At 34.1% G+C, this 72,089-nt stretch overlaps 5 protein-coding genes across 6 annotated transcripts; all 5 read left to right on the top strand.

The window, feature by feature from the left end:
• The first annotated feature begins 29,021 nt into the window (after positions 1 to 29,021).
• Positions 29,022 to 31,545, top strand: LOC142641471 (G-type lectin S-receptor-like serine/threonine-protein kinase LECRK3). Its single transcript, XM_075815912.1, has one exon. It carries the CDS (start codon positions 29,054 to 29,056, stop codon positions 31,451 to 31,453), a length of 2,400 nt encoding a protein of 799 aa, XP_075672027.1. The 5' UTR covers positions 29,022 to 29,053; the 3' UTR covers positions 31,454 to 31,545.
• Positions 31,546 to 33,199: 1,654 nt separating this feature from the next.
• LOC142641390 (G-type lectin S-receptor-like serine/threonine-protein kinase LECRK3) lies at positions 33,200 to 35,644 on the top strand. Its single transcript, XM_075815811.1, has one exon. It carries the CDS (start codon positions 33,200 to 33,202, stop codon positions 35,606 to 35,608), a length of 2,409 nt encoding a protein of 802 aa, XP_075671926.1. The 3' UTR covers positions 35,609 to 35,644.
• Positions 35,645 to 44,098: 8,454 nt separating this feature from the next.
• Positions 44,099 to 46,794, top strand: LOC142641253 (cytochrome b561 and DOMON domain-containing protein At4g12980-like). Its single transcript, XM_075815653.1, has 3 exons — positions 44,099 to 44,822; positions 45,733 to 45,999; positions 46,276 to 46,794. The coding sequence occupies exons 1-3, from the start codon at positions 44,157 to 44,159 to the stop codon at positions 46,585 to 46,587; spliced, it is 1,245 nt and encodes a 414-aa protein (XP_075671768.1). The 5' UTR covers positions 44,099 to 44,156; the 3' UTR covers positions 46,588 to 46,794.
• Positions 46,795 to 48,367: 1,573 nt separating this feature from the next.
• Positions 48,368 to 52,561, top strand: LOC142638628 (uncharacterized). Its single transcript, XM_075812675.1, has 7 exons — positions 48,368 to 48,709; positions 48,807 to 48,873; positions 49,644 to 49,690; positions 50,446 to 50,533; positions 51,064 to 51,197; positions 51,667 to 51,765; positions 52,299 to 52,561. Exons 1-7 carry the CDS (start codon positions 48,488 to 48,490, stop codon positions 52,377 to 52,379), a joined length of 738 nt encoding a protein of 245 aa, XP_075668790.1. The 5' UTR covers positions 48,368 to 48,487; the 3' UTR covers positions 52,380 to 52,561.
• Positions 52,562 to 53,517: 956 nt separating this feature from the next.
• Positions 53,518 to 67,346, top strand: LOC142641509 (1,4-alpha-glucan-branching enzyme 3, chloroplastic/amyloplastic). 2 transcript variants are annotated; one of them, XM_075815943.1, is made up of 21 exons: positions 53,518 to 53,922; positions 54,564 to 54,635; positions 54,943 to 55,007; positions 55,655 to 56,332; positions 57,240 to 57,412; positions 57,507 to 57,596; positions 59,626 to 59,701; positions 60,168 to 60,275; positions 61,164 to 61,254; positions 61,459 to 61,560; positions 62,104 to 62,206; positions 63,095 to 63,232; positions 63,363 to 63,434; positions 63,568 to 63,672; positions 64,079 to 64,156; positions 64,228 to 64,335; positions 64,850 to 64,930; positions 65,601 to 65,705; positions 66,027 to 66,112; positions 66,224 to 66,278; positions 66,717 to 67,346. In XM_075815943.1, the coding sequence occupies exons 1-21, from the start codon at positions 53,639 to 53,641 to the stop codon at positions 66,747 to 66,749; spliced, it is 2,703 nt and encodes a 900-aa protein (XP_075672058.1). In that variant the 5' UTR covers positions 53,518 to 53,638; the 3' UTR covers positions 66,750 to 67,346. The 2 variants fall into 2 exon arrangements, 1 of the variants encoding a protein (XP_075672058.1); XR_012845418.1 differs by lacking the exons at positions 66,027 to 66,112; positions 66,224 to 66,278; positions 66,717 to 67,346 and having other exon boundaries at positions 64,228 to 64,303.
• The last annotated feature ends 4,743 nt before the right edge of the window (positions 67,347 to 72,089 follow it).

Genomic DNA, 72,089 nt, shown 5'->3' with positions numbered 1-72,089 from the left:
AGCCATCCGTGGAACACACAGCACCTGAAGAAGTACTACCAGTAATCCTAAACAACATCTACCTCCTTGTTTCCAGTTCATTTTTAAATAGTTGTAGTTTTTACTTATTAAAGCCTAGGTTTTCTTTTCCATGAACAATATGGTCTACTGATTTGACATAATGAGAAGAATTTTTATTATTAAAAAAAATATATGTATGGTGCTCAAAACCTACGAAGTCCACAAAGTGGACGAATCATCCAAAGGATAAAAAACTTATTGTCCACAAAGTGGACGAATCATCCAAAGGATGAAAACTTATAAAGTCCACAAAGTGGATGGATCATCCAAAGGATGAAAACCTACGAAGTTTAGGATGAAAACCTACGAAGTCCACAAAGTGGACGGATCATCCAAAGGATGAAAACCTACGAAGTCCACGAAGTGGACGGATCATCCAAAGGATGAAAACTTATTAAGTCCATAAAGTGAACAGATCATCCAATGGATGAAAACCTACGAAGTCCACAAAGTGGACGGATCATCCAATGGATGAAAACCAACGAAATCCACATGGTGGGTAGACCCGACTAAATTCATGAAGTGGATGGGTCATCCCATATTTGGTCCACATAGTGGACAGACCCATATTTCTCAGCTTAAGGGACGGATATCCATCTAAGATCACATTGTCTACGGATCCCCCAAATGGATAAAACTGTCCAAACAGTGGACGGATCAACCTACAATGATTACTATCATATTAATTCGCATAGGGTACGGTACATAAATGGACGGAGTGAGAAACATTCCAATTGAGAAACGGATTGACATCACAAATTAAAGATGTCTTCATTACGCTCAACTCACAATTGTACGAACCCCTGCGACATGGTAAAACTTAAATGCAGCAATAAATTAAAAATACTCGACGGATAAAACAAGCAAATAAGCTAGTAAGATTCGATAACATAAAATGTGCATAGTTACAAAACGACGGTTCGACAAAATAAACTACAACGGTTAAAGTTTTCGATCGTTAAAAAAAAAAAGTAAAAAAAAAAACTGCTACTGATGCTTTGGGGAAGACTTTTCATTCCTTTCATCATTGCCTGGTTGATTTGGAAGGAGTGTTTGACCTTCGTCAACGGGAGCAGTGACGGCAAGCACATCGTCAGTACTGTCTGAACGGACGGATTGCGCGAGGGTTTTCCCCTGAGCGTGGATGGAGACATGAGAGACGTCTAGATCAAGATACGAAGCCTTGACTTGACGGATGGCGTCATCAAATCCGTCAGCGAAGGAACTCCCAAGCTCCATCAAAAGAAGTTCGGAGTCACGATACTCCTGAACCGCAACTTCTTTTGCATCACGGAGTTGGGTCTTCGTGTCCGTCAGCTCTTTTTCCTTGTCCTTCAAAATTTGACGTAGATGTTCATTCTCCTTCTCCAGCTCACCTCTGACCTGCTCCGAGCACTTAAACTTCCTATCCATGTTGATCTTCCAGGTCTTTAGATAGTGAAGCTCATCCTCCGTCGTCTTATTCTTCTTCCTAAGACGGTCTATAGATGTCTCATGATTGAGACAACGGCCCATTAGCCCTTTCATCATCAGCATGGCCTGATAGCAAAAAACACTAAGTAAGCGACGGATAGGAACGAAGACTACAAATGCTAGAGGACGGGTTCAAAAGTACCTGTGCAATATTAAAGAGGCCCATCTCTCCCATTGCCTCCGTCACATGATTGCCAAGGTCCTCATAGTCATCCGTCGTCAGGATGGACGAGAGTTTTTCCAGGGCGTAACCTGAGTCTTCTCGAAAGAGAACGAGTGGTTTCTCGCCGGTGGGAATTGGACCCTTCATCAAACCCTTACCCTTGCCATGCCTGACGGGTGTTTTCTCGGCCTGCAATGCTACGACGGGCTTTGGTGTGGTCTTCTGCTTCTTGGGAAGACGGTCCACCTTCTCCGGTTGATTCCGTTTTAAAGGAAGAGAGGGAACCGTCCCCTGAGCTGGAGCAACCTCTTGTTTTTTCTTCGCCGCTTGTTTGATGAAGGCTCTTCTCTTGGCAGCGTCCATCTCTGCAAGTAGAGACGGATGTGAAGAAATGCAAAAGTAAAACAATAATAAAAGACGGAGAGAGTTTCGACGGACTTACGCTTGCGAACTCTGTTGTCATAATGACGGGCGGAAGATGAAGGTTCAGGACCGTCACAATACCAGTGGAGAGTATCAAGAGTGACAAGTTGTGCCCACGTCCTCTCTTGAAGCTTAGTCTTGTTGAAAATTCTTTCCAGGAAACTCCACTGCTCTAAGTTAACTTGTGGACGGTCCCGAGCTGCAAAAAAAAGAAAAAAAAAAGAGAGACAGTTAGATTTAGAAAACGGAAAATAAAATAAAATAACTTTTAAAGTTCAATTAGACGGGAACTAATGCAATAGCATACCTGACGGAGGCATTATGCCCCATGTAGTGTCGACGGGCATATACGTGTCATCCCCTGGACGACACATCCATTCGTTTCCTTCCAAAAAGAAATATCTACTCTTCCAATCCCTATTGGAGTCTGGCGTATCACTGACAAGCCTCAACAACGGGCTCCTGGCTACGAAACTGTACAAACCTTTTGACTTGACGATCTCCGTCGGACGGTAACAGTGGAAGAATACTTCCACCGTCAACCTTCGGGCGCCGTCAGACATAGCCCCATATAAAACTTCTATGCCTATGAATACTCTCCAGGTGTTTAGGGAGATTTGAGTGACGGATAGGCCAAGGTATTGAAGTAGCCGACGGTGGAGAGAACTCAAAGGGAATCTGAGCCCTGCCTTCAGTGCTTGCTCATAGATCCCAACCCCGTCGACCCCGCTGTAGTAACACTTCTCGGACTTGCGGGGGAGACGTAGACGGACGTTATCTGGTATTTGGTACTTAGCCCTTAGTGTTTTGAGGTGGGGTTCAGTGATTGAGGACCTAAAATCATTCACCGTCTAGAGGGGTAGCATGACGAACTCTCTAAGACAGTCCGGACCAATCACAGATTGGACGGGGGGATCCACACCATCTAAGTTACTACTTGACGACTCTGAACTCCCTGTCTCCAGACCTTCATCATCTAGGGAAGGAGAGGTACTGGACGGATTGCTTTCTTCACTTGAAGTGTCAGGATCTCTTGGACCTAACAGGAATCTCTCATCGTAGCCCACCCCGTCGCGGACAAACAATTGATTACTTGACGCACTAGACATTACCTACATTTATGACGGTATAACCTAAGACACTGACGGATCTAAAGAAAGTGCATATATATAAAGGAAAATAATAAAATAAAGAGAGACAAAAAGAAGGGTTTAGAGTACGTACCGGATTGAGATCGAGCGAAAACGAATTGACGGATAGGCTAGTAGGACGACAAGAATGCACAATAGAGATGACGGTGGCGCTCTGATTACAAATTTTTTATAGGGAGAGAAGAATGAAGGAAGAAAAGGCAGGCTTTTATAGAACGAAGGGCACAGAATACGAAGGGACGCCTCGTTTCAAGGGAACAACTAATCAATAAGGGCCACGTGTCCTCTGTCTTAAATACAGGCCACGTGTCCTTCATCATAAGTAAACCAGATCCGTCCTATCTCAATAAATTGACATATTCGTCACTCCATGAATCCGTCTAGTATTGAAAGACGAATCCAAGGAGTGAAGGGGGCAACTGAAGAGGATGAAAAAGATGAGACAGGTCTTTCCTCCGTCCAAGATGGACGGAGTAGAAGTAGACGGATTGATCTCGTTAGAGTATATGACGGTTCTGATCGTTATGTATCCGTCCAGTATTAGTTATAAGTTCTAGTTGTGTGCCACGATATGTTTGACTCGGCTTTGCTTTATCTCCACACTAGCGTGTACACTTGGAGTTCTTGCGTTACACGTTTGACCATACTAAGAAGACTCCTATATGGAAAAGAGCTCAAGAAGGAAGTTGAATCCTAAAAGGAAAGGTAATTCTACGCCAATATAAATACCCCAGAAACCCTAGCAACAAGGTACGCATTAAAAGAAACTCGACACTGGCACTCTAGGGTTAAAAGAGAGAATTTTGACTTGACTTTCGGAGGGTTTTTGGCCGGCACCACACCGGTGCTCTCTTTTAGGTCTTTTATTTCATTTTTGCAGGTATTGCCTCGATTTAGGAAGTGCTTGCAACTTACTGCTGATTTTTTGGCATCATCAATTATTATATCAGTTTCTAATTTGTTGTAACTTTAGCATTTTTATTTTCTTAGCCTCCAAAATATCTAATTGAAATCTTAAACTATAAGGAAAAAAATGTTTTAAATGAGCTAACCATCAATGATGATTAATTTCCCCTCATAGCTTGTAACTTTCATTTTTGTAAACCAGTAGTCTAACCCGAAGCCCTTGTTTGGGAGGAGGAAATGGGGGAATGGAATGGAAAAGAATGAAAAAAAAATTAGAATATTCTTCTCTTCCTTTGTTTGGGAATTTTAATGGAGAGAATGAAAAGTTCATTTCCTTATTTGGAAGTTTAAGTAGGAGGGAATGGAATGGATAGAAGGGAACACTCATTCCTATCTATTCTCTTAAAACCTCAACTTTTCATTCTCTCCAAAATTAGGAAAAATGTAATTATATGTAATGAATTACTGAATTTCCCAAAATACCCCTATATATTTGGTGTGCATTTGGAAAGCACATTTCTAGCCCCACTTCTGCATTTGTGTTTTTTTGGCTGGTCCCATGGCAATGTTTGTGGACCAGCCAAAGCACAAAAATGTGTGAACAGTGTTCATGAACAATGTTTTACCTTTTAAAAAATATTTTGCTACAGTGTTTTCTACAATAAGTTTTCAATTTTCAGCAAATAAGCGGTATCCAAACAGACCTTTAGATTCATGTACTTTGAAATGAATCGAACAGATTCATGTCTGGCCATATATGCCTTGCGATATAATTAAATAGACAATTCTTAAGGATAAGTTTTTATTTATTTATTACTTTCCCCAAAAATTTATAGCAATTTTGTTAGATTCGCAAACTTTGAAATGAATAGCAAAGTTTCATGTCCCACCATGCTTAGCTTAGAGCATTCCCATCAGGTGTACCAAATGCCAAATATTTGGCATTTGGCACACTAAATACCAAAAAACCCCTCTCATTAGATGTTATAGGGTCTGTTTGGATACCGCTTATTTGCTGAAAACTGAAAACATATTGCTGAAAATACTATAGCAAAATATTTTTTAAAAGGCAAAACACTGTTCACGCATTTTTGTGCTTTGGCTGGTCCATGAACAGTACCATGGGACCAGCCAAAAAAATGCAAATGCAGACATGGGGCTGGAAACGTGTTTTCCAAATGCACACTTAGCCATTTATTTTAAAATAATTGTCATTAAATAATTCCATTCTTTCCCCTCTATATTACTCCCAAATAAGGTTACTTACATTCCATTCATTTGCATTCTTTTCCAATCCTTTATTTTAAAACATTCAAACAAGGTTACTTAGTTCTATTTCATTCCATTTTTTTTCTCATTCATTTCCCTTACTTAAATACATTTCATTTCATTCCTTTATGATCATTCAATTACATTCTAATAATCATTACATTCTCTTATGAACTCCCAAACGAAGCCTAAGTGGGTTATTTGGTTAAGAGAGCCAATTGCACTAAGTTTTATTATGCGTAACACGAATCAGCCTTTAAGTACAACGCTATTTGCATGATTCTATAGCACTGTGAGATTGTTCCTAAATTTACATATATTTATTTTGCTATTACTAATTTACATTCTTGCTAATTATTTGGGATAATCCTAGTAGTGTCACACAGTCACCTTAGTCTCTTTCAATTCACTGCAACTTATTATTGGGGAATTGAAGACAAAGTGTGCATTTGGCTCCAAATTAAAAATACAGTTTATTTTATTATTTAGTTTATTTTTGCTACTATTTATGGAGCCCACTGTACTTTTAATACTATTTATGAGTCTCATTGTACTATTTCAGCTAACTTTTATCCTTATATACCGTATTTTAAAAAAAAAAATCAATTTCAATAAATAAGCAAATCTCAATAGAGCAAATAGAAAGCCCAAGAGTGACCAAAATTTTTAATGACTAGAAGAAATTGACACCTACCAAACCCAATTGTCACATCCACGAAGCTGGGTCTTTCACCTTTGTCTTTGAATTCCCACACCATGTGGAGGCTATTCAATTCTTTATGCAATTAGGGTCCGTTTGGATACAACTGAAAACTAAAAACTAAAACTGAAAACGGAAAAACACTGTAGTAAAATAATTTTTTAATGTGTAAAAAATACTGTTCACTCTTAAAATTACTGTTCATTGGCCTAAAATCACTGTTCATGGCCAATGAATAGTACACAATGCGCGTCCCAGAGAAAAAAAAAAAAAAAAAAAAAGAAGAAGAAGAAGGAAGGGGCTGAAACGCAAAAGCTGGGTGTCTCTGCCCCATCCAAACGCCCTCTAAGGCTGGCTGAATTTCACACCATGTGCAGCGGCTTTATATGAATAGCCGCTGCACATGGCGTGAGAATTCAGCCAGCCTTAATTGCACAAAGAAATGAATAGCCTGACTTGTACGTAAAGTTGTCTGCACATGGTGTGGGAATTCAAAGACAGAAAGTTGAAAGACCCAACTCCAGTATGTAGATGTGATATATATATATATAATACCATAAAGGGGGAAGGACGACAACGCAGAAGGCGGAAGCACAACAAATAACAGATATATAGAATAATCCAAAGAAATTCAAAGTAAATTATAATTGAAAGTAAGGCGGTAGAACTAGCCAAGCAGTTGTATATCAAAATAATTCAAAGTATTGAAAACAGAAGTGTTTATTGAATGTACATCAAAACACTTACAGTAGTAGTAGTAGTAGCAGTAGCAAGATTACAATGATCAACAGGTTGGGTAAACAGTACAAGGCTTGAAAGCTAGTCCTGGTTCCTAGTTACAAGCTTTGTGTAATCAGTGAGATATCTTGATCTAAGGAAGTCCTAGAGAGAGTTCTAAGGGAAATCCTAGAAAAGATTCTGAGTTTAACAATAAGGGACAACCCCCCTTATATAAGTGAATAAAGTAGTGAACAATACAAAGTGAATAGTGACATTTTACTATTCTTATCAGGACCCGTGAGGGGCATCAGGAGCAACAGTAGTGTTAAATCATATTGTCTTTTAGAGCCGAAAGTAGTTTGGCATGTTGTGCCCAAAATATCTCCAAAATGCAATTATGAAAGTAGTAGGAAGCTTTATCTTTGGGAAAAACTTTCATCTTGGAAAGTCAACAATAGAGGAAAGCTGCATCAGTGTTGGAACATAGTGGTGGTGCCAAAATGTGGTCAACAAAGGAATCATGGAAGCAGCAGTAAATACTTTTACTCTTGAGTGAATATTGTAGGCCAGAGGTGAATCAGGTAGAGTATTCTTCATCAGGTTCCCATTCATGACAGCGATCCCATGGTGGATCATTATTGCATTCATGTTCATGATAAGTTGAATATTGGTTACAGAAACCACAATACATCAATGGTTCGTAAACAGGATCTCTTGTGAGAAATATTCTTGGGTCATCATGTTCTACCCATTGTAAGTGTCGGACCGCAGAAGCATAAGGTTTATTAACAAAAACAGAAATTCTATCTATACAACCAAAGAAATGATAGTCTTTCCATAACTCTTCAGAGACATCAAGAATTCGATTATTAAAGTAACTTCTCCAACATTCAGCAAGAGCATAAGGATGTTTATGTGAAACATAAGCATTTCCTTCATACCACTGTCCTTGGTGAGTATATCCATTAATGAGAACAAGATGTTTGGAAAGTTGAACATTCATCCAATTATTCTTTTCCCATTTCGGCAAAGTACTCCAACATTGGATGGAAACATAAGGGGTTGCTGCAACATCTGCAACAGCCTTTTGGATAATATCAGGAAACTGGTTAATTTGATCATGACTCGTTAATTTGATGAATCTGACAAAACCAAATTCAAACATTTGAGAAAGCCAGAAGGGATCATTATCAGAACCATCTTCATAATTAATCAAAAGGCCAGGGAAAGGGTGGGTTTTTTCATGTACTCTGAGATTGCTCCCAAAGTATTTTCCCCATTTCTTTTTCATGTAGCATTTATTGGGGCCATCAAGTTCAACAATGGTAGGAGCAATTGAAACAAGGGTTTTGAAATGTTTTAACCAAAGATCAAGATCTTTAGTCATAGTCTTGCTTTCAAAAATACAAGATTGTACTTCTGGAGGCAAGTTGGCAACAACACTTTTAAGCAAAGATTGGTTTTTTAGACTCAATCTAACAAAATCAGTACCCATTATAGTCTTTCTATCTATTGAATGGATTTCCTCTTTGCCAAAGAGTTGACTAATCAGGTTTGATTCATGATTGTTTTAAGCGTTAATAAGGCAATTAAAAAGTTGGTCGGCAAAGGCTTCATTTTCAGTAGTAGGGTCAACAATTTGGGTAGTAAGGTTAACAAGGTGAATTTCAAGTGCTCTCATGGTTTTGTTGAATAGTTTATGGTGGTTTGAAGAATGGGAAGCTTGAAGGTTGTCAAGAATGAATTTAATGGAATCTGGTAATTCACTATAGACTCCATTATGGAATTGCAAATTTTTGTTCAATACTTCTTGTAAGGTTAATATGATATCACCACTGGAATATGTCACCTCTGCCGGGAAAAATTCCTGAAGGGATGTTGCATCACTGGATTTCACTCCAGAGGATGCGCTTTCATGCATTACAAAAGGGTGTCCCGCTAGGAACCTTTCGTCTTGAGGAAAGTCCTGTGCAGGCGCTTTCCCCTTGTCCCTCTTCTCTGCCGAAGAAGTCATAATATTCCACTTAGTAGTGGTAGTATTAAATTTTACTTTCTCCTGCCAAGTAAGGGAGAGGATGTTAAGCCAGTTGGCCATAGTTAATAGTAAGATGATAGAATGTTTTTGGGAAAAATGAGAGTAAATAATATCAATAAAATTCTTTTGAAAAGTATGTTTCAAAAGCCAAAGTTTAATAGTAATATATATTAGTTGTGCAAGACAATAAGTTTTAGGATGACAATGATTACTTTTGGGAATATTGGGGTAGGAGGAAGACATGTTACGGACAAGTTTGGACCAAAGTAAAGACTTGGTCAAAAGCCTAGTGCAAAGAATGTTTTTTTGAATTTTAGCATCCGTAGGACATCTTTTGGTGACAATTATCAATATTGTCGGGGTAACTATCAATATTGTCGGGGTAACTATCATCATGTAGTAAGTCAACAAGAAAGATATCAATATCGTCGAGGTAACAATTAGCAATTATTGTTGGCAACAAATGAGCAAAGAGTTGTCCACCAGTCTTCTTAGAGCTATCTTTTTGTTTAATGAAGCTAAGATGTTTATTATCAATATGAGTTTCACACTTTGAACAAAATTTGAATTTTACTTTCTGTCCAAAAGGATCAGTAGTAATTCCATCATCTTCAGTAAAGAAAGGCTACAAAGAATTAATAAAAGGCAAACCAAGAATCACTTTATTAGTCATGTTTTCAACAAGTACAGAGGGGATCTTAAAGCAAACATTATCATGGCAGACATGAGCATTGTTCAATTCATACTTGATTTTCATTTTAGTTCCATTAGCAGAAACTAATCTTTCAGTAGATTTTTCAAAATATTTAGAAAGAATCAGTCCTTCTTGAATACAATTAACATCAGCACCAGAATCAATCATAGCAACAACATCAAAAGCATAATCATGAGCAACAACAATTTTGACTTTAGTGTACCATTTGGGCAGCATATGTTTAACAAGAGACAATTGATTATCAATCAAATTAAGCAAGGTACGATCAGAAACATTACCAAAAGGAGAAGCTTGTTGATCGGATTCATCTCCGTCATTTTGCTCATCATCATCAGATTGGTGTTTATCCATAGTTTTATCAATTTTTAAAATTAAAAGTTCTTGTTTAAGAAGATCATTACCATGTTTAATAGTTTTAACATCATTTTTTAATTGAATTATTTCTTGTTTAACAGTTTTTATTTCATGTTGAAGATCATTAACATTTACCTCTTTTGATTTATTTTTATTAAATCTTTTCAGAGTTTCTTCAAAACTTATCGTAGAATTAGGTCTTTTAACCTTATCTTCTTTTGTTAAGTTTTTCAAAAACTTGTCAAGATAATCTTTTTGTAAATTAGGGTCTTCAATTTTACTTATCATAGTTAACAGAAGATCATCATTTTCTTTACTTTTGGTTAACATTTTAACAGATTTAATCACATTACAACCAGAATCTCTACAACCAAGTTTAATATTAGGAGATTTAGAAACATCACTGCGAGAGTGATAATCGGAATCAAATGAGGAGGAAAAATCATCTTCAAAGGAATCAGTTGAAGCAGCAGATTCAAGAATCTGAAATAGTTCATTTTGATCATTATTATCAATGTTTAACATGTTCAACTTCTTTTTCAATTTACCAGGCTGTTGGTTACAGTCTTTACTGAAATGGCCAAATTTACCACAGTTAAAGCACTTAGCTTTACCTGATCTCTGTTTATCATGTTTTCGAAAAGCAGATTTGTTTTTAGCATAAAAATCATTGGGTTTAACAAAGTGGGTTCTGTATCTTTATGCTTTTTATGGGAATAACTTTTGTAAACCATATCATGTTTACTTTTTCCTTTTTGCTTAGAAGGGGCAATAGGAGGTAAACCATATTGTTCACAGAAATTACCCATTTCATATTTAGCTTTCTTTTTATCTTTTAACTGTTGTTTTAACCATTTTTCATCATTGCACATATTAATTCCAAGTTTTTTAATAGTGCTGAAAATATCACCATAAGTTAAATTATCAAAATCAATAGAATCATTTTTACCAATTAATTCATTTTTTACCTTATGAGTAAAGATAGGAGGTAGTCCGTCAATAAACCTCTCTTTCCAATAAGGCTTCGTAGAGTCTTTTCTGAGCATGACTCTGGAAGTGAATACATCTCGGTACCATCTGTAATCAGACATAGTAGGACATCTCAAATTATTCAAATAATCAGAAATTCGAGACGAAATATTAGATGGAGTACCAACAAAATGTTTAAGAATGGTGTAAACCAAAGTATTGACACCATCAAGAACACCACGGTTAATATTTTCATCAAAATTGGGCATACCATCAGTATCTCTTTTAATAGCATGTTTAATAGACTCTCTGGATTCTTCTGTGAGATGTGAATCCCACCAACCTCGAAGACAACCAGTAAAACCAGATGCAAGCAAATCAACAATATCAGGATGATTAAGATTGTCATGGTTATTTATGTATGCAATACCAACCATAGACATGTGATCATCTAAAGCAAGAGCAAGAGCAAGATTAGGATCAGGATAACAATCAAAGTAAACAGGACCATCATACAAAGAAGCAGTAATCATGCCAAGAATGCTATCATTAAATTTCTTAAATCTAACATCACGTAAACACATGAGTACAGAAGCATCAATTCCTTTTCTTGTTAAAGGTTTAACAGCAACTTGAACCAAACCAATGTGTAAATATTTAAGATTTTTCTTGGATAAAAACTCATTAATATTTTTCTTGGAAAATAAACAACATTTTTCATGAGTTTTGGAAATAGAAAAGGTTTGTTCAACAATTCTAGCTCTATATTCAGAGAAAATACTTTTTTCAAACCAATTAAGATCATAAACAGATTTAGTAGAAATCTTTGGGATTTACCATTTTCTGAAATCAGGGTACTCACTCTCTCCAACAGTGAGGTCTTCTTCATTCACAATATCAGGACGACAACTAGTCCTAGAGCTAACAGAGGAGTCGGATCTCCACATCCTATCAATATCTAACTTAGTTATAACACTCAATTATTATGTTTTTCTCACAACCGTTGCATTTCGTAACACATACCGTTCATCAACCCTATTCCTCTCATGCCCTCACGCTCTCCTGGCTTCACAGGCCTTACTGTTCGGATCTGGGACTTTTTACAATGGCGGTGGTTATGATATGGATGATGGTAGTAGACCTTTTACTCTTATTTACTGAATTTTCTATAGATTGCTTGATTCCCAGCTAACTCCTCAGTCTAGAGGACGTGATCCTGCTGGAAAAACTATGTTGATTCAATGTTCCACCCCTGATGCTAAGATCCAAGTCCCTAAAATGATTCAATGGCAAGATATTAATCTTCCCAAAGAATGGACTTTGGAACAAGTTGCTCCACTTGTTAAACCTATTTTTGATGAACTTGATCTTACTAAAATTGCACAATATACTAATGGAACTGTTAAAATATTTTTTGATGATACCAAATGTTTTCCTACTAACAAACCTTTAAGAATCAATGAAGGAAGAAAGTCCTTTGCTGGATCTGAAAGTTTTGTTAAAAGAAATTCTGATGTTGATATATTTTTGAAAAAGAATTTTGAACCACTTGATTTAAAGCTAAAAGGAGTTGCTAGCAACAATTCCTAGATTAGCAATACTTATTATTTAACTAAACCTGAATTTCTCTCAAAAGATGATCAAGAAGAAGAAGAAGATGCAAAATCTGAGGCTCCTTCTGGATCTGATTTTCCACCTATTGAAACTCCTCCTCCTTTCAAACATCTACGTGTGATAAATTTGATGGATATGGATTTTGAAACCCCTGCTTTTCAAATTGATATGGTTGCTTTAAGTAATGAATTCTTTTCTAAAGCAAACCGTGATAAAAGAAAGTATTACCAAAGTACTTTTGCTCAGTCTGAAAAAGACAGAATCTAAAGGAAATGGAGAGAAAAAATGAATTTGTTAAAACAACATATTTTGTTTTTTGATTATCTTGAGAATTATTTTGTTTCAAGAAATGAGGTTCATACCAATTACTTGAACGTAATAAAAAAATCTATTTTTGTTAAACATGATAAAACTGTTGTTAAATCCAGTCATCCACCCCTTAAAACTGTTTTGATTACTTGCAAAAATGATAAAGAAAGCACTGAGGTGAAAGCCTCCTCTTTCAAAATTGCTGATGACAAAACTCCTGTTTTTGTCATTATTGAACAAAACAATTTTGCTAATAAATCTTTGCATATTATTGGTTAACAGCTTGACCGTATTGAAGAAAAAATTGATGAAAAACCTGTTGTTTCAAAACTTGAGAAACCTTTGATTGATTTACCCAGTCAAAGAAAAAATATTGACTTTAAAACTTCTCAGAGTAAGACTTTTGATTTAGTTAACTCCCAAGGATCAACTGTTGAAAAGATTGAAAAAATGCTCGCTGATTTAAAAGTTAAAACTGAGCAAACTTCTACTTCTAGAAGTGCTGCTTGTGCTATTTCAAGAAATGAGAAAGAAATTGTTTCTGATGAAGACACAAATTCTGACTCATTATCTTCTGATTCTTTAAAAAATGCTTTTGATGATGGTTTAAGTTTACCAGAAATTAAAAGATTTGTTGGAAAACCCAATCCCACGTCTTTTACAAAAAATTGGTATTCTAAACTCATTCCTCCTGATGTACAGTTTGAAGAGAGATCTTCTCAAACTCAATTTTCTGTTTCTACTGATAAACTTTATGAATAGAATATTGATGGTTTGTCTGAATAAGAAATTATTAACAAAATAGCTCACATGTCTATGGTTGGTATTGCATACATAATAACCATAACAATTTTGATCATCCTGATATTGTTGATTTGCTTACATTTGGTTTTACTGGTTGTCTTCGAGGTTGGTGGGATTCACATCTCACATAAGAATCCAGAGAGTCTATTAAACATGCTATTAAAAGAGATACTGATGGTATGCCCATTTTTGATGAAAATATTAACCGTGGTGTTCCTGATGGTGTCAATACTTTGGTTTACACCATTCTTAAACATTTTGTTGGTACTCCATCTAATATTTCGTCTCGAATTTCTGATTATTTGAATAATTTGAGATGTCCTACTATATTTGATTACAGATGGTACCAAGATGTATTCACTTCCAGAGTCATGCTCAGAAAAGACTCTACGAAGCCTTATTGGAAAGAGAGGTTTATTGACGGTCTACCTCCTATCTTTGCTCATAAGGTAAAAAATGAATTAATTGGTAAAAATGATTCTATTGATTTTGATAATTTAACTTATGGTGATATTTTCAGCACTATTAAAAAACTTGGAATTAATATGTGCAATGATGAAAAATGGTTAAAACAACAGCTAAAAGATAAAAAGAAAGCTAAATATGAAATGGGTAATTTCTGTGAACAATATGGTTTACCTCCTATTGCCCCTTCCAGGCAAAAAGGAAAAAGTAAACATGGTAAGGTTTACAAAAGTTATTCCCATAAAAAGCATAAAAGATAAAGGTAAATACTTTAACTGTGGCAAATTTGGCCATTTCAGTAAAGATTGTAACCAACAACTTGGTAAATTGAAAAAGAAGTTGAACATGCTAAACATTGATAATAATGATCAAAATGAACTATTTCAGATTCTTGAATCTGCTGCTTCAACTGATTCCTTTGAAGAAGATTTTTCCTCCTCATCTGATTCTGATTATCACTCCCGTAGTGATGTTTCTAAATCTCCTAATATTAAACTTGGCTGTAGAGATTCATGTTGTAATGTGATTAAATCTGTTAAAATGTTAACCAAAAGTAAAGAGAATGATGATCTACTATTAACAATGATAAGTAAAATTGAAGACCCTAATTTACAAAAAGATTATCTTGACAAGTTTTTGAAAAACTTAACAAAAGAAGATAAGGTTAAAAGACCTAATTCTACGATAAGTTTTGAAGAAACTCTGAAAATATTTAATAAAAATAAATCAAAAGAAGTAACTGTTAATGATCTTCAACATGAAATAAAAACTGTTAAACAAGAAATAATTCAATTAAAAAATGATGTTAAAACTATTAAGCATATAATGATCATCTTAAACAAGAATTGTTAATTCTAAAGATTGATAAAACTATGGATAAACACCAATCTGATGATGATGAGCAAAAAGACGGAGATGAATCCGATCAATAAGCTTCTCCTTCTGGTAATGTTTCTGATCGTACCTTGATTAATTTGATTGATAATCAATTGTCTCTTGTTAAACATATGCTGCCCAAATGGTACACTAAAGTCAAAATTGTTATTGCTCATGATTATGCTTTTGATGTTGTTGCTATGATTGATTCTGGTGCTGATGTTAATTGTATTCAAGAAGGACTGATTCCTTCTAAATATTTTGAAAATCTACTGAAAGATTAGTTTCTGCTAATGGAACTAAAATGAGAATAAAGTATGAATTGAACAATGCTCATGTTTGTCATGATAATGTTTGCTTTAAGATCCCCTCTGTACTTATTGAAAACATGACTGATAAAGTTATTCTTGGTTTGCCTTTTATTAATTCTGTGTATCCTTTCCTTACTGAAGATGATGGAATTACTACTAATCCTTTTGAACAGAAAGTAAAATTCAAATTTTGTCCGAAGCATAAAACTCGTGATGTTTTAAATCTGATCCATGCTAAAGTTAAACACCTTCACTTCATTCAACAAGAAGTTAGGTACAAGAAAATTGTTGAACAACTTTCTGATAAACTACTTCAATCCAAAATTGTTAATTTCTAGAAAATATTAATGATTGATGTTTGTTCTGAAATTCCTAATGCTTTTTGGCACAGAAAGAAACATATTGTTAACTTACCTTATGTTAAAGATTTTAATGAAAAGAATATTCCTACTAAAGCTCGTCCTATTCAAATGAATGCTGAAACTGTTGAATTTTGTAAAAGTGAGATCAATGATTTGCTCAAGAAAAAACTTATTAGAAACAGCAGGTCTCCTTGGTCTTGTGCTGCTTTCTATGTTCAGAAAAATGCTAAGCTTGAGAGAGGTACCCCTCGCCTTGTGATTAACTACAAACCTTTGAACAAAGTCTTAGAGTGGATCAGGTACCCTATCCCCAATAAAAATGATCTTTTTCATAGGCTGAGTGATGCTATCATTTTCTCCAAATTTGATATGAAATCTAGATTTTGGCAAGTTCAGATTAGCGAGAAGGATAGATATAAAACTGCTTTTACCACACCTTTTGGTCACTATGAGTGGAATGTTATGCCCTTTGGTCTAAAAAATGCTCCTAGTGAATTCCAAAACATTATGAATGATATCTTCAATTCTTTCAGCCATTTCACTATTGTTTACATTGATGATGTTTTGATCTTCTCCAAATCCATTAGTGAGCACTGGAAACATTTGTACTCGTTTCTGGACACTATCAAAAGAAATGGTCTTGTTGTCTCTGCTAAGAAAATCAAACTATTTCAAACCAAAGTCAGATTTCTCAGATATGATATTTTCGAAGGACAGATCCGTCCTATTGATAGAGCCATTCAATTTGCTAATAAATTTCCTGATGAAATTATTGATAAAACTCAACTTCAAAGATTTCTTGGTTCCTTAACTTATGTTGCTGATTTTTACAAGAATCTGAGAAAACAATGTAAACCACTTTTTGATCGGTTACAAAGTAATCCTCCTCCTTGGTCTGATATTCATACTTCTCTTGTTAAACAGATCAAACCCCATGTTAAAACTTTGCCCTGTCTTGGTATCCCGACTGTTAATGCCTTCAAAATTATTGAAACTGACGCCTCAAACATTGGTTATGGGGGCATTCTAAAACAAAGAGTTTCACCTGATTCTTCTGAGCAAATTGTTCGCTTTTACTCTGGTGTCTGGAATGCGGCACAATTAAACTATAGCACTATAAAGAAAGAAATTTTATCTATAGTACTATGCATTTCAAAATTTTAAAGTGATTTGTTAAACCAAAAATTTTTATTACGAATTGATTGTAAAAGTGCTAAATATGTTATTGAAAAAGATGTTGAGAATATTGCTTCCAAACATATTTTTGCAAGATGGCAAGCTATTTTGAGTGTTTTTTATTTTGATATTGAATATATTAAAGGTTCTCAAAATTCTATTCCTGATTTTCTTACCCGTGAATTCCTGCATTGCCACAATGGCAAGTAGAGGATTCAAGGATAAAGGTCCTGCAGCCACACAAGACCAAATTGTTAAACGAGAACCTGTCTCCCCAGGAGACATTGCTAACCGTTTTACCACCTTAGGATCAATCCCTAAGCCTAATTATTCCTCTGTTTTGGTTTCTGCCTATGACCCTTATGCTTTAACCCTTGTTAACTAGCCTATCCGAGCTATTTACCCAAGAAAACCCAATGCCTCCCAATATGTTAAAAAACAATACTCCCAAAACCTATTTTTTGTTGAACCGAACCGAGCAGCTATTAAGAACCCTCTTCAGATTGCAAAAAGCTATTTTCCTCCTTTATGTCACTGGGTTCCCGAACATGGTGCTAAAAAGTTAGAATTTTATTCTGACATTTTACACCAAGAAGATGCTATTGTTATTAAAACTATTTTTCATTTAGATGATAAAACTAAAATTATTTACCACAGTGTTTACCTAAAAAATATTGCTACTGAAGCCAATTGGGGACATTCCCCTACCTCTACTAAAAACTCCCTAAGTACTCTGTTCCATATTCATACCATGATTATATTGACGCTTGGTTCAAATTTATGCTTCACCAGAATGAAACAATGACTTATTCATGGTTTATTAACTTTGATAAAGAGTTTGACAACAATGCTGATTTGCCTCTTTGGTTCATCCGTTGGTGGAATCAATTTGGTTCTGATATTGAGATCTTCCCCAAACCTCTTGTTGACTGTTTCAATTTTTGGAAGCAAGGTTTTAAGGTAAATGCTCATAATGCCAAATTTCCTGCCCTTCTCCACTTTGTTAAACGTTTCAGAGTCCCCTAGATTCTAAAGTGGCAATATGAGAAAGAAGATGATATTCTTACTAGACATTGGTACGTTAAATGGTGGGACAAGTTTGGATATGTTTCACAAATATTGGATAATGTTTACCGAAGATCACCTCCCAAGCATCTAATCTCTAGTGCCCAGTCTACTTCCAAGGCTCCCTCTACTTCACAGGCCTCAGATATTGATAATTTGAGTAAAGATGATTTATATGCCCTTCTCAAGGAGAAGATTGAAGAAGAGAAAGAGGCTGAGAACAGAAATTCTGAAGAAGAAGGATCTGTTGCCGAAAGCCCTTATTACCCTTACCCTCAACCTTATCCAAAAGATTGGTTTGGGCATGATGAAGAATATGACGAAAATACTCCTAACTTAGGAGCCTGATTTGTCTGGCCTGCACAAAGGCTACTGATGTTACAACATTCACTCAAGAGTAAAAGTATTTACTGAAGCTACCGTGATTATATTGTTGACCACTTTTGGCACTACCAGCCAAATTACTTTCGGTCTCAAAAGCCGACTTGATTCCTTCCGAATATTGCGTTCCTGATGCCCCTCATGGGTCCTGATAAGAATAGTAAAATGTCACTATTCACTTTGTATTGTTCACTACTTTATTCACTTATATAAGGGGGGTTGTCCCTTATTATTAAACTCAGAATCTTTTCTAGGATTTCCCTTAGAACTCTCTCTAGGACTTCCTTAGATCAAGATATCTCACTGATTACACAAAGCTTGTAACTAGGAACCAGGACTAGCTTTCAAGCCTTGTACTGTTTACCCAACCTGTTGATCACTGTAATCTTGTTGCTACTACTACTACTATTGTAAGTGTTTTGATGTACATTCAATAAACACTTCTGTTTTCAATATTTTGAATTATTTTGATATACAACTGCTTGGCTGGTTCTACCGCCTTACTTTCAATTATAATTTACTTTGAATTTCTTTGGATTATTCTATATATCTATTATCTGTTGTGCTCCCGCCTTCTGTGTTGTCGTCCTTCCCCCTTTATATATATATATATATATATATATATATATATATATATATATATATATATATATATATTGTCTACCTAGAAGACTTGAACACTCCCTAACTTGGGAAACTCAAAAATTTTTTTTTAATAAAAATAATCTTGCTCACAAAACATAATTCTTAACTCCTATAACCATAAAAAAAATTAAAAAAAACCAAATAAAAGCAATAAAAATTAACAAAAAAAAAACCTAATCTAAGAATTTAATATTTTATTTTGACTTATGAAGGACTACACACATCAATTATTATGACAATTTGTTGTGTTCTTGGCACAACTATGAAACTTAGCCAAATAACATAAAAAATAGTCCAAACAACATCAAGATTAGGTCAAACAACAACATGAACAATTTATTCAATCAAAAGCCCATTTAAATTTTTTTTTTTTTTTTAAAAAAAAACCTCTAATCATTCATATTTGTAACTCATTCATTCTATCTTATAAAAATAATCCGAAATTTCATTTTTCCAAAAAAAAGGTACCACTATGCTCTCCTCAGCGACTCGGCTTGTAGTCACAGCAGTTATCATCAATTGTTCACTCTCACTCTCTCTCTCTCTTCATTTTTTTCTTCTCTAGCATCATTTCAAATTCTCTCTCACTGTATTACTCTCATCTCAACATTCTCCGTTTTTATTTTATCCAAGGTAGTTGATACCGTACCGGTATGTATACCGGTATCAAAACGTCAACGTTTTGTACCGGTTTAAATACCGACTGTACCGGCCAATTTTGGGCAATATCGGTCAGTACCAAGCATACCGGCCGGTATAGAAAAAAGATTTTTTTTTAGTTTTGTAATTTTTGAATTTTTGTAAAGACTGAATGGTAACTTATTTGCTTTAACTTATTAGTATTATTTGTTTTCTTAGTATGCAATGAACAATTAAGCTTTCTATTTTTTATATTGTGTTTTTTTTTTTTTAGTTAATGCTAAAGTCTAAAATCATGAATAATTTATTCTGAATTGAGGTAATGTTTTATAGTAAACTTTTATATTTATTATAATATATATACACACACACACACGCATACATACATATATATATATATATATTTATAAATATAAAAAATAACGGTAAACCCGAAATGGTACATCGGTATTGACCGGTACCAAAATATATCATTCCACTGGTCAAACTAGTACAACCTCTGGTACGAGATTGACTCTCTTGATTTTATCTCTCATCGGTCCTTTTCTTTCCTTTTAATTTTGTTAATAGAAGAAAATTATAAAACTTCATCTATTTGCATTTTTTTGTGATGTCAATATATTCAAATTTTCATTTTATTAGATTTTGTGTAAATTTAAGTTTTTTAATTAATGTGTACCCTAGGAAAAATTCCTACAGCCCCCACAGATTTGTCAAAGGCTTTTGAAGGTTGATATGGATTTATTTGTTTTGTCTATGAAAAATTCCTACATCTGCCATTGAGTTGTCAAAAGCTATAGCTGAGAAGATTATTCAAATTTTGGAGTTTGATATGGACTGTTGGTTTTTGTTTTACATGACTCAAATCTAATCTCATCTCACCTTCAACCAATACTAATATATAATCCTCCATTTGTTTTGTTGTAAAACATTTTCAGTAAAATATTTTCAAGTGTTTGATGTGACATATAAAAATTTTCAAGCACAAACCACCAAAATCAGTTACTCAGTCACCAAAGGTTCTAATGTTGAAGGTCTAGCCACTAGACCACCAACATTGGTTGCCCAGCCAACTAGACTGACCACCCAGTTACCAGCTGGGGGGGGCGGGGGGGAGCCAATGTGTGTGTGTGTGTGTTTTTTTTTAAATGCTTTACCCATTTTTTTTAAAGGTAAAACATTTTTTACAAATGATTTTATAGTCAACAGTTATCATTTTAAGGTTTAACCAAATTTTACAATGAATAAAACATGTTAAAATGTTGAAAATATTTTTTATAAAACATTTTACAACGAAACATATGGAGATTAAAGTCTTTGTTTTTGCCACTCAGTTAGTTGAGTTGACTCAACTAAGTATTCTCGTGCTCTTAGATGCCTACAAAAAAAAATTAAAAATTAAAAGAACTAGGCTAGAGTTCATTTTAACTCACTATTCTTATGCTCTTTTGTAGAATGTTGCATACGCATATGTCAAAATGTTGGGTTCATTCAAGTGGTAGGCTTAACAAAAATATAACTAAAGTCTAAACTCATCCAAAATTCTTTTGCATAAGAACTAATTAGTTTTTTATGTAAGTAGGGATTGAACTTCAGATCTCTTATTCGACGACAAGCGACTTTATCCGTTAAACTAACTAAAACCCAAAAAATTTATTCATTAACATGTCTTATTACACTTTTTGACTCATCAACACATCAAATTAAAATCTTTTTTTTTTGGTTTCCTCTCTCTCTCTCTCTCTCTCTCTCTCTCTCTCTCTCTCTCTCTCTCTCTCTCTCTCACGCACACACACACATTATCCACACCATTGAAGTTCCATTGTTGTCAATGGCGGCGTTATTGAGCTCCATTGTCACCGGCCACACTGTTAAAGTTCTACGATCACCAACCCACAATATCTCTTGAGCTCACACACCGATCTGTACCATCAAAGTTCCACGATCATCAACCACCAAAGGTATCAAACAAACTCGCCTCGTTTGCCCAAGACAACAACCAAATCAAGAAGATCATCATTGAAGAAGGTGGAATCCCCTCCATTGAGGTGGTTTGTGCAAATGCTGGTTTGTGGTGGAAATTTTGGCCTAAAATGGGAAAAGGGGAAAAGAATGAAGAGAGGAAAAAAATTATAGAATAGAGAATAAAATATTGAACTTGATGTAGCTCTATGTGAATATAAATTTTTTTGAATAAACAAATTGAGATTTTTAGAGTAGATTTGATTAAAATTGAATTTAGGCTAATGATGCTCGAACATAGTCTTCTAGGAAAGGTTGTAACTAACAAGATAATGCATTAAAGTTAATGCTATGTAAATCCAAAACTTTAATTTATTATTCCCTGCAATTTGCCAAAGACTCAAATTACTAAAGATCTTTGCAGTTAAAGCTCTCCTATTAAAACTTTGTTGGGTTATAGATTGATCCCGGTTAATTAATTTAATTATCTAAGTTGATTAATTAAGTTAAATCATATGCAAATCGTGAAGGCACATACAAATTACCAAATAAACTAAAGTGTGGTGGAAATTAAACTGACACGGTGATTTGTTTACTAATGAGAAAAACCTCTTGCAAAGCAAAAATCCTATCATGTGATTTTTAGGTCACCACCCCCAAGAATCCACTAATCAATAATCAAGTGATTACAGGTATAAGGAATTTTACCACTATCCTTGCCTATCACAAAATACCAACCTACAATTGAACTTTCACTCCAATCCCTAATTGGACTTGATATTGTAGAGACTTCTTCCTATATGCAAGGATCTCAGTACGTGTCTAACTTTCCAACAACTTATGTTTGTCATTGGATGCAAAGTTTCACTTCAAAGCACGTTGAAGATCTAGAAGCATTTGGTTACAAAACCCTAAGACACATAAGAATGCAGTAGATTCTATAAGAATATATTGTTAAGTTCTAAATATTTAGGTTTAAATGTTTAGAATCATATTCTTGTTGTGTTGGCAAACCGAGAACAAAACATGTCTATTTTAAGTGTAAGGCAATGCTTAAAAGTATAAGTTTCAAGTTTCAAGCCCAACTGACTGCAAAAAAAAGGAAGTGAGGTTCTACCTTCCTCGACCGATCAAAAATTGCAAGTCCAGTTTTTCTGCAGAATTTTTAAATAGGCCCAAGCCCGTGAAAACGTCTAGAGTTTCATTTAAACTTCTCTACATATAAAAGAGAAACCCTAGCCACATTTTGAAGATTTTGAAGAAGACTTGTGTATTACTCTTTGTGAGATCTGAGAGGTTTTGTACGTTCTAACTACACAAGAATCTATTAGAGCCAGATCTGCAATCAAGCGTAGGTAGAACATAGTTGCTACATCAAGATCATTACTGATGGTGATCTGAAACCTTTGAGTGGGATCTCAAAGTCATAAGCAAGGTGGCTTGTGTTGGTGTAAATCCGAGAAGAGAAGGAGTCTGTGGATTTGGAGCTTGTACTTGGTCGTGTCAGTAAGTTACTACTAGAGGTAGCAATAGATTTAGGGTTAAATCTAATTGTAAAAACTTCAATTCTCCTATAGTGGATTTAGTTTACCTTAAGGATAGCTAGGTTAAATCCTCTCCAGGTTTTTACCTTGAAACGGTTCATTTCATCAGTTTTCCTAGATCATCATATCGTGGTGTTATTTATTTTCTACTGCTTTGCATAATAGAATTTATTTGTTTTTAACCTAGATTTGAATAATTAATCTAAAAAATCACTTGGTTAATATATTAGGTTAAACAATCTGGTTAAAGGGGTCTAAACGAACAAACATATACGCGTTCTCTAATCTGAGTCGCTATTTCTTTAATGACTTTAAAATAAAGCTTTTATATGCTATAGGAGTTTAGTGATTGAAACCCTAGCAATCTAAGTCATCATGGGCTGAAATTCTAAATTGAGAATTATAGATCTGCATAGCTCGATAGATCAAGAAGTGTCGAGCTAGTGTCAAGATTTCTTCATTAAGTCTAGATAAATGCTAGTGTCGAGATTAGTGTCAAATTTCACTATTTCAGTTTTTCTTCACTTGTTTCTTGGTTCAATCTTCATATCTTCAATTATATCACTTGTTTTGACTTACCAACACACTTCTTGATATTTTAAACATATCTTAGATGTACCCAATTACAAGTAAAGTGCATTTTGTCAAAGGATATGCCAACACATAACAAATATAACCCTAACAAACTCTACTTCTTACAACAATGCCAAACCAACACTTGATTTATGGAGTTTTTGTGAGCTTCAACTGAAAAGAGTCTTAGTGCACGATTGACATTACTATAGGAATTAGAGTTATTATTGTAGAGTTTTTACAATATAGACCTCTGATTAAAAAACTTGTTAATATTTTGAATGTTTAACAAATTATAGTGAGTAAAGCTATAAAATTCTGAATTTATAAAACATCAACAATGAATTGCAAAAATTTTCCTAAAAGTTTCAAATTTCAACTTTAGCCTTATAAATTTTTTTAGCTTTAAGAATCTCATTCCATAATTTTTTTTTTTTTCCTTTTATTTTTTAAAATAAAAAAAATGAAGAATCCCCTTAAAGCTCTTTTAGTTGGCAACTTTACAAAAGGGCTTTAAGTGCATTCACAGCAAGCTCCTCAAAACAACATTTAACCAAAAATATAACTCAGCCCACCCAAAAACCTCATGCATTAGGCTCAATAATTTGCCAAAATTTTTAACAATAAACGGTGTCGTCAATACACATATTTAGACAATGTTCATCGCTATATAAAAAATAAAAAATTTCATTCTCTCTCTCTCTCTCTCTCTCTCTCTCTCTCTCTCTCTCTCTCTCTCTCTCTCTCTCTCTCTCTCTCTCTCTCTCTCTCTCTCTCTCTCTCTCATAATGATCAACATATATGTGTTGAGTTTCTGAAGGGCGATAGATCTGGTGGTGAATATGTGATTTGGTGGCGGTGTGATCTAGTGTGTTTTCAGTGGTGGTGCAATTTGGTAGTAATAGTGGTGCATCTCTTTATCTCCCAATCAGCCAATCTTCTCTCTTTTGGCGATGGTGTTCCTAAAAACATTGTGTCAATGGAGGATGCTGCTTTGTTAGATGTAGTGGCAGAGAAGAAGGTGGATTGTTTGGCATTGAAGGGGGCGAGAATCAAACAAAGAGAAAATTGAGGATGGATTGTGTGTTAAAAGAATCTGAAGAGAGAGAATTTTTTTATATAAATGGAATAGTGATAGGGTATTGAGATTTGAGACTGATATAATTGTATGTGAATAGTAGGATTTTTTTTTAGAATACTAAATATTTTTAACACACAAACAGGGAGAGGGTGAAGGTTTTAAAGAAACTTACAATGGTATATATCCAAAAGGGCCTTATGTGAATAGTAGATTAGTTAACTAACAAAAGTAGTGTTTTAAAACCAAATTTGGCCAAAAATCTAATGAAACTGATGTAAATACTCTAATGCTCTTAAAATACTTTTTTTAGTAGTGTCTCCATTTGATATTATTGTTGGACTTAGAGTTTTAATTGTATAGCTTTTGTAATAAAGAGCTTTAATCGAAAAGATGTATTTGATAACCGAATTGATAAATAACTTTTATATATGTGAAATGATGATGGAGGACATAATAAAGCATAAACTATTTTATAAACTCTTTAAAAAACTGAATTACGTATTAAATGTAATACACATCCGATTAACACTTTATTTGTTTTGGCAATAATGTTTTCTAGAAAATAAATAATTTTTCAAAATATATTTTCTATAAAACTATCTCATTTTTCAATGTTTGGTAGCAATTTTAAATAAGTTGAAAAGCAATCTCCTAACTTCTATTTTAGGTTACGGTGGGATAGAGTTGTTTCCAGAAAAAAAAAAAAAAAAAAATTTATATATGTAGTAGAATACAATCTCAAAAAATAAGTTATACTTTTTTTGTTGATCAAAAACTACCTTTGACTCATTTTTTAAAAAAACATGAACAACTATCTTAACACAAAATTTTCCATCAAATAAACAGTGCTTTAAAGAAATTAAAATTAAGGTCTTAAAAAAAATCAAATCTAAAAAAATTATAATTAGTAATGACTATCCATCTTCCTCCCCTCCCTCCATCACCGCCAGAGTCCTCTCCAGTCACCGGGAACATATCGTTTCCATCTGGTTCATCCTTTTGTCGTTACTGTATCTCAGGTTTTCCTCACAATTCTCACAAAGACGCCAAATTTATCACCTCCATGCACCATGAGGTGCACCACATACCCTAACACCCCACCAATAACCCCACAAATGGCCAAATACACAAAAACAAGCACAAAGGCGTAACGAGTCTTTTTTCCCCCCTTTTAGCAACTCATAGCTCTTCTTCATAGCAAAAAACCCATAAAATTGTTTCCAATATGGTGAGTGAGCTCATAGACCAAGACAATGCAGTTTGGAAAACTGATGTGGCGCAACAAATGTTTCTGCCCCATGAAGCCTCGGAAATTCTGGGCATTCCATTAAGTGAAAGGCTCCCCCCTGACCGAATCATTCAGGCTTGTACTCCCTCGGGTATGTTTACTACTAGCAGCGCCTACATATTGATTATATCATGTGATTCAGCTTCTAGTGCAGCTTCTTCAAATCTGGAAGCTCAAAGACAGTTCTGGAAGGGAATTTGGCATCTTCGGACTCCAAAAAAAATCAAGCATTTCATTTTGAAGGCTTGCAATAATGCTCTACCCACCATGGCGAATCTCCACCATCGCCATATTGTCACAACAGACATCTGTGAGGGCTGCCAAGATCGAGCAGAGGACACATTGCATGCTCTTTGGTTTTGCAAAGAAATTGCGTGTGTGGCATTCAATGGAGTGGTTCCACCAAGACACATCAGTCCAGTCTGTGTCATTCAACGACCTTTTTTCCAGGTTCATGCATTCTCGGGACGAATTCAGACTGGAGCTCTTCTCAATCGTGGCACGGCTGCTGTGGAATAGGCGCAATGCTAGGCACTTTGGTCGACCAGCTCATCCACTCTCCAAGATTTGTAGTATGGCTGGTACCCTCCTCCAAGAATTCCTTGCAGTTCAGTCCGAGTCCCCAGCACCGCCTAGTCCAATCATTATGTAGCAATGGAGACCCCCTGAAGATAATTTCTATAAGGTGAACTTTGATGCAGCCACATTCAGTTCCACCAATTCCGCAGGCATTGGAGTGATTGTGTGTGATTGTGATGGGGAGGTTTTAGATGCTCTCTCGATGCCAATTTCACTGCCTCAATCAGTAGCAGCTGTGGAAGCTCTAGCGTGTCGCCAAGCGGTGAAGTTTGCTACAGAAATTGGTTCGCCTCAGGTGGTGATTGAAGGAGACTCAGCTGTGATCATAAATGCGCTTACCAAGGACAACGACGATCTGACCAGCTATGGAAATATTATAGAGGACATTCATGCACTAGTTTCGGGTTTTCAATTGGTAGAATTTAATCATGCACCCCGAGCTTGTAATTCAGTTGCTGATGCTCTTGCAAAAAAAGCAAGCACAGTGACAGGTCTTCAGGTCTGGTTGGAGGATACTCCATTCGATATTACCCCTCTTATGTTAAGGGATGCTACTGTTGTAAGGGATGTTCACTAAGTTTTTAAGTTTTTGAATAAAGTCCTAGAATTATTGGTCTGGTTTCTCAAAAAAAAAACCACCTTAACCAAGTGCATTATAGTATCTGTTTGACATGATTAATTTTGCCAACTTATTTTACTATTTAACTTAATTTTGTTACTATTCATGGGTCTTACTACACTTTTTAGTACTATTCATGAGTCCCACTATACTATTTCAGCTTACTTTTACCTTTATCTATAATACTTTCAGCAAAAAAAATTTCAATTTCAGCAAAATAAACAGATCACAAACAGACCTGTAGTATAGTGATATAGAGGAGAGAGGAAGCATAAAGGAAATAAGTACATAAATTGGAAGCAAAAATTGTGATCGGTTTAACGATGAATATGAAAACCAAAAAAATAAAATAAAACTTAAGCTCAAATTCGCGTAAGGAAACTAGATCTGAGATTAGGTAAAAAACTAGACTCTGAACATGATGGAGGGAGGGGAGGGAGATGGACCGTCATTAGAACATTTTCAGATTTGATTAAGTTGTCTAATGTCTGACGTGGAGACTTAAGGCCCATTTGGTTTAGACATGACTGAGTTCTCATAACTCATAATTCTAATTCAAATCTCATTACTCATAACCCAAACTCCACTATCACTCAAAAACACCAAAATTGTTGTTTGGTTACAAAACTCAGTCACATATCTCAACTTTTAAATCCATTTTTTGTCAAAATGGTGGAACCCACCACACTGACACTACACAGAGTTATGGTTGCTACCCACGTCAATTTTCTTTTCCCCTCTTTCATATTCTCCTAAGTCCATCGCCACCATCAATGGCAAACTCAGAACCCACCACTGTGAGCACCACCAATGGCCACAAAACAAAAAAATAAAAATAAAAATAACAATCTCAACCAAAAGAAAATCCAACCATAAGCTACAACCACAAAAAGAAAAAAAAATTTCAATCCTCAATACCACCACCAACCACACAAACCCACCTCCATCACAACCCAAGCTTCAAACCACAACTACAAACACAAAAAACTCAAACACACCAACACAAAATCTTCAAATTAGTGATCCAAAATTGCCAATTCAAACCCATGAACATAGAAAATCCAAACCCAAACCTAGAAATCCTTAGATCGATGTCCAAAATCATGAAAATGAGGAGTGGATTTTTGTTTTTAGGTATATATTTATGCGTGGATGAACATGGTGAGTGGCTAAAAGACCTAGTTGACGAAAAACTGGACATTTAGTGACGAAAATTTTTTGTCACTAAAAATAAATTTTGTTGTAGTGTGGGTCTGAAGAAAAAAGGAAGAAAGAAAAAAAGACAAAACCAAGAAGAAGAGAAAATTTCATGTTTGTCAGGTTCATTCTTGTCCAATTGGCAGCGGTCTATTTGAGCTTTTTGTCTTCTTCTTCTTCTTTCTTTTTTCTTTATTTAGATTGAAATTTTGTTAAACTATTGATGTACTTAGAAAAAGTGAAATTTTGCAAAGGTAAAACAAATAAACTAAAAAGTTAAATAAAAAAGCTAATGACAAACGTACCCCCCCTAAAATCTCTTGTATGGTATCCATACTAGACAATTATATATATATATATATATATATATATATATATATAATTCTCTCCGTTTTAATTTAAATAGAAAGAGTCTACTTCACTATTTAATATTTTATTTTTGGAAGTGATGATGGATTATGTACCATTTAAAATAAATAAATCCTTTTTGAATATAGAGAATCATTTTTTTTTCCTATTTTCTTTTTTCGTTTTTTAAGTCGCTCTTCACGATCGCTTCATTAGAAGCTTGCTTGTGTCTATCGTTAAATCTTACCTACTAGTTAAAGACACAATACAAGGTATTATGTTTTTTTCATCCCCTCCCATGGCTTCCATATCCATTGTTTTCTTAGTCCTGTCCATAACCTTTGTAGCTGGAAGAGCTCAGCCAAACGAACCTAGCAGAGTACGCTTAGGCACTTCCCTCACCTACCCTACTTCATGGCCTTCTCCTTCTCACCGATTTGCATTTGGATTCTATCCGCAAGGCAGTGGCTTTGCGGTGGGAATTTGGCTGGTCGGTATGGACAACAACATAACAGTTGTGTGGACAGCAAATCGTGACGATCCACCGGTCACCTCAAAGGCATCGCTGGATTTTACCAAGGATGGTAAGCTTGTGTTAAGAACAGAGCAGGGACCGGAACAAGTCATTGCTAGTGGTGCAAAAGGCCCCGCTTCCTATGCCGTCATGAATGATTCCGGCAATTTTGTGCTCTATAACAACGATTCCAAGATCACCTGGCAGAGTTTTGACAGTCCTACCGATACCATTTTACAAGGTCAGACTCTGTTAGCTGGTGCTGAACTGGCCTCCAGTTTAAATGAGGGAGACCACTCAACTGGACGGTTTCATCTCAGAATGCAGACTGATGGAAACCTTGTTTCATATCCAAGAAACAGTGGAGACGCCGCGTCAGATGCCTATTGGAATACTGGCACTTCTGGGAGTGGTTTCAACCCGAATGGTTTCCTTTTTGACCTTTATCTTAATTCTACCGGCGGTTTAAACCTTGTCAACCAGTCCAATTCAGCTACCGTTTATACCTTGAATGATCATTTATTTTCCTCCGGAGACATCAACCTTGACAACAATAACAATACCATTTATCGTGCGACTCTTGATGTTGATGGAATTTTCCGATTGTATTCTCACACCTACAATGAGAATAGAAACGACCGTGTACATCTTTTGTTGTCAACGTTAGAAAATTCATGTGACATACACGATTTCTGTGGACTTAACAGTTACTGCTCAGCCATCGGCAGCAAAGCTGGCTGTAGCTGTTATCCTGGATTTGATTTCATCAACACCAGCAATAAGTTCCTGGGCTGCCACCAAAACTTCAATGAAGATGATTGCAGACGCAGTGAAGATCCAGAAATGTTGTACAATGTTGCTTCTTTAGAGAATATGTCGTGGGCTGATCGTCCTTATTCCGTTAAGCTAATAGAAGAGAGAGGTTGTGGCAAATCTTGCCTGGTGGATTGTAATTGTGGAGCAGTATTGTATACGGATACTTATTGCAGCAAATATAAGCTTCCGCTTAGATATGGTAGAATAAGAAATGTAACCAAACCAACTACAGCTTTCTTCAAGGTGTACCATCCCCATCAAGTCCACGAAGTCTTGATTGAAAGCAAGAGAAGTCTGATTTTGATTCTTTCTATAATTTTGGGTTCATTTTTATGCTTGTGCCTTGTTTTGGCAACCTCTAGCATCTTGGTGTACAGGCACAAATTTGACAGGTACAGAAAACTGACAGAAAATGTGAACTTGGGATTAGCTGAAGAGTTTACTCTACGGTTATTTTCTTACAACGAGCTTGAGAGTGCTACGGAAGGCTTCCAGGAAGAATTAGGTAGGGGCTCATATGGAGCAGTTTACAAAGGGACTATATCTGAGGGTGGCAAAACTATTGTTGTTAAGAGACTCGAGAAAGACGTGGAAGAAGGGGACCGTGAATTTCGGGCTGAAATTATTGCAATTGCACGAACTCATCATAAAAACTTGGTTCGAGTACTTGGAATTTGTATTGAGGGAAATAGGAAGCTTTTAGTTTACGAGTACATGAACAATGGCTCACTTGCTGATCTTATCTTCAAGGCTGAGAGGCCCCCAATTTGGAAAGAAAGAATAAGAATTGCACTAGATGTGGCTAGAGGGCTTCTCTATCTGCATGAAGAGAGCGAAGTCCGTATCATCCACTGCAACATAAAGCCTCAAAACATACTCATGGATGATAATTGGACGGCAAAGATTTCTGATTTTGGATTTGCAAAGCTACTAATGCCAAATCAATCAGGAGCCACAACAACTGCGGAAGGGACAAGTGCATATTTAGCGCCTGAATGGGAAAAGAATTCCTTAATATCATTTCAAACTGATATATACAGCTTAGGCGTTGTGCTTTTGGAGATTGTCTGTTGTAGAAGAAGCATCGAAGTAAATGTTTCAACTACAGATGAGATAATTCTTTCTAGTTGGGTATATGACTGCTTTGCTGCAGGAGAGTTGGACAAGCTTGTGAAAGATGAAACTGTAGACTTCAGGACATTGGAAAGAATGGTCAAGGTGGGATTGTGGTGTGTTCAAGAAGATCCAACTTTGCGCCCTTCAATGAAGAATGTAGTCTTGATGTTGGAAGGAACAATAAATGTTCCAATTCCTCCATCGCCAGTTCTTTCCATTGTTGTTTCATAATATGTGCACTCTAATTGATGTATCCTTGGGGACTTAATAATGTGTATGTATGTGTATACATACATTTAGTAGGTATGCACACCCTAGTTTGTTTTTATGATTTTATTTTTAATTCTTTTTTTTTCATATGAAAGCAACATTGTTGTAGCTGATAGGAGGGATCTGACCTCTTAATTGGTTCTGTTATTTTTTTGCATTTTGTGTGCTTTTGCGTCTTTCTTTAGCCAAAAAATAAAAATGAATAAAAAATTGGAAGTGATGAAATAAATTGCCTTTTGTTAAGTTGTAATTTCCTGTATATGTGTTCATTTTATTCCATGCCAATTTCTTTGTAATTTATTGCATAAATCTTTTGTATTTGTGGGCTTAACTTTTGTACTTTGAATTGGGCTTTAAAGTGAGTTCATAAACTGCTTGTTGATGATTTTTATGGGACAATGGGTAGGACAAGGGAGTAGGGACTTATGAAATAGGCACATGACAGTTTTAAGATGTTGTTGTGAGTCTTGTGACCAATTTCATGGGACAAATCATGAGCTTGCATGAGCAAAAATGGCCGCACTGGAGAGAAGTTTGTTATTTAGATCCTCTATTGTTCAAGCCCTTTCCCACTGTATTTACACTCATTTCTCACAATTTTACCCTAAGCACCCACTTAAGAGTTAAACAAATTGGAGCCATTTTTGAGAGACTCAAACACCATCGATTCTCTACTCTTTTCCCTCTTATCAATGGTATGAGTGTTTAGGTTGTTGGGAAATATTGGAGATTGCCCAATTTAAGCCTAGGAGGCTTGAAGGTGCAACTACGCTAGGTTGCAGGATTCAGGAAGTTAGATTGAATAAAGTACTCAGTAAAGAAGTAGGTGGCGAGCTAGAGTTTTGAGGGAGCAAGTACTTGGGTAGCTTAGGCTTTAAGGGTCTTTATTGTAATCTTTGTACTACAACTATTTTATCTAGTGGATCATTTTTTGTGGTCAGGGCAATGAGAGGTTTTTATGTAGGATACTTGGATTTTCCTCTCCGGGTTTTCTTTTCTTTAGTTATTTTCAATTGCTCATTTAATTGCTCTAATATTTTTATTCATGCAATTATTAGTAGCCATGCATAGTTAATTTGGTTAATCACGTATATTCCGCATTAATTGTTAGATTAGCCTTAATTAACTTAGTCATACTTAAATCATTACCTAGTTTGAATTAAGTAGATTTCTCACCTTTCATGTTTGTTAGGTTCATTCTTGTCCATTTGGCACTGGTCTATTTGAGCTTTTGTCTTCTTCTTTTTTTTCTTTTTTCTTTATTTAGATTGAAATTTTGTTAAACTGTTGATGTACTAAGAAAAAGTAAAACTTTAAAAAAGTGAAATAAATAAACTAAAAAGTTAAATAAAAAAGCTAAAGACAAACGTACTCCCCCTAAAATCTTTCGTATGTTATCCGTACTAGACAATTATTTAAGAATTTATATATATATATATATACACGCACACACACAATTCTCTCCATTTTAATTTAAATAGAAAGAGTCTACTTCACTATTTAAAATTTTATTTTTGGAAGTGATGATGGACTATGTACCTTTTTTTTTTTCTAAAAAAAAATCCTTTTTGAATATAGAGAATCATTTTTTTCCAATTTTCTTTTTTCTTTTTTTTATGTCTTCACTCCTCACGACCGCTTCATTAGAAGCTTGCTTGTGTCTATCGTTAATCTTACCTACTAGTTAAAGACACAATACAAGTTATTATGTTTTTTTCATCCCCTCCCATGGCTTCCATATCCATTGTTTTCTTAGTCCTGTTCATAACCTTTGTAGCTGGAAGAGCTCAACCAAACGAACCTAGCAGAATACGCTTAGGCACTCCCCTTACCTACCTGACTTCATGGCCTTCTCCTTCTCACCGATTTGCATTTGGATTCTATCCGCAAGGCAGTGGCTTTGCGGTGGGAATTTGGCTGGTCGTTATGGAGAGCATAACAGTTGTGTGGACAGCAAATCGTGACGATCCACCGGTCACCTCAAAGGCAAAGCTGGATTTTACCAAGGATGGTAAGCTTGTGTTAAGAACAGAGCAGGGACCGGAACAAGTCATTGCTAGTGGTGCAAAAGGCCCCGCTTCCTATGCCGTCATGAATGATTCCGGCAATTTTGTGCTCTATAACAATGATTCCAAGATCACCTGGCAGAGTTTTGACAGTCCTACCGATACCATTTTACAAGGTCAGACTCTGTTTGCTGGAGCTGAACTGGCCTCCAGTTTAAATGAGGGAGACCACTCAACTGGACGGTTTCATCTCAGAATGCAGACTGATGGAAACCTTGTTTCATACCCAGGAAACAGTGGAGACGCCGTGTCAGATGCCTATTGGGATACTGGTACTGCTGGGAGTGGTTACAACCCGCATGATTTCCTTTTTGACCTTTATCTTAATTCTACCGGCGGTTTAAACCTCGTCAACCAGTCCAATTCAGCAACCGTTTTTATCGTGAATGATTTCTTAATTTCCTCCGGAGAAAGCAACGTCAACCTCAACAACGATAACAATACCATTTATCGTGCAACTCTTGATGTTGATGGAATTTTCCGATTGTATTCTCACGCCTACGATGAGAATAGAAACGTATATCTTTTGTTGTCAACATTAAGATATTCATGTGACGTATACGGTTTCTGTGGCTTCAACAGCTTTTGTACACTAAATGTCGGCCAAAGCAACTGTCGTTGCCTTCCTGGGCATGATTTCGTAGACCCCAATCGAAGGACTCTAGGCTGTGAGAGAAACTTTTCAGAAGCAGGGTGTACAGGTGGGAAAGGAAATGCAGCTTTTTATAACATAAGTACTATGGAAAAATGGGTGTGGGGAGACATTCCATATTTTGATGAAATTATGTCAAAGGAAGATTGCAAAAGCTCATGTTTGGAAGACTGCAATTGTGACGCAGCACTCTTCGATGGTAATTCTTGCCAGAAACAAAAGTTTCCACTGAGATATCTTAGAACAGTTACAAAATCCAATCACACAGCGTTCTTGAAGGTGGGATCTATCCCAAAGAAGCCACGGCTACCCATTGCTTCTGACACAGTCGTTATCACAAGCAAAACAGCTATGGTACAAATCGTTCTTGAAACTCTAGGCTTTACTGGTTTTTCATGTGTTGCTCTAGCAATCTTTGGCCGTTTCATTTTCAAAATTAGAGTTTTAAGGTATCAAATGCTGTTAAAGAATGGAAATTGGGGCCTGCCTGAGGAGGTAACCTTAAGATTGTTCACATACGCCGAGCTCAAAAGAGCAACAAATAGTTTCAAGGAAGAGTTGGGTAAAGGGTCTTTTGGAGCAGTTTACAAAGGTACTTTAAACCAAGGTAAAAAACTTGTTGCAGTAAAGAGACTGGAGAAATTAGTTGAAGAAGGTGAAAGAGAGTTCCGTGCAGAGATGCGAGCAATTGGAAGAACCCATCACAGGAACTTAGTTCGGTTGCTGGGTTTCTGTGCAGAGGACTCTAAAAGGCTTCTGGTTTATGAATACATGAGCAATGGTTCCCTTGCTGACCTACTGTTTGGGGCCATATTGCGTCCAGATTGGACTGAGAGATTGAGAATTGCATTGGATGTTGCAAGAGGAATTTTCTATCTACATGAAGAGTGTGAGGCCCCTATCATTCATTGTGATATAAAGCTTCAAAACATTTTGATGGATGATTGTTGGAATGCTAAAATCTCTGACTTTGGGCTTGCCAAGTTCTTAATGCCAGATCAGACAAGGACTTTCACGGGGGCCAGAGGGACAAGAGGGTATGTGGCACCAGAATGGCATAAGAACATCCCTATATCAGTGAAGGCAGATGTTTACAGTTATGGGATTGTGCTCTTGGAAATTGTATGTTGCAGAAAGAACATAGATCTTAACGCATCTGCAGCAGAGGAGATTGTCCTTTCTTCTTGGGCCTATAAGTGCTTTGCTGCTAGAGATTTATATAAGCTTGTGATTGGTGAAGAGGTAGATATAATGAGCTTGGAGAAAATGGTGAAGGTGGGACTGTGGTGCATTCAAGAAGAACCAGCTCTCCGTCCCTCTATGAAGAGTGCAGTCTTGATGTTAGAAGGTATTACTGAAATTCCGGTTCCCCCATGTCCAACTACTCCCTCCATGTAATCAATTTCCCCTATAGTTGAAATTTTTGTTTCTCATTTGTACAAATAAGTGATGACACATGATGCGTGGGCATGTTGTTGTTTTGTTTTAAAACAAATGTATTACTTATGTGTAATTCTCATGTAATAAAAATGTTTAGAGAATGACTTGAAACAAGATGTGAATATTGTGCATCATGGATGCTTGTCTTTGGCAAATTAAAATAGACTCTCCCCAAAAGATAAAAGATTTAACAACCTCCATTTGTAATATATGTTGCTCTACAATGTGAGGCAGATACGCATGGTTCTTGTTGTTAGCAATAGCAGGCAGCCACAACATCTTATACAAACTCCATGCCAAATGTATCTCAAAATTTAACCAAAAAAAAATCTCCAAAAAGTTCAACCAACCAATGTCTTCAACATACCCCTTATATTTCTACCTGTTGCTCTCAGAGTGTATGCTGTAATTTGAGTGTTTTGTCAAGGTGGTTGTTGTTGTGCAAGTTACCAAAAATATAGGTGATAAAATGGTCAGATGATCAATAATCTGCAAATAATCTTTAATATGCCATCTTGTTTGTTCATGGAAGTTTTACTGTCACAAAATAAATAGCTTGATTTAGAACAGATTAAAGTTAAGTCATATAACAGAAGTTAATCTAAAACAAGCATCTGTAACAATCAAATAACAAGATATGTAAAGGTAAAATAAAATTCTTAAATGTGAATGAGGAGATGATTTCAAAGATAAAAGGAAATAACGTGATATGTAAATGCGAATTATTAAAACAAATCTGTTTAGTGGTTGACATGAAATGAAACTTGCAAAAATACATTGTTCTTAGCAAAAAGTGTTCAGGGACTTTTAACTTGGAACTTTAATTTCTCATAAGGCAGTGCTACTTCTGTGAAGGGTGAAGTTATGGAAGTGGGGGTAATTGCAGCTCCAAAGAACTAAGGAAATATCAATCTCTCTGTGCTAAAATGTGGATGTCATGTGATTTCCTACCCTGTTGCATCTGTAACTGTAAAATTTATAAAATTATCAACCTCTATTGGTTAAAATATCTTCCCTAAATTAGATTAATAGTGTCACTGGAATTTATAAATTGTATTTAAGAAAGAGCTTACCTTTTCAAGCCCCCCCCCCCCCCCCCAACCCCCCCAATCCCCCAAAAAAACCCCAAACAAAGAGAGCTTACTTTTAAGTTTTAAGGATGTGTAATCCTTTCGCACTTCAATGATACTAACTTCAAAACAGATCAGTTATATGATACTACACATCATGTTTTATTTGCTGATGACATATTAATCTCATTTATTCTATCTGTCTGAGTCTGCATTCCATGGTGCAATGCATCTTAGCATTTGAAAATATTAACTCCCTATGCACTTAATTCTTTTGCATTTATTCCAGGGAAGTGGATTCTTTTGAAGGGAAAGTAGCATCTGCTTTTGAAGATGCTATTTCCAAGAAAATCAGAGAAGGGATGATAAAGCTTGACTCCTTATTGCAATCACTTCCAAAACAAGTCCCAGTATACGACATTGCTGTTTTAAATGTTACTTTTGTGGAAGATAAAAGTAAAGGACGCATTTGTAGTTTCAAACTATAACCATAAAGGATGGAGGGCTTCTACTTCCTGCAGCAGTCCAGCTAAGAAGATTCAGATCTCATTACAAGAAACTGTATTTAATTCTGTATCATAGTTTACTTTGATGCAAGTTTTTTCACTGTCAACTCTTTGCTCTCTACTTAATTATTCAAGTATAGTTGTAAGGATCTCTATTGCTTTTGAGAAAGTGCCAAGATGGTAGAAAACTAAAGATGTCAAGCTATACAACCGTGTGATGCATTTTTACTTTGTCAAGATGGGACATATCACTTAGACTGGCTTCTGGCTTTGTCTCAGTATCGTTAAAGTGTCTTGTGCTATATTGAAATTGTTGCCTGAGCACTAATAACTCAACTTGAAATAGGGCATGTCTGAGTTGCCGCCTTGTGTTTTCTGTATTGTAATTGAAATTGGACATTGAACATTCATAAATAAAAAATAAAAAATAAAAAATATGGTAAATTGCAATTTATACGCCGAAAGTTTTGGGGTGATTAGATTTTCCAGCCTGAAGTTTCAAAATTTGAATTTTACCCCTTGAAGTTTGGTGATGTTTGAATTTTACACCCTGACGTTTCAGAATTTAGATTTTACTCCCTATAGTTTAGAAGTATTTGAATTTTACTCCCTAAAGTTTTAGAATGTTTGGATTTTACACCCCAAAGTTTCAAAATTTGGTGGTGTAAAATCCAAACACTCCTAAATTTTAGAGTGTAAAATTCAAGTTCTGAAACGTTAAAGTGTAAAATCAAAGCAACCCAAATTTCGAGGGATAAAATCTAATTTTTAAAACTTTAGGGTGTAAAATCCAATTAATCCCGAACTTTATGGGTGTAATTTACAATTTACCAAAAAAAAAAAAAATTGGACATTGAACTAAAGCTTCCTTTTGTGGTCAGGCAGATTATTTTCACAGAATTGTTGACAAAATACTGGATCAGTCCATTTTGAACACTGCTAGATGGAGATACATTGTTCCTAAACTGTACAAGCAGTACTGTGCTATTTGTTGGTTCAAGAGATGAGTACTTCAAGCTTGCAGAAATCTTGAGGAATAATTTAGATAGTAGTGTCAGATTGAAAGATTTTGCGACATACTTGAAGTGGAGTGAGATCGGAGACCTGCACATACATCTTTAGATTAGTGTCATCTTGGTCTCTGTCAGTTTGCAACAACTTATTATTGGGAAATTGAAGACAAACAGAAGCCCAAAAGTGACCAAAATTTTCAGTGACTAGCAGAACTTTCGGAGTCAACCCCAACTCTGAGGAAAATTTCACTATTAAAATCAGCATTTACAATTATAATAGGCAACATTACAAATTGCGACCTCTAACTTTGCCTAAATATTCAATTTAGTTCTGTAACTTCAATTTCATTCAATTCAGTCCTCTAAGTAAAATCAAATCAATTAAAAGTTCAAAGCATTGCAATCACTTCCAAACCAATTCATTCAACCCAATCAATTCAAACCAAAATCCATTCAAGTCTCCCGCCGCTAAAGGACATTCCTGAAGCAAAAAATAATAATAAATTCAAGGGTTATGTGTTTTGGGCTTATTAAAAATTAATGCTCGTTGGAATTCGTTGTGTTTGTTTCTGAAATAATGATGTCAAGGAATGAATTGGTTATTTCTTTCGTACTCCACTTTTGGTTGGAGAATCTGTTCCATATGTTTTATCTGGTTCGTAACGGATTCAAGGACGGCAGAGTACATTTCACTTGCTTTTAGTGGCTAGGAAGCTCAGCTTTGAACATGGTGATTGTGCTCGAGTAAGAAGAGGAGCTTAGATCTACTGCGAATGGACAAAATTTGGCTACAACTCTACTCAATATCCTTTTATCATATGTGATTTTGACAAATTTATCGTTAGATTACATTTTTTTTCTTAATTCTTTTATGTTGCAAATTTTCCAAAATATCAAAAATCAATACTTATGCCATCAATTAAATATTTGAATTTCAAGTTTTTGTAGCCTTAAATTATACATTAAAAAAATAAAGTTTACAAATCGAATAGTAAATAACATCTAATTGATGCAAAATTTGATATGCGTATTAAAAACATAAAAAATATGCAATCCAATAATTAGAATTTTTAAATATGTAGTCATGTTGATTTTTTTAGTGGGAGTTATAGTCATCAACTACAAACAAGTATGTAGCTAAACATTGTTTACTACAAATTAGACTATGCGCTCAAATGCATGTTATCAGCAATTTGAGGCAATCTACTACAAAGAACGAAAGTAATATCCGTAAAAGAAATTTGAAGTAGAAAGTTTGAATTTTGTTGAAATCTCTGTATTGAAATTTTTGGATGAGAGAGATCAAGAGATGTCAAAAAAATTGCTTTTTAATTTTCTTTTTAAAAAAAAAAAATTTATTAGTTTTTTGGTTTTTATTTTAAATTTAAAAAACCACAAAAAAAAACTAAATTACTTTGAACACTTAACGACAGCCCATTTAGGGACATTAAAGGGAGAATTGAATTAAATGAAGTTGAAATTATAGGACTGAATTAAATTTTAGATAAAATTAAATAATACACTTAATAATTTAAACGTTAAAATATATGTATATTCCTAATTGGTACCTAGTAGAACTTATTAGCGTGATCCCTCAATCTACTCCAAGTCGTCTACTCCAAGTCGTTATGACTATTCTAGTATGAACTTTTTCACATGTACATGACTTCAAGAAACTCCTTGATAATTCTTCTCCACTATAGAACAAAGAAAGCTTTGTGGCTTCAACTTTTTCACCAAACTTGAACATCATTCTTCATATTCACTTTTGATGAACTATATTACGTGGTGAAAGAGGTTCTAGGGTTTTGATTTTCTTAAATGCAAGCATTGTTTTGTCAAACCTCTAAAAACCTTAATTAGGTTGACTTTAATGAGCCCTTATATAGTAACCCAAGTAGGGCACGAATTCCACCTCATTAGCCAACATTAATTATCAGGTTTCCTGTATCTCAATTGAGCAGGCCTTAGTCGAGGGCATGTTGAGAGATTGGTCTAAATCAATCGAGAGACAACTGTGGGTTGATTGAGATTCTAGTTATTGTCCTTTTCTTGAGATAAATCTTATGATCCGTTTGGATTGAGGAAGAGGGAGGGAGAGTAGAGTAGAGTATAGTAGATTTAACACAAAATTAGTTTCTTTTTAACCAACTCTACTCTACTCTCCTTCACTTTCCCTCCTTCCCCCCTCCATTTAAACAGGCCATTAGAGTTGATCTTGTCTTAATATTTGACACTTAAAAGTCAAAAACAAGATACATTGTCATGGATTTGCTAACACTAACGTTACAACATTTTTCTTTTGAGCTACTTAAATCAAAACATGGGAGAGAGATTTTTAAAACACATAACCATGTTTGCACATGTAAAACTAGAAACCTACTAATAATGTCGAGAGCCTTAAAACTTAATGGTATCTCATGCTCTCCTTTATGAGTAGAACTAAGGCTCAAATATCTCCATTATTGTAACCATCAAATTTTTAGAGAAAGAGAGAGAATTAATTAGAATCTTTTGATAAATTTGCTACTAACAATATAAAAAATCTAATAGTTGAATTAGACAAAAATCTCAAAATGAACAAATATTTCAGCAAAAGGGTTAGAAAATAATGATATAATATAACTAAAAGACAACAATAAAAATTACCGTAATAATTTTTAAACAAGTAATATAAAAATTCTTGATCATATAAAAAGACTAGTTTATTTTTCCCTTTTACTCAAAATACTTGCTATAGTTGCTTCCAATTTTTTTTCAAAATTAAAATTGTTAAAATCCTCCTCAAAATCAATTACGTTACAAGAACATTAAGTGGATTAGCTATTTATCAATTTAAAAAAAAAGTTGTTAGCTAGAATAATTATATCATCTTAGAAGCAAGAAGAATCATTTTTAAATAAAATTTTAGTGTATATTACATTAACCTCCCTTGTGGTTTTATGAAATGACACACTTTGCCAAATGTTTAATGAAACACTCACCCTTTGAGGTTTATATATGAATGCAACAATTAATTAAGTTTTCACTTCAAGGGGAAGTGTCATTTATACAAACATTTAGCAACAATGTGTCATTTCAATAAATCTCAAAAGAGTGTGATATAATTTACCCAAAATTATACAGTATAATATACAAATTTAAATAATATTATTTAATTTCTATTTAAATATATTACGTTAAAAATGTCTCATTTAAATTTATTGCCATATCCCTCAAAATGTATCGAGCTGGCTGATATGTCCAATGCTTGAAATAATTAATGTTAAGATTGGGCCAAGACAAGTAAACAAAATCAAAGTCTTTTAACTTTTCTAGCTAGCCTAGTCTATCAGTATCTTGTGACCTTTCAAAAGGGTGATTTTGTTGCTTCTTAAATTATCAAAAATGACATATGGCCGATAAAATAAAATTCTCAACATAATTAAATATCTATAATTATGTGAATCCAAGATAAAGGGAACCACTACAATAGGTAACTAAGAAAGCATAAAGTTATAGGTTATGGGAATATGTTTGCTCTGAGTTTCTGAAGTAAAGGTTCAAAGATCATAGGATTTCTTAGTTGGATAGGTAAAGCATAAAGGGATATTGTAAGAAAACATGAAACACGAGCTTTGCACATAAACATGAATTGTGTTATAAAGGCAATATATGTATGTATCATGGGAGGATCAAATATGATGAGTCACCTCTTTTTACAATACATAGATCTATCATGGAGTCCAAAACTAACACCCTATATTATAAAGTTTCTCATGATGTTTGGGCTAACACATAGATCTATCATTTTAATCCAAAACTAAAATTAGTGATCAAAAATATATTATCAATCATTTATACTCTTTACTCCATGTGAGGAAAAAATCATTAAGCCAATCATATACCACTCCCTCAAAACTATTCCAATAAACAGTTATATGTAATTTAAGGCCCGTTTGGTAGGAGTATTTAAATATTGTTGTTTAGTTTTCAGTATTATGAAAATATGTGTTTGAGTATTATAGAAATACGTGTCAGGAGTGTTATTATTTTTTGGGTCATGCTAGCAAATGCTCTTAGGGCATTGGTTAACAATCTATTTTAAGAAAGTTTTGACACAACTTTTATGAAAAAATGAAAAAAATGGTCAAAACATTAATTGTTTTATTTTCTTTTCCCATAAAAACTTTCTTTAAATAGATTATTAACCAATGCCCTAAAAGCATTCGTTAGCAAATCCCTTATTTTTTTAAGTACTGAAAACTACTATTTAAACAACAATACTAAACAGCCTCGTAATTGAAATGTGGATTTTGCTCAAAAAAGTTATTATCAAGAGTAATGATGATACATTTTAACAGTAAATTAATAATAATCATGAGTATGACAATAATTATTCTAACGACAAAGAACAACTTTTTATATATAAAAGATATAATAATAATTGTAGCTTTAGAGCAGCCGTACGTGTTGTGACCAAGAATAGCGTATTAACCTTAGACAGGAAAATTTTCCGTTTAGCCCCTTGTATTAAGCAATAAAAGTGGCCTTGTCTTAACACAACAAACGTTGCTTGTTAATTGCAGTCAGGCATCTTGTGAGACAGATAAGTGACTGTGTACTCTTTTTTTATTTTTTATTAGATTGGCTGATTTCAGGTCTATAATTGCCTTTTGTGCAAGATAGAAGCAAAATGACCAACTTCTCCCTAACCTATATTGATTTTGGCTTCATATCAACTTTCTTTTTTAATGAATAAAAGAAGGGTGGGTTGGGGAGAGGTTTTCTGTGTGGGTCTCACATACATATCTATTCATGTTAGAGCATTCACATCAGTCTGTATATAATAGAAAAAAATGTGTAAAATTTACACAATTTTGTCTAAGAATTATTTATATTAGTCTGTGTATAATTATGTAAATTTACAAGTTTACTACAATCACCGTGTAAATTTACAATGACACTATTCATTTTGCATTTAATTGTTTGTTTTTTATTTATGTATCTCGAAAATGAAAAAAAAAAGAGTAGATGGGGGTTGTTATGTGTAAAGAAAGAGAAACAATTCAAAAATCAAGAAAATTTGATATTTTAATTAAAAATAGTATAAAATAAAGAATCTGATATAAGGTATTTTGAAAAGTGAGTATGTAAAATATAAAATAAAATAAAGATGTAGGTTTTTTATGCTAAAATAGACAAAAATCTTTACATGAACTAATATGAATGCTCTTAGGGTCACTCTATGCAACTTCTACCAAAGATAATTCTCAATTGGATAGAGGGGGTTACCGACCGTGGCAATTTGACCTAAATGTGACTATAATAACTTTTTTAACAACTGAAGAACCAATTGAGGAACCTAGATAATAAGGGCTTTGATAACTGCACATTCAACAGTATATACACTCTTTCACATTATGTGTAAAATGTAAACATTCTTAAAAAATGTGAATACTGATATTCACGTTTTATCGCATGGTGCATGGTGCGAAAGAGTGCATGCACTATTGGATGTGAAGGAATGATTAGGCAAATAATAAAGATTGTACTTTGTAGGCACTCCTTGTAGTAAAGTTCGAGACAAGTAGACAACCAAGCCTTAGCATCTGGGCCTGTAACACTTCTTCAAACTTTTAACAATCAAGCAACAATACAGTAAATCAATCCAATTTAATAGGGGAATAAAGTTATTGAGTAATGACACCCACAACACCTTTGTTACGCTCTGTGAAAGCATTGGTAATGGGGTAGGCTAAATGGTCCAAAAAGGTTTCTGCCAATGAGAAGCTCCGCATAACTTCTTTCCCTACTTTTATCCAAACTACGGAATAAAGTTTCACACTTCGATACGCCATTTTACCTAAGCTACTTTAAAACTGTCTCAAAAGACACATACCAGAAGTAAGCAAAACTTAGGAAACGGTTGAAGAACATGTCTTCTTCTACCGAACTTGTAATAATTCTCATCACTTTGGCCTTTTTATCCCTTATGCTTAACATCGATGCTCAGACTGATTGTAGTGGTGACTTCTTTGACTTGGCCAGTGCAAGAAACATCACAAAGTGCAAGAAATTGACAACATTAGGAGCTGAATTTGGCTGGAAATACAACGTCGACAACCACACCAAACAGTTGCAGCTTGACATAATTCTCCGTGCAAGCCTGCATAATGCAATGGGATGGCTGGCTTGGGGTGTCAATCCAGGACAGAGGCCACAGATGGTTGGAACCAGAGCTATCATAGGCATTAGATACCTCAATGGAACCTCAGTAATCAAGACCTATAACATCACCCAATATACCAAGATTGGTTGCCCACTCCTGCCTTCAGAGACAAGCGATGTAAACGTTTCAAATACACAAGTAATTTACTCAGCAACAAGGTACATGATGACTATACATGCTTCACTAATTCTTCCTCAGAAGGACTACAATTTTTCAACGTTGAACCATGTTTGGCAAGTTGGGCAGTCTGCCAATGATGTGCAGCCATTGATGCATGCCACAACTCTTCAGAATGTAGATAGCACTGAGACTTTAGACTTGGATACTGGGACCTGTGTTAACATTGGACATCGCCGTCGCCACCTTAGAACGGTAAGAATAATTCATGACTTTACACACCCTTTACAGAATTGAATGTATATAGTGCATTAATTTTGATACGTTATGAACCAATGAAATTTGAAACAGTCCACCATTTCTAGTGTCATAGGGAACAACATCCTCTGCAATTCACTGGAAATGGAGAAAGTTCATTTCATGTTACTTTTGTGATTCATATGATCGAAGTATTATGACTTTTTTTCTGCTGGGTGTATGAATTTAATGTAACCTCTATGTTGGCCTTCAAGATTTATAGTCGCTACCAGCTACAGGGTAATTAACGCCTGCATATGTTCTTAAAATTTGAATATGATTGTTTAAATTGTTGTGTGATTGTGTTTGATAATTGAATTATAAGCAGAAGCATGAAAGGGTATATGTTCATAGAGAGAGTCTTTGACAGCTACATATTATATGAAACACTTATATTACAATAAACTCAAAGTTAAGTTTATATAGTAAAGAATATTTTACTAATTCTAGACTAACCCAAAGTTAAGTTGCTTATTTTACAAGTACATAGGTCTACAATTGATTTTGGCCACTTGGGTCATAATATATCTACCAATAATCAATCACTGTGTGCAATCGCGGTCTTACCAATTAACACTCTGCGCTACAAATGCACAGGATATGTGCATAATGAATGGATATATAGCTTATATTCTGACTTGTGCAACAGAGGATTTCATGGACCATGGTTACCATGGCATGTAACTCGATCACTACGATCAGAATAGTTTATTTCAAGTGCTTTAATTCATGAAAGAATGTTGGAGATTAAAAAAAAAAAAAACTTTAAAAATGTATGAATATGATAAATGATAAGACAGTTTATTTTTCCCCCCTTTAAATGCCTTAACTTGCTAAGTTGATATAATGGTTTGTGCACACTTTGTAGGTGCATGGAATTCTGAACATTTTGGGGTGGGGAATACTCTTACCCATCGGTGTGATTATCGCTAGGTACTTCAGGGTGCATCCATTTGACCTTGAGAAGAAAAAGAAATTGTGGTTCTATCTTCATGTCTCCTTTCAGAGTATTGGTTATGTTCTAGGCACCATTGGCTGGGGCATTGGTTTATGGCTTGGACACGCTTCGAAATACTACACCTTTCGCACTCACCGGATTCTTGCTATATTCATATTTACATTTGCTACATTACAAGTAAATCCCTCTCTATCTCTCTCTCATTAATTTTGCGTAATTGTTTTTTTTTTTTTTTTCATGGTCAGAAGAATCTCTTCCAACTCATTAAGTTGTGATTGACAAAACTATCCATATGTTTTATGTATTTAAATTTTAAACAAGTCACATGAATATTTTATGTATTTAAACAAGTCACATAAATAGTTTAATATTCAATTGTCACGTTATTTGGGGGTAAAATTTTTCCCTTTTTGTATTATTTACCAATTAACAATGTCAATTTTGGTTTCTCAGATGTTAGCCTTTCGTTTAAAGCCAAAGAACACCGACGATTACCGCAAGCATTGGAACATGTACCATCATTTTCTTGGCTATGCACTGCTGGCTACGATTTCTGTGAACATATTTCAAGGGATTGCAATTTTAAAGCCGGTTTACACTTGGAAATGGGCTTACGTAGCGATTCTTGGAGCCTTTGGAGTTGTTACAATTGCGTTTGAGATTTACACATGGATAAAATTCAGAAAAGACATTAATAAAAAAAAGAATCAAACCACAGCCACGAATCAAGATTTAAAAGCAGGTGCAGGACCGCCAACAAACTAACCTAACAAGCTTAGGATGAGAGCCGAATAAGACCGAATCATCTCAAACTCCAAAATAAAACAACACACATGAACATTGTTGGAGGATTTTCTATCTTTTGGTCTTCCCTTTTGTTGTATTTTTAAGTTTCCATTGGAAAATTGTGCGTACTTTGTTCGGAGTGTAGCAATAAAAGCACTAATAATGTTGTGTCAAATTTTACTCAAAGTTTTAATTTGGAAATTCCTAAATATTTGATTTTTTTCTTCTCACTTTGACATTTTGAATAACCGGTAGTCTTGTCCATAAGGACCATGACAATGTTCGAACTTGAAACGACTGCTTTGCCATTTTTTTGGCCTGGGATAGGGATTGAATTAATGATTGATTAATCATTAACATTTTTCAAAATAATAATTATAATAATCGTTCTGATTTTTCAGACAATAGATCCTCTACGTGGGAAGAACTACTACGAATCTATGATATCGTTTAGATGAAGTTTCAACTTTCTACTATTGACTTCCCCCTTTACCCTCTTTAGGTTTTTTTTTCCCCCATAAAACAATGATGCTAAATTCTCTAAGAATATTATTAGTCTATTATTGATACATGAGTAGAATATTTGTATACAATTTTTTATCACAACTTTATGACTCCAATTCGTCTCATTTTCCCATTAGAAAAAGAATGAGGAATTATTTCCTCCGGTAATTTAAAATTTTAAAAGGTAGCTACCCCATACTAGAATTTTAAAATTGAACAAAAACTATTATACCCTCCCGTGTTTTGCTGCATCCATTAACGAAGAAAGAACGATATACATTGTGCAAGTCTAATGATTGCCCCTTCAAAATTAGCACACATGGATCATGTATTTGCATTTCATAACATTTTTTTTCAGCAAATTAGGCAACACAAAACTATTCCATCATCTAAGCATATATGTAAAGTACTGTAGACATCAACAATAGCCTCTATTCCACTAAATTGCTTTTGCATTCATTTCTTTTATGATTTTGTCTTGAAATATGTTTTTTCGAAATAAAAGGAGTGAGAGTGAGGAAGGATACAGTTGTTCAATGGAGCTAATTTTAGTGGATAAAGTGACATTTTAGTGTATGAAAGAGCGAAGTTAGAAAGCATATAATCACATAGATTATATGTATTGAAAAGTATTATATTCACAATATTTTTACAACAAATTTTAAGTGATAAGTTATTATTAGTTCTAATTTAATCTCACCATTTTTTTTTTACCCGTTAGTATCAATCTACCACTAAGAATTTATTATGAAAATGTTATATACATTACATTTTTAACATTTTTAGTAAGTAATTATCCCATTAATTACTACTATCTTATTATGTATGTAACCTGAATAAATAAGTAGCATATTATCCTTAAAATAAAAAAATGTTATCTTCATAACTTTTTCACAATAAATCTTATGTGGTATATTGTTATTTGTTATTATTGGTAGATAAGAAAGTAATTTCAATAATAAAATTCAAATGAAAATCAGTAATAACCTACCACTTAAAATTTTTTATGAAAATATTATAGAGATGACACTTCTTTAAAATAAATATTTTTTTTAGAGAGTTTCAAAAAAAAGCTACCTATAGTAGTGTTTTTTTTAGTGGCCTTTATAAAAAATATCACTTAAGACACTAATCAATTTTTAGTACAGACAAAAATTGAACCCTCTACCATGAAGATTCTCTATAATAAATATAGAAGTAATAAAAATTAAAAAACAAAATTTTATATATATATTCAATAATTTTTTTTACCAACCAAAAAAAAATCCTTCACCTCAGGTCCTCAGCTCGCCAACACCGCACAGTCTCTCCCTCTCTCACTCACAGAACTTCGCAATATTCTTGTACATTCAATTTCAAGCTCTCTAAAAACCACATGGCTGCTCCTGCGGTGGAAGGCACAGCCGTGACGGCGCTCCGGGCGGTCATGTTCCGAGTCCGGCAGGCTGCGGAGCGGTCTGGTCGGACACCCGACCTGGTCCGGGTCGTGGCCGTTTCGAAAACCAAACCGGTCTCTCTCATCCGCCAAGTCTACGACTCTGGATACCGTTGCTTTGGCGAGAACTACGCACAAGAACTCATCGAAAAAGCCCCCCAAGTCTCTTTCTCTCTATGTCTTTCATTTAACTATTTAAGGTTTAATAATTGTGGTTGTTTATTTATGATTTTGTTTTTGTTTTTGTTTTTGTTTGTAGCTTCCTCAAGACATAGACTGGCATTTCATTGGGCATTTGCAAAGCAACAAAGTCAAATCGCTACTCAGTATGATTCTTTGCCCTTTCTTTTTCTTATAGAATCCCATTTTCCTCGTTGGAATATAAACCTTAAAGTTTTCGAATTGACAATCTGGGTCTGTTTGCTTTAGCTTTAAAATCTAATTTTCAATTGAGGAATGCTAGTGACATACATAACGTTTTTCAAAGTTGACCACCTCAACAAATTGTGATCCATGCCACATTTACTTTCACCACTGTCACTGACATCATTTTTATGGTGCACCAATCATAACAGGCTACCCCAACAAGTGGTGGGGAAAAAAAAAACTACTGTGGGGTGTGGCATACTTTAGGTACATATGCTAGGATGTGAAGTATCGAGTTAAATAGTTTCCAGAATAGTATTGGTATATGTTTGTTGAAATGATGTGACAAAATCGAAACCATTTATTTAATAATGTCAAGTTAGGATTTTGAGAACTTTATAGTGGAGTTATTTTAGGGATTCTAGGGGATCTCAATCGGCTAATTACCAATAGTGATTATATGATTACCTTTTGTTCTCACGTTTGGTGGATTTTGAGGGCACATGAAGAACTATTTGCAAATGGGGTTTTGACTAATCTGGTAGATCTTTGTTTTCCATGTGGAGAGTTGGATGTGTGTCTTGTGTATAACAACAGTGATTCAGAAATCACCCACTTGATGATCATGGTGACAGTGTGTGCATTATCTACTTATCTTTTTCTGTGTCTTTTTTTTAAGTATGTGGGAGAGGAGTATGGTGAATGTTAAGGTTTTAATTTTGATATGCAGCTGGAGTCCCGAATCTGGCAATGGTTGAGGGTGTAGATAACGCAAAGGTAAACACTTAGCCTCATATCTGTTGTATGTTTGTTGTCGGTAAGAACTTATTTTCTCATTTCTGCTTATGATATGAAGAGAATTCATATCATTGTTCTTGGATTGTGCTCAACTATGTAATTTTTATTTCTTACAACTAAAAATGTGCTGTAGAAACCTTCATAACTTCAGTTGCTTACTAGTTGTCTGATGCTTTCCAAATGTTTTTGACATTAATAGTTTTTTTTTTTTTTGTAGGTAATATAAGAAGGGTCATGCTAACGAATGACCTTAGAACATTGATTAACAATCCATTTTAGGAAAGTTTTGACATCACTTTTATAGGAAATGAAAAAAGCTGTCAAAATATTAATTGTTTTTCTTTCTTTCCCCATAAAAACTTTCTTTAAATAGATTATTAAACAATGTCCTAAGGGCATTTGTTAGCATTTTCCATATAAGAATTATTATTGATGAAAATTGAAAAAGAAACATACAACGTGTTCATGAGAATGAACACAGCAAAGCACAAAACAGAACACATCAGAAAACAATCAAGAGACTAAACTAAGAGAAGAAAAAAAACTGAACATTGTACTGTAACATGAATGAACATGCATTAATAGTTCATTTGTGTTACAGTACTTACGTGGCCCTGTTTGAGTTTCAAATTGTAATTTTAGTAGCCTTCAATGAAAACAAACTCATGTTCTAATTGATTCACGTGGAATGTCACTCACATGACATTGCATTACTATACATTATTGATCTTCAGGTTGCAAATCATCTTGACCGGGCAGTTTCAAGCCTTGGAAGAAATCCTTTGAAGGTTTTGGTCCAAGTGAATACCAGTGGAGAAGCTTGTGAGTAAAACCGAAAGTCATTTCTTCTTTTCACAGATGTTCTGCCTGTTATTTAGTTGGGCATAATAATGACTTTATCAGCTCTGGAACTTCCTGAACCTCTCCCACACCCCCCCCCCCCTCCCCTTTTACCATCATATGCTTATCCTTAAACCTATGGGCTATATGTAGCTCTACAGCACATACTATCCAATTTGACAATGTTTAGCCAAGGTTACACGACTACACAAATGATCAGAAAACATGGTTGTATAAGAACACAGGAATCATAATATTTTGAAAAGGATACAATATTTACAATGAAGATGATGTCTTCATTTCTTTACATTTACTGTTTTGACTTGACTGCCGTAGCACTAAATATTAACACTCCAGTGTTATTTACATGTAGTTGCTTGCACAAAATAGCACCTTCATCTTAATAATTGTTGGCTTCTCTGTGATGTTATTTTGGTATTTATTTGTGTTCTCCTTTCTTCCCATATATTCATTGACTGGTTAGTTCATGGATTTTTGTGATATTCTTGCAGCAAAATCTGGCATTGATCCTTCTGGCTGTGTCGAACTTGCGAAACATGTTAAGTTGCAGTGCCCAAATCTAGAGTTCTCTGGCTTAATGACAATTGGGATGCCAGACTATTCATCAACTCCAGAAAACTTTAAGGTAATGATTCTGTGTTTAACAGTGAAGTGACACTGCATAAGATTGAATTTACCATATCTACTTATCAAAAAAAAGATTGAATTTACCATATCTTTATTCAGAATTTGATTACAAGTTTTAGTTTGTCTCACAATACTTTTTATATTCATGAACTAAAATTCTTTTTCAAATTAAAAAAAAAAATTCATCTATTTGTTATTAATCTGCTGATGTTAATGTTGTTTCATTTATATATTTGACTTAATTTTCAATTGCTATGAAACCAGACATATGTCTTCTTCTCCACCCCACACCCCCCCCCCCCATGTTTCTCTTAAAAGATTTTTTCTTTTCTATTTTTCTTTATGTAATGTTGCCGCATTACTATCTTAGAAATTGTCTTTATTCTTTTTCTACTTTTCTTTTCTCTGCGTTTTTTTATTGTAAGTTAATATACTGAGGCATTAGCTTTTGTGTTGTGATGCATTAGACGCTATCAAACTGTAGAATTGAGGTTTGCAAGGCACTTGGAATAGCGGAGGAGCAATGTGAGTTGTCAATGGGCATGTCAGGTGACTTTGAGCTAGCGGTAAGGGCTACCTTGTGCTGTTGTCAAATGAATTCTTAATAAAATATAGCAATAAACTTCAATTTTCTTTATTTTTGGATTGCAAGCTATTTTGACAGTAATTCCTGAACATTTTAATCCTTAAGCGTAATGCTGTCCAAAACCATCACTGGACTGCACTGTGGTTAGCTAGAAATTTTATCACGGGCTGGATGGATAATGTGTTGGTAAGAAATGGGTTTATAAGGAGGGATTAAGCTGCAGGCTTTTTATAGTAATTGTTTGGAAAACACTAGCAAAGCACTTCAGAATTGCTAGGGTGTAAAAAATTATCAGGGATTGTCTCTAAAAAAAGTTGGCAATTATAGTACCTATACAATAGAATTTTACATAATTCTCAAACTCTTGTAACAATGTAATAATGTATTTCTTGTTCTTAACATCTTTTTGCATCTTGTAGATTTTTTTTTATGCCTTGGCTCATATCCTTATCAAGGATGGAGCATCACTAAAGAGATATTGCAATTGATAATGGGGCTTTCTGATACCTGCAGATTGAAATGGGCAGTACCAATGTGAGAGTCGGATCAACCATATTTGGCCCGAGGGAGTATGCCAAGAAACAACCAAATTAGCATCTTCAAGATGCGTACTGTTGCTCCTGGAAAAAAAAAAAAGGGAATTCATGCTCTTGCTTTATGTAATTATGTATTCAAATTTGTTGGTCTAGCACAAAAAGAAAAAGAAAAAGAATTGTACCTTTTACCTGTATGTCATTTTTTATGTAAATCAAAGTGATTACCTATCCAACTTCTTATATTTTTGGCTCATTGACTCTTTGATATCATAATTAAGTTATTTACGAAAAAATAATAATAATGATTAAGCCAGTGTCTTGCACATCAATTATTTAATTAACTTCGACAGGACTTTTATTTTAATTATTTTGTTCATTGCTGATTGAAAAATGCCATCCATTAACTCTCTTAAAATGATTCGTTCACATTTGTTTCTCAAAAAAAAAAAAAAAAGATTTGTTTCACATTTGTAACTATACAGAAAAATTTAATGCCCTTTTACCCAGATGTTGGTTTACTCATATGGTTTAGAAAAAATAAAAATGAAAGTCTTAAGAATGTATGCTTATAAGTTATATGTATCTAGGTTAGCAAAAAAAAAAAAAAAGGTATATGTATCTAAGAAAAAATGTGATCTAAAGAATAAAAGTTATTTTCTTTCTTTCTTTTTTTTCTACAAACAAGTGGGTAGTTTCCTTCATAGAATTGTTATTATTATATTAAGAATTAGATTATAATCAATGGTAAAAGTAATAAACTTTTTAAAAAATTGGAAAATATTTCTCTTCAAAGAATCTCTTTAAACTCCTCATATACTTTTTTATTGAATGTAAATTTTGAAAATTTAATTATTAAATTGCATGTTTTTATTATATTCTTCGTCTTTGTAAAATTTTTTTAAAATCAAATATTAAAAACTGTTTTAAATTTTAAGTTTTTATGTTAAAATATTATCAAATAGTAATAAACATTCAATTTGAACAAATTTAACACACTTGCTAATAATATGCAATTCAATAGTTTGACAATTTGATTTTCAAAATTTTTCATCCAACAAAAATTAAAAAGATATAGGAACAGTTTAAAATTCAAAAAAATAATTCTTACAGTTGCAAACGAGTCAGGATTGTTGGATTCGTTTCTGTCACCGAGTCAACTCATAAACCTCTCACTTCAGAGCATTCTTTTTAGACATTGTAATTTGTACCCGCCTTCTTATCCTAAAACCCCTCCCCTTTCACTCACTCTCTCTCTCTCTCTCTCTCACTCTCTGAGAGCTTCAACAACTACAACTAAAACACTCCTACTCTTATCCAATGACTTCACTTTCTCTCCCAACCAAAATTTTCCTCTACCCAAATAGCCTTTCCATCCAATTCCAATCTCAACACAAACCCCCCCAGAGACTCACTTTTCCCAGAAACATAAAGATCATATGCTCAGCCACAGAGCAACCACAACCACAACCACAACCACAACAACAACCCAAGAAGAAGAAGAAGAAGAATGAGACAGAAAGCGAGAAAGGAGTTGACCCAGTTGGGTTCCTCACCAAACACGGCATTTCCCATAAAGCATTTGCTATTTTCCTCCGTGAAAGGTACAAATACTTTTTTTTAAGAAAAAAAAAAGTAGAAAGTGAAATGGAGTGTTTGTTTGAAGAGAAAGTATGTGAAGGGGAAAGAAAGTTGGGATTTTTTTTTAGGTCATAAGTTTGTTTTTTTTATTATGATTATAGTATGTTGCATTAAATGAAGTATATAGAAATAGAAGAGAATGAGAATAAGTAGAAAGTGAGATGGGTGTGTTTGGTTGATGAGAAAGTATGTGAAGGAGAAAGAAAGTTTGGAGTTTTTTAAAGTCATAATTTTGTTTTTTATATTATGATTTTAGTATGTTACATGTTGTTTTAATTGAAGTATGTAGAAATAGAAGAGAATGAGAATCAGTAGAAAGTGAGATGGGTGTGTTTGGTCGATGAGAAAGTGAGGGAATGAGAAATAAAGTTGGGATTTTTTTAAAGTCATAATTTTGTTTTTATATTGCGATTATAGTGTGTTACATGCTGTTTCATTTGAAGTATGTAGAAATAGAAGAGAATGGGAATAAGTATAAAGTGAGATGGTGTGTTTGGTTGATGGGAAAGTGTGGGAAAGAAATGAAGTTGGGATTTTTTTTTGAATCATTATGTTTGTTATATTGTGATTATATTGCATTACATGTTTTAATTGAACTATGCAGACATAAAGCGTTGAAGGACCTTAAAGATGAAATTTTCAACCGTCACATCAATCTCAGGGACATGGCTTCTGGGTTAGTCCTATCGAATTCAACTCCAATTTTTTATCAATTTCCTGATTGTGAGTTCTAGTTTGAGTTTGATGGTAGGACTTATAGCTTATTGAAATTCTAAGCTTATTCTTGAAGAGGATCAGTATTTGGAATGGCTCAACCATCATGCTGAATATTTTTTTGAAAATGTTGATGTTATAGTTCTGATTTGTATGCAATTTTTTTCTGTATCTTTTGGGTTATAAGGGACTCATATGCTGATTATGCTTTTGGTGGGGATTGAGGTTTTCTTTAGCTGAGTTTGGTTGTTCTTGGTTTTGTTGTCTAGATTTGAAATATTGGGTATGCATCGTCACTTCGAACATCGGGTGGATTATATGGAATGGGCTCCAGGTTTGACTCTATGCTCAAATGTTTTTTCTCCTGCTTGATGGGGTTCTCAAATGTTTAATTAACTTTCTGCAAACTTCTAGCCCCAATATGTGCCTAATTCTGACCTAAATGGAGTCCCTCTCTATTACAGGATTTTAGTTTATTATTTTGGTATCTCTTTTTTATTTTTCTTTTTTTCCTCTTTTACCTGATTTTCAAATTACATACCTAATTATATGGTGAAAAAAATGATGGTTGAGAGTTTTGACATTAATCCTCCCCTGAACTTTTCTCTTCTTAAGCTCACTTCTTGAATTAGGATTTCCTTTCTTCTTCTTGAAGCATATGTGAACTCCTAGCCTAATCCTGTATTTAGAATGAGTAGTTATTACTAGTCACATTTTTTTTGGATCAAGATTGGATCTCGATACAATGGACATTAATTATCAATTTGGTTTCACTGTCAAATGACCTGTTCTTCCTGGCTGGAATAGGCAGGTATATTCCTTCCATTACAACCATAAATGAGAGTTTCCTACCTCAATGTTTCCCTTAGAGCTGACTTCCATTTTGTATGTTTAATAAAAGAAAAGAAAAAAAGTTTCCATTTTGCCTACATTCCTATTTGTCCTATGTTATATGCTGTTAATCAAGCATCTTGAATTCAGGTGCTCGCTATTGTGCACTGATTGGTGATTTCAATGGCTGGTCACCAACTGAAAATGCTGCAAGAGAGGGTTTTTTTGGCCATGATGATTTTGGATACTGGTTTATTATTCTTGAAGATAAGTTGAGGGAGGGAGAAAAACCAGATGAACTCTATTTTCAACAGTATAACTATGTTGATGACTATGATAAAGGTGACAGTGGTGTCTCAATTGATGAGATCTTCAAGAAATCAAATGATGATTACTGGGAACCTGGAGAGGACCGATTTGTTAAAAACCGTTTTGAGGTGCCAGCAAAGTTATATGAGCAACTATTTGGTCCTAATGGACCCCAAACTTTAGAGGAACTGGAAGAAATACCAGATCCAGAAACAAGATACAAGGCATGGAAAGAGCAGCATAAAAATGACCCACCTAGTAACTTACCTCCTTATGATGTGATTGATCAAGGAAAAGAATATGACATATTTAATGTGGTTAGCAGTCCTGAATGGGTGAAGAAAGTTTTTGCTAAGAAGCCTCCCTTGGAATACTGGTTAGAGACACGTAAAGGAAGGAAGGCATGGTTGAAAAAGTACACTCCAGGTATTCCTCATGGCAGCAAATACAGGGTGTATTTTAACACTCCTAGTGGGCCATTGGAACGGGTGCCTGCTTGGGCTACTTATGTGCAACCAGGTAATTGGCATCTGCCAGAAGTCTTTTGCTCATTGTATTGTTGTTGGAAACAGGTCCACTTGCATGATTTCTTGTCTCTTTTTCTTGTACAATTAAATATCAATTCATAAGTAATGAAGATATATTCATCGAGCAAATGACCAAAACCAAAATTATTTTAGAATTTATTTTCTTTATCTCAGAGGAGAATGGATTATTGTAGAATTTCGTTTTTGAATTCAAATAGGGATTAGATTTGAGTTTAGATAGGGATTAGTCTCGAGATTTGTTTCAGTTTTAGATATGATTATCTTTTATTCCTAAACCCTCCTTCTAGATGGTTGTATTTTTGGATAGACGATTGATTAATGAAATTTCAGATTGGAGATTTTCCAATATGTTGGGTGCTGATTCCTAACACCTTAGGTGTTGATGCCTAAGTTTCTTGCTTGGTGCTAATTCCAGGCAACCCCTAGGTGCTGATTTTTCGGGTTTATCTCTTGTTCTTTTATTTTCTCTTGATTGTCCCACATCACAATCTCTATAGTATATATGGTATGTATCTATGTACATTTTAGATAGGTATATTTGCATCTATGTATCTATGTATTTATGTTTGGACTGATCTATGTATATGTTTATGTATGGATTGCACTTAAGGTTCTGGTATGAGTTTTTTTAATAGTCTGATTCCTTTTAGGTTCTCCACTTGCGTATACAGGGCTAGTAACTATGATTAATGCATACATAGGACGTACATACAGTACCCTGCCTACTTGAAACTCTAGTGGCTACTACTTCATTTAGGAGTATATTTCTAGCAATCTTACACTTCTATTTTCCTTCCAATTATTCTACAATAATATTTTACAAGTTTTGGCATGTTGTATTGTATCTACTTCATCTAAACTCTGTTGGTTACATTCAGATATAGATGGAAAGCAAGGTTTTGCGGTCCACTGGGAACCACCACCTGAATCTGCATACAAGTGGAAAAACACACACCCAAAAGTGCCAAAGTCCTTGCGCATATATGAATGCCATGTTGGAATTAGTGGATCAGAGCCAAAAGTATCTTCTTTTAATGATTTTACAGAAAAGGTAATTCCTTGATTTTTGCTATTTTAAAATATTCCTTTAATACAGTGGTATCACATTCAATTTCTTCAGCTTTGCACTACTTTTTTCAATACAGGTCCTTCCGCATGTAAAAGAAGCTGGCTACAATGCAATCCAGTTGTTTGGAGTTGTTGAGCACAAAGATTATTTTACTGTTGGTTATAGAGTGAGTTGAACATTCTTTTCCCCTTTCCCTGTCCATTGTTAAGAATAAACATATTGCTAATACATATATCTCTATGAGTTCCCTAAAGTGCCGACATTGGAATTTGTGCTGTCTTTTTTTTTATGTTGATTAGCAGAGGCTTCTGATTGGTAAATTAATTATATAGTTTCTGTGTTTACAAGAGTCTGATCCATACTTTCAAGATTTGTGCAACCAGGGCCGACCCCACAAATTTGGAGGCCTAAGGCGATATTATGGGGCCTTTTTGTTATCATTTAAATAATATTAAACTAGGATTTAAAAAAAAAAAAATATATATATATATATATATATATATATTAAGCTAGTATTTAATATTGTAATTTTTTAAAAATCCATTATTTTTTTTTTTTAATATGCTTTTTTTTTGTGGAAAAAATGCTAAAGCTATAACAATACCACAAAAAAACATGCAAATGATGTAGTAACGAATGTGATCAGTGACACTTCAAGATGATATAATAAACAAGTATTTTAATGAATAATAAGAATATTATAAATTTTACAACCTAGGCTTACAAAGATGTATCACTAATCAACAAAAGCAATTCAAAAATACATTTAATAGGTTGTTGAAGTTTACAAATCATATTAATTGTCACATCAATTTGTAAAGGCTATGAAGTAAAATTTATAGTATTTCTAGCATTTTCCTACTTGAATCACTTCTTGTTATCTATGAAGCACGGGTGCGGGTGCGGGTGCGGGTGTGGGTACGGGTACGGGACTCTGCAATTTTTGAAAAAGGTGAGTGCGGGTGCGGCGGGACTCGGCAATTAAAAAATTATTAAAAATATTTTTATTTATATTTTCTATATATTTTTACTATTAAAATATTCTTAAAAAACATATTACTATGCCTTGATTCACAAAACAAAGAAAGAAGAAGCAAGAAACACAAAACAAAACACAAAACCAAAAAAAAAACACAAAAGAAGCAACAAATATTCAAAATAAAATTGAGAAATGACAGATTTAGGGTTTTTAGGTCTCATTCAGAGCCGATTTCGGCTGTTCCGGCATGATTCAAGGCCGATTTCGGCCTGTTTCGGCCGTTTTGGGATTGTTTCGGCTGTTTCGGCCGTATCGGTCGCCGGCCGATACGACCCGATACGGCCCGATTCTGGCCGAATTGGCGGGAATCGGCGCCGAGTCGGCGCGATTCAAGCCGCGTCGGCGCGAGTTGGCTGAAAAAAAGAAGAAACCATGTGGCAGACGCGGCTCAACGCGTCACCGACACGCAAGCAGCGGCGAGTCGGACGCGGGTGCGGCACCTCCGGCGCCACGTCCGTGCATCATAGCTTGTTATTAGTGACACATATTTGCAACATCTATATATTTAACGTTGTTTTATCTCTAGTATAAACAAATTCTTTGAAACTTCTTAAAAGTAGAGGGAAAATGTAAAACTTTTTGTTTTTCCTGTATCTCCAATTTTTTTTAAAAATAAATAAATCAAATTTTGCATTTTGGGGCCTTTCTCTTGTAGGGGGCCCTAGGTGATGGCCTAAGTGGCCTAGGCCTAGGGCCGGCCTTGTGTGCAACTTGGTCTGGTATCCGGTTTATGTATGTATATATATTTTTTATAAGTAGTATCCGGTAAATATTTCAACCTGCCTTAACATTTTAGATTGGACAAGAAATAAATTTAAATACGACATGACAATAAGAAATAATGTCAATAACAAAATTATAAAGTGGGTGATAAAGGCCTGGTGCTGAATGTTTGGTTGCTTTAGTGACTTCTATTTTTTTCAGTTTTATTTTTTTATCATTATTTCTGTAAAAAGTTATGTCACATGCATGGTGGCTTATTTCGTGTTTTTCGCTAGTTTTTATCAGCACTTAATTGATAACGATCTCTACAAAGTACAAACAGTCTCAATTTGAGAATTTGGAGTTTCTTAATTTCTTTTCATTATTATTTCTACTAAGTGCATTTTATTAAGTCTTCCTTTGAATGTAATCAGACTTCTCTGTCACAATGCAGGTTACTAATTTCTATGCTGTTAGCAGCCGATATGGCACTCCTGATGATTTCAAGCGCTTGGTAGATGAAGCACATGGTTTTCATTCTTTAACTGATGTCTTTTTATTTTATTAAAGATTTCATTGGTTGTTTTCATATGGATGAATGAGTTTTGGCTCATCTTAATAGCTTATGTGAGAAATTCATCTTGCGTTATAGTTCTTTTTTGTATTGTAACATTATTACGGTTGGTCTGAGGAAAAGATGATTAAACAAAAGTGTAATAAGGTGCTTATAATGTATGGACACACACTGCTTACATGAAAGGAAAAATAATTCACAAACAGAACTAGCACTGGGTAATATGAGAATTAAATAAACCTTTTTGAAAAAAATTTGTCTTTAAATTCCAAATGTCTCATCAAGCAGCATTTATGCATAAACAGCATTTCTATTTTTACATAAAAATACATATTCTTAACAAAAATTTCAGCTTATTGTTTTTCATTTGGACTGCTGATAATTAAATTTACATATTGTTAATTACATCTTATATTTTACAGGACTAGGACTGCTGGTTTTCATAGACATTGTCCATTCCTATTCAGCTGCAGATGAGATGGTTGGACTGTCACTATTTGATGGATCAAATGACTGTTACTTTCATACTGGTATATGCACAAACTCCTTGTGCCTACTTTTCCAAGACACGAGGTCTCTCCTCTGAGTTGGTCCTTTCTGCTTGCCCTGCTGCTCTACTTTATCAGCTTGTCTGTAACCTATCTCATAAACTTGGGGGGGAAAAGATTTGAATTCTGTATAATTTTCACTTAGACTCTTAAAAAACATTCCTGAGGTGTGTTTTGTCATGCATTTGAGATAATATTCATCAGGCTTTCAAAATGTGGCTGTCCCAATCCATTACGTGTTAGGCATAAGCCTCAGAAAATGCAGTCAAACCTACAATATTCCATTTCTATCTTCCGCTGTTGAAGCAAATGCCTTGTGAAATCATTTTGTAGCTAAAAGAAAGAGTGCTTTGGACATAATATGCATCCATATTCAGTTGGTTGGAGAAAGCGATAGAGAGATATCTGTAGGGACTAGAGAGGTTGGTTTGTAACTTACTACGGGAGAAAAGAGGATTGGTCCTGTTGATGAGAGTACCTATCTTCTTTGTTAGTAGGAGACTAGGAGTATACATAAGCAGAACCATTTTAAAGAATAGAAATAAAGAGTTTAAAACCTTGCATGCATTGAGTTCATTTTTGTAATTATCTTCCTAAGAAGTTTCAATGTATTTGCTTTGAAGATCTGACTATGTTGGTACTGTCACCCATGCAGTATGTGCTCATGAACCACATGTTTGGATTTCATATATCAATCTGAGCCAGTTTTCATCTTTTTGTGTCATCGTAAACAAGCATCCTTCATAATGTTTTTGTTGTACAATTGAAAGAGTCAATCTTAGTGCAATGAGATTACAAACTGGTCGATTGACCTTCTTTCTTTAGTTCACATACCATTTACTCTGCATTCAACTTTTCCTACTTCAACAGGTAAACGAGGGCATCACAAATACTGGGGTACCAGAATGTTCAAATACGGTGATCCTGATGTGCTGCATTTTCTTCTCTCAAACCTGAACTGGTAACTGCAAAGCAGAAACAGTCATTAAATATTTTAATTTTTAAAATTAATGGACTTGATTGATTGCACCATTCTTCCTTATGTATAGGTATGTGCTTATATATCTGCTGTTAGTTTATTTTTGGGGAACTATAATAGTTTCTGTCCTGGCCTGCCCCTTTGGGTGGATAGGTTGGTATTGCTTACACAATGGTGTTTGAACAGGTGGGTTGTGGAGTATCAAATTGATGGCTTCCAGTTCCATTCACTCTCGTCGATGATGTACACACACAATGGTTTTGCTTCTTTTACTGGTGACTTGGAGGAGTAAGGCTTTTGTTGAGACTTTTTCATTATCCGCATCTTACCACATCTAATTAAGTCATTTTTTTGACACTAAAAACTAAGTTTAACTTTAAACTATATTTTTATGCTTTCTACTGTTATATTACGTACATAACAAAGATATAAACTTGCCACCATGCCTCTTAGCTTGAATGGTATCTCCAGCCCTCCCCTTAGGGAGAGTCAAGGTTTGAATCCCCAAGGCACATGTCCCCCTGCTTAATGTAGGCCAAAAAAAAAAAAAAGATATACATTTGTTCTCCTAGCATATAATGTCTACATTGCAATGACTAACACCCAAAAAGTAGTTAAATTGTTTACAGATGTATTGGCAATGAGGACTAAAATTTAAAATGATGATTTTAAATGTTAACTAAATGTGATGTTATATGATTTTAATTTAATACCATGTACTCAACCTCGCAATTATTCTTTAATCCAGGCCTGTTTCATTCTTTGGTCCCATACAGTCATATTTAAGGCTAGTTCACATTTTATTTGATGGTAGACTCTGTTCTATTGCAGATACTGTAATCAATATGTTGACAGGGATGCATTATTATACCTTATTTTGGCAAATGAGATACTGCATGTTCTTCATCCAAATATAGTAACAATTGCTGAAGATGTAAGTATTTCATGTCGTTCGCTTCTATTTCCTCCAAAAACTCAGCAAATTTTATCGTCTTTTTCTCTTTTCTTCACTATTGGAAAATATATGACATTTTCATTATTTTTCTTTTAAAAGTAGTAGCATGGATTGAATTTAAATGAAACATGCAGCATCTGTTAATTGCAAGTTCATGCAAAAGACATTAGGATTTGAGCAACAGATAATATTTTGATTCTCTTATTACTGATTACAGTTTAATTTCTTTACTATAGTAAATTAGATTACATTACTTTTGGCACCATTTGGTTTTTGCTTTTCAATGGTTGAAGAGGAGCCTTTTTGTCTTTCACCTTTCCTTCAGTTGGAATCTCCTCTCCCTTAAGAATAAGGTGGAGGATAAAGTCATTGCTTTAAGATCCACTTGGTACATGGATAACTTTTCAATCAAAGAAAAATACAGGTAATAAAAGGAAATAATATGAACCCAAAAAAAAGAAAGGCATGTTTGGTAACTCTGCCTTGTGTCACCAGGAACTTGTGGGATCATCATTAGAAATGTCAACATCCACCTACACAAGCCTTCCGACAAAATTTAGTCGCAATATGTTTTAAATCTAGCTTGAGCCAGTTTTATTTTCCCTGATTACAACAATTTTTTTCCACAAGTATTCCTGGCTACAAGAAAATGTCTAGCTTCATTTATGTTTGCCCATGATTTGAGTTGCAGTAAGCTTCTAAAACAATAGTCCCTTTTTATTCTTTGTTGAAACCTTAGCCCCTCATATACCTATTGTTTTTCATTTATTTCTTTAGGCCTTTGCCTTATGGCAGAATATTAAGCTCTCTGATTTTTATTTTCTGGCATTTTATGAAATTTTCTTTCCTTTTTATTTTCTTGTTCAGGCCACTTTTTATCCTGGATTGTGCGAGCCTACTTCTCAAGGTGGATTGGGATTTGACTATTATGTTAATCTTTCTGTGTCAGAGATGTGGTCATCTTTTCTTGAGAATGTCCCTGACCATGAATGGAGCATGAGTAAGGTTGTATTGTTTGATACATATAATTCACTCTGCATCAAATAGGAGTATGCTTTTTCGTTATTAATTCTTTACTTATATCATTTTACATTCTATAATTCCCAGTACTTACGGAATTAGATATATAATGCAGATTGTGAGCACATTAATGGGCAATAAACAACACGCAGATAAGATGCTTATGTATGCTGAAAACCATAATCAAGTAATCATTCACTCTAATCTCTTCTTACACATCTATAATTCTATTAATATAGCAGCACAATTTTTGTATATAGATTTTATTTATGTAGTATATTATTATTACTAAATCCTGCCATTACAATCTTTCATGTCAGTCAATATCTGGAGGGAAGTCATTTGCAGAAATATTGTTTGGTGAAAGCAGGGAGGATTCTCAGGGTTTGAAGCAATCATTGCTTAGAGGGTGTTCCTTACACAAGGTATGATATGAACTCACTTTCATCGTAATGATGTAAAATTCAAAATTTCAGGTTATGGAATTCCTTTTTTCTTATTTATAGATATTGCTTTCTTTATTTTTCCTTAGGCCACTTATTTGGACACCACAAAAAATGCCTTGATATAGGCTACATTTTATGATTGAATGCATTATTGGAGAGAGGCTTTATGTTAATTGAAATAACAGGCAAATACATAGAAGAACCAATATCATCTATGTGCAACATACATCAACATAAAAGGGGCACTTTTCGACTGTCAAGCACTTACAGTGCATGAAACGCATTGCATATATTTTTATTATTTGTCAAGATTTTCATGATTTTGATTGGTTAATTATTCATTTCTTTGTTGTAATTATTTATTTTTCTTTGGGTCTTGAGGCAGATGATCAAATTGATTACATTTACAATTGGTGGCCGTGCTTATATGAACTTCATGGGTAATGAATTTGGGCATCCAGAGGTATGATTACTTTACCTGTAATACTAATATAGGCGTTATTTCATGTGACTGACAATCTTCTCATGTTCCAGAGGGTTGAGTTCCCAATGGCAAGCAACAAGTTCTCATTTCAACTTGCTAAACGTCGCTGGGATCTTTTGGAGAAAGGCATGCATCGTGATTTATTTTCCTTTGATAAGGTGTCTATCTAATGATTTGTATTACAAAATTTTAATTTTTTTATCATACCATGCTTATACGATATGACATTCACGGTTCCCTGTCTGTGGAAAGTGACCTAGATATTGAACTAGCTGTTGTCAAAAAATGTTGAACTGTATAGTATTTATATTAGATCTAGAGTTATTAAGTTCTCCCATTACATGGATGCAGTTTATACCGTGGTATATTGTTGAATTTATTCTTGGTTTTATGGTATAAACATGCAAGATGCGATTTTAGTTGCCAAAAGCCTTGTAGCTCAATTAATTGGCACCTCCCTAGTGTTTCCAAAGGAGACATTCAGGGTTCAAATCCCCACTCCCCGACTATCGAATTATAAAAAATAATAATAAATATATAAATAAATAAATACTTTAACTAGTTTATGTTGCCCTCCAGCCTTTATTTTTATGACCAATAACTTTTAATGAGCAAACAGGAAATACATTGATAGCTTATTAACAGATCAGATTACTTGTTCCTCTTTTCTAGGACTTGATGAAGTTGGATGAAAATGAGAGAATTCTTTCAAGAGGTTTACCAAACATTCACCACGTTAATGACACTACCATGGTATGGCAACGTGCTCTTTCCATTCAATTACTTGATGTATATTCAGCTAAATTAACTAATTAATGCCTTCCACCAATCATTTGTGGAAAGGTCTGCATGTCTGTATGTTTTCATGACTTGCTCGTTCCATTTATTACTTGATACATATTCAGCTCAATTAACTAATTTATGCCTTCCACGAATCAGTTTGTGGAAAGGTTTGCAATGTCTATATGCTTTCATGTGTCTGTAAGGCCAAAATTGTGACTTCTTCCAGGAATTAAGAAAATCCACTTAGCATGTTGTGTGGGTGTAATCACCTTTTGGATAATCTAGAAATGCGTAACATAAATTGATTGCAGAAATCTCAACAAAACCTATATTAATTTCTTGGGTTTGATAAATGTTTCGTTTCTACTTTCAATATTTCTTATGGAAGTAAGTTCTGGTATTACCATATAACCTTGAGTTGTTGAGCTTCTTAATGTCAGTGTCTCTCTTTAACCTTAACTTAACCAATTCATGAATTATGCCTCTGAGCGTCCAACATTTTTTTTCCTCCAACTTGTTCTTTTGCATACACTCACACAACAGAAACACTACTTTTTTTTCTTTGGGTACGTGTTGTCCCATTTATTTTGTTGATAATTTGGTACCTTCCAGAAATCGATACATTCTTTGCAATTTACAGGTAATATCTTACATGCGAGGTCCTCTTCTCTTCATATTCAATTTTCATCCAACAGATTCTTATGAACAATACAATGTAGGTGTAGAGGAAGCTGGAGAGTATCAAGTAAGTGTAATCTTTTTGTAATTCTTTCATCAGCCAGATATGGAGCTTCTAATTAATAACTGTACATTCATTTGGTATAGCATATTTTCATTTGTTTATTTTGCTTAGAAAATAAGCTGGGAAAAAGTACAGTTGTACCTAGAAAAATGTGAAAGTTTTAGAGCTGTACATTCTCTTTTAGGATGTAAATAAGACATACCAAACATGCACTAGTTTATCATTATGATCTGGGTACGGCCATTGTGAATGTTTTAATCTTTGTGGCAACCTTTGCATTCACATATACTACAAACTGATAGAAGAGTGATTGTAATGACAAAGGTTGTATTAAATACTGATGAAACAAAGTTTGGAGGTCAAGGGCTTATTAAGGACAACCAATATCTTCGAAGAACCATTAGCCGAAGGTATTTATTTACATTCTTGAATCTTTTCCTATCTTTCCCCCAACAATTTTTTGGTACATCTACTTAGGGTAGTACTTTCTTCTACTAAATCTGGCATTTCTGTCTTTGCAGAGTTGATGGCCTCCGAAATTGCTTAGAAGTGTGTCTGCCGAGCAGGACTGCCCAGGTTGGTACATTTTCTTTCAGTTGTCATGCTGTGAATTCTTTTTGGGTGTGCATGAATTTAGGATGGGTTGCGTTCTTTGCTACAATTGGGGAGGGGTTATACACATTATTCTGTAGGACTCATTTTTGTAAAACCACAATCTCGGGGGATGATTGTAAACACTACATTCTCTAAGATATCAGTTGTATAATGAGCAAAGGAATATGAAAAAGTTTGAAATGTTTTAGGTGTTCTGCATTGGGTCATCCGCACTTCTGCTCTGTGTTCTACGTATCCACGTCTTTACATGTCCCAGCCTCAAAATCTTGGACCAGCAAGAGCAAAATTTATTTTCTATAATGGACTGTTTCAACCTTATATTCTGATACACCAGATAATTTCTAAAACTAACATTTTCACCTAGATTTGATGTGGAACTAAATTCTTTCATTGTTGCAGGTTTACAAATTGAGTCGGATCTTAAGAATATGACCAAATTTTCACTATAAAAAGTAACTTGCACGGCAGAGTTCCAGGCTATAACAACTTCTTGTTCATTGAGCGCACATACTCTATCTTTGAGGAAAGGAAAAAAAAAAAAGGAATTATGGGAATTTAATCAGCTTACGAGAAAAGAAGCACTCTACCTGCCAAATTTCCACCTGTTTTTGGTCATTTTTGGATGTATAGAATATACAAATTGACTGGTGTTGACTACTTGGGACTCTTGGAAGCTTTGCTACAATCATATGGGATATTGATCTTATATCTGCCCAAGTTTACACAACTAATGATCATGCCACATGGAGAAATAATTCATTTGAAACAGCCAGATTGGAGATTTTATTGTGTATGTAACAGTAAATTAGGTAGGTCTGAATTCAAATTTCAAGACAAGGTTGTGTTTGGGAGGCAGACATGGGTATGAACATTGTAATATGATATATACTAGCATAGAAGAGAGGGAGATGCATGTGTAGGGCTTATTGCTGTTTGGACAGAGATTAGTTCTAAACAAGTTTGAATGAATCTCTGCAACTCAATACGTGATGATTTATAAAACTATTTATGTATATTTATTTAAACAAATTGTATGACTCGTTAAAAAAATCATGTGACTAAAATTATATATAAATGATCTCTTCAATTACCATATAATGGATTGGAGGAAGATAACTCCAAACTGGTTTGGAGCTAAACTTTTTCCTTGTTTTGTGTGGAACACTAAGATTGTTTGCGACTAATAGTATTAGTTCTACTAAGATTATTTATTTATAGCTAACTCAGGCTCAAGGCCAAAATAAATTCTTTAGAAAATGTTTTTTACGTTTCCTGAAAATAATATCCAAAATAAATAAATTTTTGTCATATGCATTTCACTTTACTGAAAAGTGTGAAACGCATTTTGAGTTTAAATACCAAACACAAGTTTAGACCCCTAATTCATTAATTTCTCAATACATAGGTTATTAATGTAAGATATAATGCAGCTACATTTATTATTTTATTATTATTGCTTGTTCATCAATGTTTTTATTTTTATTTTTTAATTATTGATAGAGAATCAAATCTCAGGTCTTTCATTCGACGACAAGAGAAATTATCACTTGAGCTACTTAGAAGATAGAACCCACCCTTGGCATTTTTACTCAATAATATCAAAATGTGCAAAATGCAAAGATTTCTAAAGTTAGATGAATTAAACCAACTCTATAATCTCAATTTAGTGTTCTTAACTCTTGAAACTCCCCCTCAAAAAAAAAAAAAAAATCTTGAAACTTAAAAAAATAATAATAATAATAATGACAAAATTGACAATTCCTCTCACTTTATTATTTGAGTGATATTTTAATAAAATTCAATAAAATCTTCATTCTAAATTTAATAAAATCATTTAATTAAATCTAACAAAAGGGTTTTTTTTTACATTGAATTTGAATAGAAAACCTGAGTTTTGTTCCTCTCTCTCCATCTATACGCTCATGCTCTTGTACAAAATTGGTGTGCACAGGGGCGGCATTATGTAAAGTTCAGGGTCTTCAAATGAACCCCCCGAGCTAGAATGGTTTTTATAATATATAATGTTTTTTATTTTTTTTATTTGTTCTCCTAAATGAAAATTTGAACACCTTGATCTTAAAAAAAATTTTAAGTTAAGTTGAAATAAGATTAAATATAATCTTCTTAGCAATACAAAAAAAAATTAAAAATTAAAAATTTGTTCATCTTAAACCTCAAAAAAAAGCCTATTTAGATCTTAACAAATTTGAAATAAACTAATAAAAAATTCTTAGTTTAAATTGTACTATCAATATAAGATTTACATAGTCTCTAAACAAATGTGTATTGTACATTTTTAGCAAATTGTATAATATTGTACACATTTGTTTAGTTTACAATGTAAATCTTACCTTGAAAGTACAATGATAGTACAATGTAAACATATAATTGTCCTAAACTAATAGATAAAAGTATTTTAAGTAGTGATAATTGAAGTTCACTTAATGAAAATAATTAATGTGTTAATTGTATTAAGAAAAAAATATGTCAAATGAACTTATAGTTTATTTTTTATTCTTCTGCTAGAAAAATCTGTAAAAAGAAATTTTCATAACGTGCAAGATTCATCACTTACCCAAGATATATCTTCTTGTTGACTCCCAAGAAAAAAATCATGGAGTCACCACTGGTTGTGCACAAAAAAAAATGAAAATGAGAACGCAAAATTAGAAATGAAATAATAATGCATTTCTTGGAACCTAAAAATATTACCAAAGAAATTATTTTTTGTAAAATAAATTTCACTTTCTTGAAAGTTGTCAAAATGCATTTTGAGTAGCGATGCCAAACACAAGTTTAACTCCTCATTCATTAATTTCTTAATATATAGGTTACTTTATGAATTACGATTGCCCGTATGTACATTTATTATGACTATTATGATTGCCAGTTCCTTAACCTTTTTATTCAATAATATAACATCTCAACAAAACCTATATTAATTTCTTAACCTATATAGGTTACTAAATTTTTTCATTGTTGCAGGCTTACAAATTGAGTCGGATCTTAAGAATATGACTAAATTAAAAAAGTTAACTTAATTTACTATTCAGTTTATTTTTACTACTATTCATAGGCCCCACAGCATTTTTTTGTACTATTCATAAATTTCACTATACTATTTCAGCTAACTTTTACCTTTATCTATAATATTTTCAACAAAAAAATTTTAATTTCAGCAAAATAAGTGGATTATAACAGATCCTAAAAAGGAAATTGCACTACAGATTTTCAGGCTATAACAACTTCTTGTTCATTGAGCGCACATACCCGTATCTTTGAGGAAAAAAAAAAAAGGAATTATGGGAATTGAACCAGCTTACGAAAAAAGAAGCACTCCACCTGCCAAATTTCCAACTGTTTTTGGTCATTTTTGGATGTATAGAATATACAAATTGACTGGTGTTGAGTCTGTTGACTACTTGGGATATTGATCTTATATCTGCCCAAGTTTACACAACTAATGATCATGCCACATGGAGAAATAATTCATTTGAAACAGCCAGATTGGAGACTTTATTGTGTATGTAACAGTAAATTAGGTAGGTCTGAATTCAAATTTCAAGACAAGGTAGTGTTTGAGAGGCAGACATGGGTTTGAACATTGTAATATGATATATACTAGCATAGAAGATAGAGAAGCATGTGTAGGACTTATTGTTGTTTGGACAAAGATTAGTTCTAAACAAGTTTGAATAAATCTCCTGCAACTCAATATGTGATAATTTTTAAAACCATCTATGTATATTATTTAAACAAATTGCATGATTCGTTAAAAAAGTTATGTGACTAAAACTATACATAGATGATCTCTTCAATCGTCATATAATGGATTACAGGAAGATAACTCTAAAGTAGTTTGGAGCTAAACCAGTTTATAGCTAGTTCAGGCTCACGTCCAAAATAAATTCATTAGAAAATGTTTTTTTAAGGATCCTGGATCCTAAAAATAATATCCAAACAAATTTATTTTTGTCATATGCATTTCAATTTACTGAAAAGTGTGAAATGCATTTTGAGTGTAGATACCAAACACAAGCTTTAGACCCCTAATTCATTAATTTCTCAATACATAGGTTATTAGTGCAAGATTGTATGCAGTTAATTTATTATTTTATTATTTAACTTGTTCATTTTTTTTAATTATTAATAGAGACTCAAATCTCAGATCTTTTATTCAACGATAAGAGAAATTATCATTTCAGCTAATTAGAACTCACCCTCAATATTTTTACTCAATAATATAAAAATGTACAAAATGCAAAAATTTCTAAAGTTAGATGAATTAAATCGGCTCTATAATCTCAATTTAGTGTTCTTGACTCTTGAAACATATAAATGACAAAATTGACAACATCTCACTTTATTATTTGAGTGATATTTTCATAAAATTTAGTAAAACTTTTTATTTTAAATTTAATAAAATCATTTAATTAAATAGAACAAAATGGTTTTTTATTAAATTTGAATAGAAAATCCTAGAATATGGACTTCTGTTCCTCTATTTCCATTTATACGCTCACGCTCTTGTACAGAATTGCTGTGCATATGGGTTTCATTTAATTTCAGCAAAAAAATGAAAATGAGAATGCAAAATTAGAAATGCAATAATAATGCATTTCATGGAACCTAAAAATATCAACAAATAAACTATTTTTTGTAAAATAAATTTTTCTTTCTTGAAAATTGTAAAGCGCATTTTGAGTTGCAATACCAAACACAAGTTTAACTCCTCATTCATTAGTTTCTCAATATATAGGTTACTTCACGAGTTACGATTGCAACGTACGTGCCTTTATTATGATTTATGACTATTATGATTGCTAGTTCTTTAACCTTTTTATTCAATAAATTAAAAATGCCTTAGGTTGAGTCCCTTGACATTACCATTGTGAGTTCGAGAGTTGTGATTCGGGTTGTGGTGTTTCAGTTTAAAATGTTGTCCTCATATAGAAAGCTCCAAGCAGCTTCAGTAATCCCACGCCATAAAATTCGAGTTTAAGTGAATTAGGGCAATGATACCGCGCCACATAAGTCCTTTCTCTTTCATCAAAAAATTATACATAATAAAAATGAAAAAATATAATAATAAAAAATTCTTAAATTGGATGAATTTCAATCCCATTATATAATCTCAAACTAGTGTAATTGACTCTTAAGATATATTTAAAAGACAAAATTGACCATTTTGTGACACTTCATTAGGCATGAAGGATCATTTTAAATAAAATTTAATAAAATTTCAGTTTCAATTTAAATAAAATCTAATGAAAGATGCTTCTTCTTAAAATTATTTCAATTTTAATTTTTTTTAACTAGAATTTATTTGTGGAATTTCCCCCCTAAGCTTCTCTATTTTTGGAGAAGTTATTCAATGCATCTAGTGGAACACGTCAACATAATCAAGTGATTCTCATACGACTCTACAATGTGTGTCCTCTTCAAACTAAACAATTTATTACATTATCCGCAACTTTCTCCCTCACACATGTAAAGCATGTACGCAGGCGCAGCTAAAACTCTTTGAAGGGAAACTTCTTTTGTTTTTTCCCCCTTCAAATTGAATAAATCAAAAAATAAACTTATAATTATGGAGTTTGGTACCTCTTAATTTTCGGGCTCACACATTCTAGTACATGGTTGCTCAGTGATCAAACGAAGTGTGAATATGGATTTCAAGAAGTTTCAACGAAAATGATAATGAGAATGCAAAATGAAAATCTTCAATTTTGGATTTCTCATTTTGGCTTTAAGAAAGGAGAAATGAAAAAT

This window comes from Castanea sativa, chromosome 6 (genome assembly GCF_040712315.1).
Source record: "Castanea sativa cultivar Marrone di Chiusa Pesio chromosome 6, ASM4071231v1".
NCBI classification, from domain to species: Eukaryota; Viridiplantae; Streptophyta; class Magnoliopsida; order Fagales; family Fagaceae; genus Castanea; species Castanea sativa.
Note: the sequence above shows the minus strand (reverse complement) of the source record. Positions and strands in the feature narration are given on the sequence as shown.

Excerpts from the sequence above, each read along its gene's own strand:
- LOC142641471 (XM_075815912.1), top strand. The coding sequence starts at position 29,054 with ATGTTTTTTTCATCCCCTCCCATGGCTTCCATATCCATTGTTTTCTTA.
- LOC142641390 (XM_075815811.1), top strand. The coding sequence starts at position 33,200 with ATGTTTTTTTCATCCCCTCCCATGGCTTCCATATCCATTGTTTTCTTA.
- LOC142641253 (XM_075815653.1), top strand. The coding sequence starts at position 44,157 with ATGTCTTCTTCTACCGAACTTGTAATAATTCTCATCACTTTGGCCTTT. Across the intron at positions 44,823-45,732 it reads GCCGTCGCCACCTTAGAACG|GTGCATGGAATTCTGAACAT; the intron begins GTAAGAATAATT and ends CACACTTTGTAG. Across the intron at positions 46,000-46,275 it reads TTACATTTGCTACATTACAA|ATGTTAGCCTTTCGTTTAAA; the intron begins GTAAATCCCTCT and ends TTGGTTTCTCAG.
- LOC142638628 (XM_075812675.1), top strand. The coding sequence starts at position 48,488 with ATGGCTGCTCCTGCGGTGGAAGGCACAGCCGTGACGGCGCTCCGGGCG. Across the intron at positions 48,710-48,806 it reads TCATCGAAAAAGCCCCCCAA|CTTCCTCAAGACATAGACTG; the intron begins GTCTCTTTCTCT and ends TTTTGTTTGTAG. Across the intron at positions 49,691-50,445 it reads AGGGTGTAGATAACGCAAAG|GTTGCAAATCATCTTGACCG; the intron begins GTAAACACTTAG and ends ATTGATCTTCAG.
- LOC142641509 (XM_075815943.1), top strand. The coding sequence starts at position 53,639 with ATGACTTCACTTTCTCTCCCAACCAAAATTTTCCTCTACCCAAATAGC. Across the intron at positions 56,333-57,239 it reads GGCTACTTATGTGCAACCAG|ATATAGATGGAAAGCAAGGT; the intron begins GTAATTGGCATC and ends GGTTACATTCAG. Across the intron at positions 61,561-62,103 it reads TTTACTGGTGACTTGGAGGA|ATACTGTAATCAATATGTTG; the intron begins GTAAGGCTTTTG and ends GTTCTATTGCAG.